Below are 68,825 nucleotides of genomic sequence, written 5' to 3'. Positions count from 1 at the left end.
GTGTGTACTTGGACAGAAAGTCTCGCTTGCAGGAATTTGTCAGCACCCAGACCTGAAAGAGGTCCCAGTAGGGTTGGACATTGGTTGGGAAGCAGAGAAATCCAGCATTACCACGCTTAATAATGACAGGTATTGGCAGGATGCCAAACCTTTGGTTTCCAGGTTCAAGTGGATCTCTTACTCTTGGACAAGTCAGAGAGAATCTGTTGCAGGCAGTGCTGTTGCTCCACACCTACCTAAGTGAGCTTTATGCTGCTTTTTCTGAGGCATTGGGGTCTAGGCACTCTCCAAGTATAAGACTTTTGAAGGACTCTGGTCTGGCCCAAGCTGGCAGTTCCTGTTCCTATCCAGCTACTGGTGTACTCTGCAGCTCCTGCAGGTATTTGGGAAAGGGGAGATGGCCTGACCTCACTCCATCTATACTACCATCGCATGTATAGACCAGATCCCTCCAAGAAAGACAACCCTCATCATAGCAACAAACTTATACAGGTACCCTGGGAGAGGAAGATATCCAGTCTTTCATCCCATTTTGCCCAAGGCCTAGAGGTTCTGATTGATGGAGGTCCAAGGCAGACACCCATCTGGACTAGTAGGGTCCTTTCCTGCTGCTAATGTTTGGAGCACTGAGAGATCTCCATTGCACAGTGGAGCAGCAGGCTCATCAACTCCTGCTGCTGTTATGGCACCAGGACTCCCCTCTAAAAGGGAGAGAGAGCCTCCCCCATCAGCACAACAGGCTGTGTATCTCTCATGGGGGCACCTGGGGACCAGCCTCTACCTTTCCCAAGCCAAACACCGACCAGCAGGTTGCTGAGCATCTCCAGTTAAGTTGATCAGTGTTGCCTATTAAGCAGAGCCCTGGTTTGGGGCACAGGAGACCAGGGTCCTTTTCCTGGTTCTGCCACTAGGCATCTGGGTGATCTTGTGTGTCCAACAATTATATGCCCTCACTGCTTCTAGGAAGCGCTCTGAAACCTAATTAGCAAAAGCTGTATGCCAGAGCTGCCTCCAAGGCCTGAACGTAGCCGTGTCCCAGCCAGAGAGGCCTTCATTGACTTGGTTTCCACCCCCCAGAGAGCAAGAAGCCCCAGTAGGCTTCACATCTGAAATAAGTCTTTTCTTGGAAGAGGGTGTCTCTCTGTGAGGAGAAAGCAGTAAATGCTCAGAACAGTGGAAGTGACGAGTACAGAGCTTTCTAGCCCTGTTTGACTTCCCCAAGCTCCTGAGTACTACTTGTGTTTGGCTCTCCTCTCTCCCATGGAGTCTTCTTCCTTGACTGGTCAGTTGGACACTGAGTAAGAGTCCTACATCTGCCTGCTCTAATGGGGCTTGCTGGACAACAGATGGTTTAGCTACTGTGAAGCCTGTGATTTATTTTTTTCCTCCCCTCCGAGTCACTGGGAGATGAGGGTTCATCCCCACACAGAGCAGCAGTCTCCCATCAGCCATGCTATACTGTCCCTGAAGCTTAACGGCTGAGCAGAGCTATGAGCACTGGGCAAAGCAGCAGGGAAGTGACTCCCTTGTCCTGCTGGCTAGGACCCTAACAGGCAGTTGACCAGCTCTGCCTCTGGGCTTCCAGCCTTGCTCACTCAGCACAGCTCTGGCATTCAGCATTCATCACCTGTGGTCCCTTGATTGGGTTGAGGTAGGGGTGACCCAGGCTGCTGGATAGCTTCCTGCCAGCCCCTCACTAAACTAGCACATCTTTTACACCCCTTGTCTGGATGCTGAGCTGTTACATCCCTTGAGACCTAGAGGAAATGCTGTCAGCTGTGAGCCCCTTCAAGTCTGTTGAGCCCCACTGTCCTTGTTGGGGATTCATCCCCAAGTTGAGCTAGTGAGACTCTTCCCACAGAGAGTGGTCTGCACCATCCTTCTTCCTCACTCAGACCAGAGGTTTGAATTAAGGAGGCTTACAGTCAGCAATAATGTGTGCCAGAGAGGTGCAGAGGGCTACCTCTACATCACCCTTTGCCTAGTGAGTATGCCTCCCAGCCCCCTTACCAGTACTGCCCAAGGGACTTCCTGTGGCTTTGGCAAGGCCTTACCTCTCTGCCTTGTGGTCGTGGGGTGGGGAGGCTCTGGGACTGTGAACCAGTGATGCTTCACTTATCCTACCCCCTTGTCAGTGTAGAGGGAGGATGTTCCCTTAGGTTGTGTCTGGCTCTGGACAGTAGTAGCTGCTGTTTGGCAGGGGCAAGCAAGGAGAAGATCCAGTAGGTACCTGAAATAATTCTGGTGCTACCCATCCAGAAGTGTTGCAGGCTGCCCTGCAGTGACCTGTTTATCTGGCATAGCAGAGCTCTGGGCTATGACCCAGGGCAGTCCCTTTAGCTCCTGTGGCTAGCCATGCTGCCCCCTTCTGCACTAGAATTGGCCAACACACCTTAGGGCCTGGAGGGAAAGTGTCATAATGAGGTAAGAACTTGTACAGTATCCCCTACTCCCGACTGGGGCATTGAGCCACTACCAGCTCAGAGGGCACCCTCTGCCAAAATGCTCTTGCTGCTGCTTGGTAGCTGTGCCTAGAGTGTCTCCTGTCCCCAGTTGACCTAGCTCAGCTTCCTGTCTGTCTGGAGTGCACCTTGGGAGGATATTTCACTGACTGCAGCCTGGACAGAAAGGCAGAGCAAGTAGATAGCACCAGAAGCCAGAACTGCAGTTTGGGAGTGGATGATGCCTCTTGTTCTCTTAGAGGTCAGCAACCTCTATGAGGCTTTCCAGCTGTTTGAGGAGTCACTCCTTTGTATCTGCCTTTGCTTGGGGCACATCTGGTTAAGCTGAGGTTTCCCCTGAAGGCTTCTGAGAAGGAGCTTTATAACCTTTGTGTACCCACTTTCCCATCTCCCCAAGACCCCTGACTGTTTGGCTTCCCAAATGGTATAGCCCCCAAGTGCTCTGTGAGGTAGTACCCCTGCTTTATGCTTCTCTGTAGCTATAAGCTTCCAGGGCGTATAATAGCTGCTTGCATCTCCCCACAGCAGCAATGGCTGTGAAGTGAGAGGATGGTCTGGGGGTTAGCGCAGAAGCTGCAAAGAGCTGGTGTCTGTTCCCTGTTCTGCTACAGACTGCTTGCGTGATCTTAGCCAAGTCACTTGGCCTCCATCCTCAGTGTGCAGGATGTACAGCAGCATGATCCCAGCTCATGGAAGTGTTAAGATTGTGAGGAAGTTGGATGACCTGGTGATGGTTCTGCAGTGAGTAGAGTCTCACCCCTCACCAGAGGGCTTGAAGTGACTTCCTTGAAGCTGCTCAGAGTCTGGTTAACATCCTCAAGCTGATGCTGAGGAAAGCTGTGGGTCTGGACTCTGCAGCCCTGCATTAGGTCACCCTGGGAGGATTTCCTTTCCAAACCAAAGTGCTTGGAACCGCATTTAAACAGGAGAGAGCATAAATTATGCAGAGAGTGGTTCTTCCTCTGCTGCCCTTTGGATGGAGGGTAGGGGGTATTCCCCTTGTGCTAGAGATGTAGTATCTCAGAAGCATCCCAAGCAAACTGGTTGGTGTCTGGCTTTGCTCAGGCTTTCCCGGTTATCAAGTGGCCACACAGAGGAACTTGCTGAAAGGAACCTGGTTTCAGTCCTGACTGAGGGGCGGGGGTGACTGCTGCTTAGCTGTTTTCCTGTAGCTCAGCCTGTATTATTCATGGAGTAACCAGAGCCTGCTGGGTAAGAATAGCTGGCAACACAGGCTCCACAACATGGGCTCATGTTTCACAGCAGGGGCAGCAAGCTGCTGGGCAGGGAGAATCCACCATTTCCTTCCCCCTTCCAGGCTCCTTGCCTGATGTTTCTAACCAGAGACTCCCCAAGTTTTGGGAGTGGCTTCCCCTAAAATAAAGCAGTAATCTCCCTGCTGTCCTTGACCGTCCCCCTTCCCTCCCCCAATCCTTGAAAGGTTGACTTATGAAAACCTTTGCCAGCCCCAAGCCACTGAGGGGTAAAGGGAGAGGCTAGGGTGTGCGCCAGCCCTTGGCCTTACAGGGCAAGGGAGATGGCTCTGTGCCCTACCATGTGGATACCAAGGGAACTTCGCCCTCATGCAGTGCTGAGCTGAAGGGGGGGGGGCGTAAGCTCAGTACCTCGAGCAGGTCTGATTGGCCGCTGGGGTGATCATGTGAGCACTGGGACATGGAGGATATGTGTGGGCTTGCCAGAAGGGATGGCCACACAGCAGGCTTATTTCATCTGGAAGGGGGGGAGAGACGGCACGCCCTTAGCGGGGGTGGGGAGGCGGAGGAACGTGTGCTGTACCAGACGTACTGCGTCCTGCTGTGGCTGCCCTGGGGCCCTCTCTTCCTGCCGCTGGTGCCCAGTCAGCTTGCCCACGGGGCATAGGGAAGGCCTGCTCGCAGGACCTAGCTCTGATTCTTCCTGTTGGGTGGAGGTGGCTGCTCTGCACACACCCGCTCTGTGCACTCCTGGGCTTGTTGGCAGCGGCAGTGACGTGGCTGGCTCGGCGGCAAGAGGGAGGCTGGGGGTAGTTTGCCAGCAGGCCCTTCAGTGCATGTTTGTGCTGAAGGTGGAGGGTTGTCGCTCTGCAACCACACCCGCCCTGCAAGCTTATCAGGCTGGCCCAGTCTGGACCTGGAACACACAATCCTTAGCTGTCTGGCCCGACTGGAGTGTGGCTGACCAGCCAGTTTGGGCAGTTCCTAGGCATTTAGATGTTACTCTATTAATAGCAGCACCCACCAGTAAAGATCGCAGGAGCCTAGGAAAAGGCTGGACCCTTCATGGAAGAGTGGATTAACCTGTTTCTGAAACAAACTAGGGGCAGTGAGGGGGGAAGGGAGGTTGTGAGACGTGTCTTCTGCAGACTTCCAGGGGCGGGTCAGAGCTAGTGGGCAGCAGGCCTAGTAAATGTTTGCAGCTGAAATCAGACTAAAACCCTGCCCTTTCTTCTGGTGAGCGCTCAGGTATTTCACAGCCGCCTGTCTGGCAGATTCAGGGGTGACATTGGCTGCATTTGGAGCCCACCACAGAGACAGGGGTTTTTCTCTTTCTGTTGAGCAGAGATGATGTGGCTGTTGTGGGGAGGGACCACTTGGCCTCACAGTAGAGCTCTTCTTGGGGACACTATTGTATTCCCCTCTCACCGCTGCCTGGGTTACTCATTGTGCTTCTCACTACCACTGTAGATCAAAAGCAGAGATGCGTCACACCTGTCGCGGGACCATCAACCTGGCCACTGCCAACATCACTGTGGAGGACTCCTGCAACTTTATCATTTCCAATGGTGGAGCACAGACCTACCACCTGAAGGCCAGCTCAGAGGTGGAGAGGCAGCGCTGGGTCACAGCCCTGGAGCTGGCCAAAGCCAAGGCTGTGAAGATGTTGGCAGAATCAGGTATGGGCCAACATGTATGACCCCTGGCTATGATGTTGTGCTGCATGGTGCAGGGACAGCAGTGCTAGAGGAGAGTAGGCAGAAGTCAAACTCCCTTCTTGTGAGGAGGGGGCGGGCTCCTCCCAGACAAGACTTGGGTGCTCCTTGCTAGAGTTTTGTTCATCATGCAGACCCAGTGCATCTAGGTTTAATAGTGTTCTCCCCACCACAGCTGCTAGGAGCCCCCGGGGCTTCCCACTCAGCTCTCTAGCCCAACAGCTGGTCAGAGCCTCTCCACCATCAGCACAGAGTGCTTCAACCCCACACTCACGAGTTATCTGTTAAATTTGGGGCTTCATACAATTAACTCCTCTCCCAATGAGGCCTCCTGGCACATTCTGTGCTCTTCAGATTTTCAGCTCCTTAGGGCAAGGACTGTGCATCTCCAGCCCTGCCTGATACCAAGCAAAACACATGCCGCTGTGACTTCTTGGTGCCCTTTGGCTCATGTGCCTCATGTACCATAGCAACACACGGCCTGGGGCCTTCAGAACCAAGGGGCTTGACAGATGGACTCTTCTACACTGTTCCAACTCCAGCTCTTCAGGTCCCAGACCCCCTTCTGCTTGCTTTCTTGCGTCACAGATATGTCAGTCTCCTCATCCTGCAGCTAATCTGTCATGTGTAGCTACAACAGACGCTAGTCTTGCTTCTGCACAGACTTTTAGCTCTTTTGGATTTTACTCCTGTTACAGGTGGTGACAGGAACATGCTCAGATGCAAAAGCCCCTCCTGCAGCCCTTTAGTGTCCCTCTAGAGACTTAGGTGGTCATTGAGGCTAAGAATCAGGCCCTCTGTGACAGGAAGGGTCTGGGTTCCTTGGAGGCTCAAGTTGCTCTGTAATAGTCTCAGAGTTTTTGGCCCTGTGGAGCCTGCCAGCAGGACCAGAACATACTGCCAAGGTAGTTGGGTGTTTTTTAAGCTGGTTGGTTTACCATCTGCCTTGAATCCACTCTCTTAAAGGAGCAGTGCTTCAGGCACACCCCATCTATCCCCAGGCTGTCTGAAGTAATCTTGTACATTCTTGAAGCCAAAACCTTGGGGTGTCCTCAGACTGCAGCCACTGCAGCTGCTGTCACTTTAGTACCTTGGCGTATAGAAGAAATGATGGACAACTAAGGTCTTCCCTCTCTTTATCTTTCCAGTAAGTCCCTTTAGAGCTGAGGTGTCAAATATCTGTCCTGTGGTCTGAATCTGACCCATAGAGATGGGTCATCTGGCTTGCTGCACTTTCTCCTGGATTGGATGACCCCACATGCCTTGTCACCATGTCTGTCAGAGCCACTATATCAGTGCAGTTACGAAACCTTAATAGCTACCAGCAACCTCCTCCCCCACCAGACCCTGCAATTCTGCTGTGAGTGTCAGGGGAAAGGAGTGGGGGTGTGGGGCGGCTACATTAACCCCCTGGATTCCAGAGTCATGCTGATACAGCATCTCCGGCAGCCTCAAGGATTAATACCACAGTTTGTCCAGCCTCAAAAGCCCTATAGTTCAGATCTGGTCTGCAGAACCAAATGAGTTTGCTGTCCCTGCTTTAGAGGGAGTCAGTAACTTCCTTCTGCTGGTAAGTACCTTGTTGGCATACAGCATCTAGCACAATTATGCCATTTCTTATGTGGGAATTTTAGTTGGTCAGTTTGGGAGTGTTTTACCAAAGGAGTTTGGGAAAACTGCAGCATTAGAGAGGTGAAGTGACTTGCCCAAGCTTAGCCCAGCAGGCCAGTAACAGAGCTGGGGATAGACACTCCAAGTGTTCTGCTTCCTAGTCTTGTGCTCTAGCCCAATGATTCTCAGCTGGGGTGCTGTGGCACCCTGAGCTGTTGTGAGATCCTTTCCAGGTTGCCATGTTGGCCCTGCCATGCCTCTCTGTTTCCCAAAGACACTATGCAGGGTCAGAGCAGAAAGTGGCTGCAAGCATAAACCAGTGTGATTCTGGAGACAGGCTATTACTCTCTTTAAGACCCAATGATAGTGCTCACTTCTCTTCCCTTTCCAGTACCATGGTTACATGGCTGTTAAGGTAAAAGTCCTGCAGCAGAAGGTTGGGAGGTAAGGTAAGAGTTGCATGCCCCAGCTGTATCAACCAGATACTTTGCTGTCAGGCCATCCTGTAGGGAAAGCCTCTTTGTGCCGCCCCCCCCCCCCCCCCCACACACACACTTTTTTTAGTAGGGTTGCCCTTTTTTTTTTCTTCACACCATTTCTCCCCCTACTGCACCTTCCCCGCCCTCTTTAGGCAATATATCCAAAATGAGCAGTTTCTACCTGATGTCCCACTTAGGCATGTTCAGCATGCAGTGGAATCTGACTCTTAGGCTTTGTGCCTCACAATACGGTATTGCCTCAAGGTATTGCACCGGGGATCGGTACATTAAAGATTTAGGCTGTTCAGACCCCAGGGTAACAGGGTCCATAACAGTATCCTTCTAGAACAGTGATTCTAACTGGGGCACTTCTAGACTCGAGTATCTTATTAATTATAATATTATGGTTATTCATGCAGGTTTTAGTCCAGTTTGAAAAATGTTTCAAGCGTATTCCATTTTTATGCACTGTAATAATTATAAATAAATTAGGTTTTTAAAATTTTTAAATGTGGTACCATTAAATTCAAAATAGGTATGGAGGGGTGTCTTGAGTCTAAAACGGCTGAGAAGCACTGTTCTAGCCACTAAGCTGTACTGATTATGGCCTCTCTCTCTTGTCATAACACCCAGATATTTGATACTGGTCTGCAGTTGTCCCCTGACGATTTCCAGACATCTGCATGTTCCCCTCCCCCTCCTTTGGCCTATCACAGACTAATCAAAGCTCAGCAGTCTGCTATTCCTTGACTGCCAGTGTGAAATCCTGACTGTTATCTCAGCGTATTGATGACAGGAGAAGACCAGGATTCACAGCTCTGATATTTCTGAAACTTTTCGGCTCCCAGATCTCTAGTATGTGCCTGAGTTGGCTGCCTTTATGTTCAACATGCTTCTCACATGCCAGGAAACCCAGCCATATGCTCTGATCAAATCTCTCCCCTAAGACTTCTAGGCTTGATCTGTTTCTGTGGAGTCTTGGTAGGCACTTCTTGTTGCAGCCTCTTAACAGTGTTGCCTGTACTAGCTTTTCTCACCTTGGCTTTGGGATGGAAAAATACTTGATTTAAAAGAAGAAAAGCCTGCCCCCACCCCTCCATGTGTCTTTCTATTTTTTTTGTGGGAGGAAAATAAACACCATCTTCCCTGAGCTCATTTTTGGCACGCAAACCATCCCCTCCCAGCTCCATACTGAGCCCTCCAGGTTAAGCAGGCTGCCACTGTCTTAGGCCAAAGCCGGTTCCAATTTGAGAAGCCTCACCTACTAATGCTCTGCCCCTCATAGAATCGTAGAAAAATAGGGTTTGAAGGGACAGCAAGAGGCCATCTGAGCCAGCCCCCTGCCAAGGCAAGATCATCCCTACCTGAACCATCCTAGACAAGTGTTTGTTTAATCTGTTCTTACAAGCTTCCAAAGCACTGAGATTCCGCAGCCTCTTCAAGTGATCTGTAACGCTGCTTATAGGATGAGCTTCATATTAATTAGTTTTGGGTTTCAAGACTTAGTGGTCATCTTTTCTCTAGATGAAGTAGCTCCAGTTCTTTCAACCTTTCATGTTTCAGCCAGGGCTTGAGTACTTCAGTAGTCTTGATTATTACATGGATGAACAAGGCAACACCTAAACCACTTAGGACTTCCAGTTAAAACCAGGGCTCATGTGCACCCCCTGAGAGTGCTGGTACACCCCCTGGCAGCTAGCGCTTCCTGGTTAGGTGACAGGCAGGGGGGGCAGGCAGATGTGCAACCCTGTGAGTGCCGGCCAGGGAGTGGGGTCGCCAGGAGAAGTGCCACTGGCACATCTGGGAGCACCACTTGCGCTTCTGGATCAGCCTGATCAGCTGCAGGGCTGCCGCACCGCACGACCCCCCCCCCCCCCAATCCAGTCAGCGTGAATCCCCGGTTGCTGACTGGCCACTGGGAGGGGGAGCATGTTTCCCCCCTGACCCATGAGGCACCAGTCACCCATGGCAGAGTTTAATATTGCTTGCTAGGCAGCTGGGCTGCTGCATTCACAGCTAAATAAAGATATTCAGTGTGACCTTGTATAGACTGTACTAGAGGGACTCTGATCTGCAGGTGACCTGCGTGGGTCACTTGGGTGGTGTAACTAACCCTCACCCGCTCTGGATGTTTCTCAGAGTGACTGGGATGCAGAGGCTGAGCCTGTTCCAACCTTTGCTAGCGGACCTGAATATGTGAGCTTTTTTGCTTTGAGAAACACAGACCCCAAGTTCCACCTAACTTCTGACAACATGCCTAGAGATGCAGGGTTGCACTGCCAACTCTAAAGACTCAGGCCTTGTAGCTAAGTGTGGATAACATGGGCCACTGATCAGCCAGGAGGTGACAACTACTCGTCATCTCCAACTTCCAGGATTGGTTCGCAACAAGAGACCGTTTCTGTAGAAATAGCTGGTTGGCTACTTTTGATTTTCCAGGGTTTGGGGGAGCTGGGGAACTAGAGGTCCTGACCATCCCCAAGGAGCAAGGGAGGGTATGAGGGCTGGCTCTGCCCTGTGTCCCTTCCCGTCTGAATGTGACCTGGCTGCTTCTCCTTGCCCCTGCTTCCAGATGACTCTGGTGATGAGGAGTCTGTGTCTCAGACAGACAAGACAGAGCTGCAGACCACATTACGCACTCTCTCCAGCAAGGTGGAGGACCTGAGCACCTGCAACGACCTGATTGCCAAGCATGGCACGGCCCTGCAGCGCTCCCTCAGTGAGTTGGAGTCCCTCAAGCTGCCTGCTGAGAGCAATGAGAAGATCAAGCAAGTCAATGAGCGTGCCACGCTGTTCCGCATCACCTCCAATGCTATGATCAACGTGAGTGTCCCCATTCACAGGGATCTGCCAAGCTCACAGCCTCCAGTAGGTAGTGCTCCAGACTGGAGTGCACTGGGGAGAGGCCTCTGCACTTGGCATGGAGCAGGGTATGGCATGACTCTGGATAGTGATGAACTGCCATGTCTGTCTGTGATGCACTTGAGGACCTGACCCCCATCAGGGCCTGTGAGCACTATTGCAGGAGAGTGGTCTCTGAGTTGCAGCCATGCCTTGGGCAGGTGGTAGAGGAACTGTCTTCTCCTGTGCAAACTACTACAGGAAACCAATAGATTCCTGCACCAGTCCCTCTTCTGCCAACACAAGCACTCCATAATGTACACAGCCTTGCCATGCTACAGTGAATCTGCTGTGAGGTCTGTCTGGGCTTTCCCTGCTCACAGGGCACGGTGAGCCAGGCTGTGTGGTGGGCAGAGAACAGGTGTGTGGGGGAGCAAGCCTGCAGAAGCATGGGGCAGGACTTTGTTCCAGGAATGGCTGCAGCTTGTTACCTGTCCTGGAGTCATTGTACCCTGACCCAAAGAGAGGTGGGGAGCCAGGCTGTAGGCCACATCCCCGAGGGGGAGGTGCCCAGCACAGGCCATTTCTCAGGAGGCGATCCAGGTTTGCTGTAGTTATGCCTATGTGGCGGAGCTGCTCCCAGTTCTGTAGCTAAGACGACAGAGTCCCCTAGCGGAGAAGCAGCATGTGCCAGCAAATATTGGTTTATTTTCTGCCACCACAACTGCCATACCTTCCTGAATGATGCAGGCTTAGCAGACAGAAGCCTGTTGGCATTGCTGTGTCTACCTTGGGTTCTGCTGGCATTGCCAAATCCTGGGGATGCTGCTGGCACTGCCACATCCCTGGGGGTGCTGGCTACTTACACCTGTGGCTGACATCATTAATCCAGCCAAAGATGATAGTGTAAAGCAGGGGTGCTTGGGGGTAGACTCAAAGGAGGTGCAGTGGTGCAGCTGCCCCCTGCTTTTTGGATTGCACTGCAACATGGGGGCCTCCAGGGGTTTCTTCTAAATTCCTAAAGCACAGTCAGTTGGAGACATGGACAGCAGCAGCATGGATAGGCAGGGGGGTGCCCCTTCCCTGCATCTGCTCCCAAGGGGACTGGGGAGGGAGTGGGGAAGCTACTCTCCTACCATGCTGTTACTGCTGTTCCTGTCCCCAGCTGAGCTCAGTCCCTGCCCCCACCCCACCCCACCCCATCCCCACCCAACAGCCTGCCTGGCTCTGGAGCTTCACTGCTCCAGCCAGTGGCCAGACTACATTTCCCAGCAGCTCCTGCTCACATCACTGGGGCTGGTTTCCTTGGAGAATCTAGTAGTGTTGATGCTGTGACAACACAGGGCCAGGATTTCCATGGAGACCAGCCCCAGCTGCTCTGGCAAGGCAACAAATTGCAGATGTGCCTCAGCTCAGGACCACACTGTCATCACTGCAAGATCCCAGCCCTGGCCCCTGAGCAGCCCCCTGCCCAGCCATGCACCCTGCCAGTGCTGCTGGGGCTGGTCTCCATGGAACCCCTGGCCTTGCGCTGTCATTGCTGGGGCCAGTATCCATAAAGACCTCAGTCTCCATGGAAACTGGCTCCAGCAATGCAAACATGGTCTGCTGGGAAATGGAGTCTACTGTGGGCCTGATCTGGCCCGTGGGCCAGACTTGACCTGCCCTTGTGCTAGAGACCAAGAAATCCCAAAGACATGTATTCATCTGCATCCTGGAGCACCACAAAGGGGCTGGGGAGTTGAGGCATCTATAGACAACAGCCATGTGCTGAATAGCAGCCACTGACCCTGAGCCCAGACGGGGAGCAGTAACAGGTGCTTCTCCCTGCAGGCCTGCAGAGACTTCCTTGTGCTGGCCCAGACGCACAGCAAGAAGTGGCAGAAGTCTCTTCAGTATGAGCGAGACCAGCGCATTCGTCTGGAGGAGACCCTGGAGCAGCTGGCCAAGCAGCACAACCATCTGGAGAGAGCCTTCCGGGGGGCCACTGTACTGCCTGCCAATGCCCCGGGCAGTGGGGGCTCTTCAAAAGGTAAGAGGGTGGAGTTATTGGCCTTCCTCCTTGCTGTTGCTGCTATCACTGGGCCTGGGGTAATTGGGATCCCTTACTTGCACACTGTCACTTCACATTGGGCTCTAGCTGCAGACTTCCAACAGATGAAGAAAGGAAGACCCTTTGGGCATGGATCTTGATGCTATTTCCCCTTGCAGATCAATGCTGCCCAGCAAAAGGGGATCTGAGTGATGAGGATGATGATAATGAGTTCTTCGATGCCCCAGAAATCATAACCATGCCAGAGACCATGGGCCACAAGTGAGTGATCTCCAGACTCGGTCAAGAGCACCCTCTCCTCATGACTCCCTCCCCAGCACCCTCTGGAGCGCTGGGTTCTTGGGTCCTGCAGCAGGAAGGTGTCGCTGTCTGCCTGGCACGGGCCTCTGCATCTTCCTGCCGGAGGTTGTGTCTTTTCTCTGCTCTCTAAGCTGCCTCCTCAGCTCAGAAAGCCTTCATCTCTGGTGGCCATGAGGCAGTGAGGGGCAGGATACTAATTTTCACCTTCTTTACTCCCTACAGACGCACTGGCAGTAACATCAGCGGCACCAGCAGTGACATCAGCCTTGATGAGCAGGTGGGTCCCAGAGGTGGGGGCTGGAGGTGATTGGCTTTGCTGCTACCGATGGAAGGAGGATTCCAGAAGGGAGGAATGAGCCTTGTAGGGGAGGAGGTTGTGACTGCACCCATGACCCAGTCGGTCATGAGGCTAGTGGCACGACATGCACCATCACTGTACTTTGTGCTCTTGGTAGATGGGAAGCCAAGATCTGGAGACTGTGGTCTCAGTGGGCAGTGATGGAGACTTAAGCAACCATGAAAACCTGCTGGGGGAGACTCATTCTGGGGATCATGTGCAGAGAGGAAAGGGAGTAGGCTTGGTGGGTCAAGCCCAGAAAAGGTATTTTGGGCCTGGAAAGTTGCAGAAAAGAAGGGCTGGAGATGGAATGAAGGCCACAGAGGAGCATCAGTCAGTCAGCTGGAAGACCTGGGTGGTGGAGTGAGCTGTGAAAGGAGGAGGTCATGTTTGGCCTTAAAAGTCTGGAGCTTAGCCTTCTGGGGTGGGGGTTGCATCCTGGCTTGATGGGTCTTATGTCTTGTCTTCAGTACAAACACCTGCCAGAAGACACCAAGAAAGAAAAGAGGACTCGCATCCCTTACAAGCCAAATTACAGCCTCAACTTGTGGAGCATCATGAAGAACTGCATTGGGAAAGAGCTCTCCAAGATCCCCATGCCAGTGAGTCTCCAGTCTGCAGGGGGAGCTCTGGAGCAAGTTATGCTTTTTGTCTTGAGAGAGCTGATCTCCAGCCATGATGGCCCATCAGGGCCCAGAGGCTACGCAGAGATCATCCTTGTTTTGTTCAGCTTCTGAGCCCCAAGGTATTTAGAGAACCCTGCCCTGTGCTTGGCTCCAGTATCTGACTTTTCTCTCCTGTCCCCAGGTGAACTTCAATGAGCCCCTGTCCATGCTTCAGCGCCTCACTGAGGACCTGGAGTACCACGCGCTGCTGGACCGAGCAGCCAAGTGCGAGAACTCCCTGGAGCAGCTGTGCTATGTGGCTGCCTTCACTGTGTCGTCCTACTCCACCACTGTCTACCGCACCAGCAAGCCATTCAACCCACTCCTTGGCGAGACCTTTGAGCTGGACCGGCTGGAGGAGAACGGCTACCGCTCCCTCTGCGAGCAGGTCTGCAGGACCAACAGCCTCATTCTCTGCCTTTCAGGCCCTAGCCACCCAAGCCAGATGTGGGCAGCATTCACGCTGGGTCTCCTCAGCATTGTGCCTTCTAGAATTGAGTGGGTGCCTGGGTCTCCTCTCTTGGGGGGTACCAGCGCTGTGTCTGCATATGCCCCATGCCTTACCTGACTGTGCTTGTCTCATCCTGATGTGCTCTGTTCCTCCCCATCTCTTCCAGGTAAGCCACCACCCTCCTGCTGCTGCCCACCACGCGGAGTCCAAGCATGGCTGGACACTTCGCCAGGAGATCAAAATCACCAGCAAGTTCCGTGGCAAATACCTCTCCATCATGCCCCTCGGTTAGTCCCCATGCTCAGGTTGCCAGTGCCCCTGGCTCATTGGTAGCATTGGGAATGCTTGCTGGGCCAAGGAGAGTGTCCCAGGCTCCTTGAATACTGGGTGTGATTCACATGTCTACTCCCCCAGCAGAGCCCTTCACTTCATCCTGAGAGCCTCGCAGCCAGGCATGCCTGCTTTACAAAACCTTTACCTCTAAGTAGAATCCAAGGCCAAGTGCCCCCTTAGCCTGCCCCTACCTGCAGCCTGTTCAGCACTGGCCCAAGTGCTCCAGGGTGTGGCAAGGCAAATCTGCTCTTGGCCTTCTTAGGCCCTTTAGTGCCTGTGTGTGCTGCTTACCATTGCAGGCAGAAAGACAAGTATGGGGTGTGATCCCTACAAGGGCTCTGAGTTTTCAGTCTTTCTAGGAATCAGTCTGCTCCCTATTTCTTGCCTGTGCCTTCCACGTGCTGCTGTAACAGGCTGTATGGGCAGGGAGGGGCAACTTGTATGGTTAGGGCTAGTTGAGCATGAGCCTTCTACTTTCCCCAAATGGGAGTGTCTACATTTCCAAATAATCTAGCCTGTATGTCCAGCCATTCCTGGAAAATGAGCACGCTACAGGAAGGTAGCTCCTGCTGCTAACTCCCCCTCACTTCTTCCTAGCTCAGTGCTGCACCTACCACATCACTTCAATACAGGGCCACAGTTGTGCTCTGTGGTAGTGGGAGCCTGCAGTTTGAGAACCTTGAGCTGGAAACCAGGTCTCCGTGCTCAACCCTGCCACTGAGGGATGCCCTGTGCCTCCTTCCAGCCATGCCCAGGGGTATTGTTCTGCACAGCACCTTGCCTGTTCATTCCTGAGGTGGCAGCACAGCTGCTGCTAAGTGCCACAAACATTGCTGGAAGCACATCAGAACAGCCTGACAGTGGCTCTGAGGGTGTGCTTAGGGCCGCTGTAGAATGGGATTTGGCCCAGTGGGCGAGCATGCTTCTTGGCAGTGCCCTCGGACACAACACAGAGACAGTGTAGGCAAATGCTTGCTGTGTGACCTTAGTCAAACTAGATATCAGGTCATAGAGAAGTAGGGCTGGAAGGGACCTCCAGAAGTCTAGTCGAATCCCCTGCCTGAGGCAGGAGTATCCCTGTCCAAATTATCCCATACAACCGTAATCTGAAGTCTGCATAAGACTGCCATCAACCTTGACAACACCGACCTAAAACCCTAACCTGCCACAGGTAAATTAGGGGAACCACAGCAGCAGCCTTAAAAGCAGTGCAGGTTGGGGTTGAAGCTGGGCAAAGGCAGCCTGGCTGGCCTAAGTACCATTCTTAAAGTTGTATTCATTAGCAAGCTTTGCTCTTCTCCAGAGTGGTTCTCCTTTGCTTCTCTGAGCACTTACAAAGTTCATCCTCTTTTAGGATCTCCATCTTTTGGAGATGGACATGATAGCTTTTTGGAACTGGGTCACATAGTGTCATTAGCAGCCTTATGTCTGGTGGCAGGGTCTTGGGTGCGTGACATTTGTCTTGCTGTGGAACAGCTCACTTGGTGATCTGCTGTCAGGCAGGAGATTGCTGTTCTGACCACTGTCCCTCCCACATCCCCCTCCTAGGTACCATCCATTGCATCTTCCCCTCAAGCGGCAATCACTATACCTGGAAGAAGGTCACCACCACCGTACACAACATCATCGTTGGGAAACTGTGGATAGACCAGGTGAGTCAGAGCAGCAGCAGTAGGGACAAAGGTGGGAACTGTGCCAGAGCCTGCTGTATGAGAGCTGATGGAAGCTATCCTCTCCAGCTCTTTCACCAACTGACTGAGCTTGAGTAGGCTGCTGCACTGCTGAGCCTCAGTTTCCCCCATTTGTAAACCAGGGTCGGTTTGGGGTGTGCATCGATGCCACCAAGACTGGCTGACCTGACCCTTTCTCTTCCCTTGCAGTCAGGTGAGATCGAGATCATTAATCACAAGACGGGCGACAAGTGCAATCTAAAGTTTGTTCCTTACAGCTACTTCTCCCGGGACGTGGCCAGGAAGGTAAAGGGGCCGAGCTCCAGGCCCATCCAGTGGCAGGGAGCTGATGTCAGGGGATGGCGGGGTATTGTAGCCCAGGGCCTTGAGAAATAGAGAGAAGGAAATGAAAGGGCCAGGCACACTGGGGCGGCGCTGGGTGAGAGGATAGGGTTAGAACTATACGCTTCTATACCAGAATGGGGGAAGTGCTCCAAGGAGGCAGGCCTGTGTCCCCAGTCTCCATGCTATATATCAGTTCTGATCAAAACTGGCTGCTGATCTGGAGAGCAGTGCGTTAAGAGGGTGGGGGATGCCCCTGGGAAATGGGGCTGAAGAGCTTGAAAGTTGGTGCTTGGTCCTGTCCATTTGTGATGGGCAAATGCTTGGTCCTGCTTTGCTCAGATGCCCATATCCTCCCATCCTTTCCCTCCTGGCAGGTCACGGGGGAGGTGATGGACCCATTGGGAAAGGTCCACTTCATTTTGCTGGGCACCTGGGATGAGAAGATGGACTGTTACAAGGTGCTGCCAGGCAGTGGGGAGAATGGCGCTGAGGGGCGACAGAAGGCACATGAGGCTGAGGACACCAGGCTCCTGCTGTGGAAAAGGAACCCACTCCCGTGAGTAGCAGGCACTGACTTGGTGTGGCTAGGCAGCCTAGGGCCCCTTCACTGCCTGTTGGGCTACAGTAAAGGGAACTGGCTCACACCACACAGCATCTGCAGTGGGTGCTTTTCTTGCACTAGCTGCCATCTGTCTTCTCCTGGGAGCATGAAAACTAGTGGCAGAACTTGGCGGGATGCCTCTCCCCTCCCAGTAAAGGCTGAATTTCTTGCTGGCTGGTAGCACGTGACCCAAGCTGGTCAGTACAGTACTGGGATGTTTGTGGTGTGGTACCTCACTCCTTGCCTGTCTGCCTCTGCCCCTCCACTGGTACAGGAAGAACGCCGAGAACATGTACTTCTTCTCAGAGCTGGCTCTGACCCTTAATGCTCTCGAAAGTGGCACTGCCCCTACCGACAGCAGGCTGCGACCTGACCAGCGCCTCATGGAGAATGGGCGCTGGGATGAAGCCAATGCCGAGAAGCAGCGCCTGGAGGAGAAGCAACGTATCTCCCGCAAGAAGCGTGAAGCTGAGGCCGTGAAGGCCACAGAGGACGGTAAGGGGACAGTAATGGGCCCACCCAGCTTCTACCACTGCCTCTTCCACTTCATAGCAGAGCATGCTGAAATATGTCTAACCCTCTCTCCTTTCCCCACAGGAACTCTTTATGACCCCTACAAGCCACTGTGGTTTGAGCGCAAGAAAGACCCCGATACCAAGGAGATAGCGCATGTGTACAAAGGAGGCTATTGGGAAAGCAAGGAGAAGCAGGACTGGAGCGTGTGCCCGGATATTTTCTGACCTAGTCACAGAAGAAGGAAGGAAGAGGAGGAAGGTTGGAGGGAAGCAGCCAATCATGTGACTTTTTTTTTTCCTTGCCTGGCGCTTCCCTCACGTCTGTCTGTCTTAACCAATCACTTGTTGCAAATCAGTCGCCCACGGCACAAGCCGGTGGCAGTGATTGGCTGGGTTGCCTTAGCTGATCGAAGCTGACATTGATGAAGTCCAGATCCTAGGTGGCTGGGGGCCCCATGCACTCTGCCCTTGACTACCATATCCCTGGCTCCCTTACGTGACTGTCTTCGGTCTTGCTTGGCTGAAGTCCCTGCCAATTTGCAGAGGAGGGAGGGAGGAAAGGCTGAGTTGCTGCAGAAAAAAGCACTTGACTCCTAACATCCATGGCCAACAAGAAAGGTCTGGTCCCCACAGGGGTTGGAGGGTAGAGGGGATGAGGAAAAAAGCACCCCCCTCCCCCTCCAAATACATGTGTACACTTAAATCTCCATGAGGGGTGTCTGGGATCACTGTGGCTCCTGTGCTGGCAAGATGGGAGTCTATCCCTTCCTGCCCTTGGTGGGGAGCTGAGGATGCATGCAGGGTGGGCATAGTTGGGGAGAGGGCAGTGTGGGTGCCCTTGGTGCAGGGCTGAGGGTACATCCCCACCTCCATCCCACCATGGGGGATATGGCACAGCAGCCCTCTCCCTGGAGAGCCTGAGGCTGGCCTCGGTCTCCTGGAATCCTCCCCTCAAGCAGCTGGTCTCTTCCAGTCTGATCTCGGAGCATGGCGGGATTTGACAAGAAGCCGTCAGCCTCTCACTACCCTGCCCTGCCTTCCCCCCTGCCCTTTTCCCCAGGCAGGTGGGCAGGGAGCTGGGATGTGGATGGATGGCTCCTCTGTGGCAGCAAGAGCAGCCTCTAGCCTAGAGAGCATCTGTTAGATACCTGTATATTATATATATGTAGAGAGACCTAACTTTTTTTTTTTTGGTTGTTTTTCCTGTTCCTTTCCTGCCCCAACAGACTCTGGGTTTTGTAACACTCACTGCCCCCATCTCATCTCTCCCCCAGGGTGACCCCTCCCTGGGGACCAAGCAAGGCTGTCCCTCTCCCCCTTCCCTTCTCCCACCCAGTGGAAGCCATGCACCCCTCCCTTTGCAGGGGGGAGGCTGAAGTCCGGAGTCCTCACTGCTGGGCTTAGATAGCTGCCAAAGCCCATTCCTGATGTTCAGTAGGTGCTGCTGTGGAGGAGGTGTGGCCTGAGCCAGCCCAGCCCCACAGCTGGAGGGCATCCTCTGCAGCCCCTACCCCTGGCCGAGGGTCACACATTGAGGTGCCTTCCTTGTATGTTTCTCTTCGGGGGTTTTGTGTTTCTTTTCCTTGACTAGAGCCTCGGCCACCAGGGTGAAGGACGGCACTCATTCAGTTTGGGGCTTGTGCCTGCTGCCCACCCAGGGTTTCCTCTTGCCAGCTGTCAGGGATATGGCTGAGCCCAGCAGTCCACCCTGCATGGCAGAGGGAACAGGGTGCCCCAGATTCCCTTGGAGGGACACCTGGTCAGCTAAAGTGAGAGAGAGAATCCCTCTATTTCTGTTTTGGTTTTTTTGCCTTATTTTTTTCCAAGAAAATGAATAAATTAAAAAACCTGAAAGCCCCAGCACTGCGTGAGGTGCTAATTTCTGACTTGGTGTCAAGGGAAAGGGGTGCCCTTGTTTTGTGGTCTGTGACTTCAGTGCTGCTTTGGGTGGGCTGTCCAATTTCACTGCCCTCTGGGCTTTAGGGGAGGAGAATAGCTGTGGAGCCAGTTCAGCCTGTGCCCGGCCTTACTGCTCTCCTCTTGCCTGCAAGAAGTGCCCTGGCCTAGGAGTCTCATCACCCTCTGCTTCTGGTAGGTCATTGATGGAGGGCCAGCTCCAGGCCTGTGGGCTTCTTGCTTTCCCCTTTGATTTCTGGGGCAAATCATTTCTGGAGGAAAGGGGAACACCAAGGGTTGCAACCAAGCAGTGGTATAGGGGGTGGGGGTAGCTGAACCTGCCAGAGGTCTGAGCTCCCTGCACCTACCACAGGCCCTGGGTATGATTCGCCCTGAATGATCAGTGTGTGATAGCAACATGGGTGGAGCTGTGGTGGCCCTCTGAGCCTATTGCAGCATGTGCAGAGGATATTTGGGCTAGAGCAGAGGTGGGCAATTATTTTGGGCAGAGGGCTGCTTACTGAGTTTTGGCAAGCTATTTAGAGCTACATGGGTAGCCCTGGCCCTTGACAAGTGCCCTGCCCCCGCTCACCATCTCGGAACTGGAAGTCCTGCCCCCTAACCCTCGACCTTTGCCACCAGCAGTCCCTCACCCTATGAACACAGACTCTCTTTCTCTCATTGCATATACATACACTGCCTCCCTCACTGTGTGTACACACATGTACACCCTTCTGCTTCTGGCCCCCAGGTACTGATGCGGCCTTGTACTCCAACTGTCTGCTGGTGCAGGCAGGAGCCACCTGGTGCTGGAGCTGCTGCTGGGCAGGCAGGGAAGCAGTGGAAGTTGCAGCAGGCAAAGGCTTCTGTGGGGGGTGAGGCTAGGCTGACCTTGCTCTTGGGTCCTGCTGGCTTCCCCTGGGTCCTACTGCCCATGGTTCCTGTCATCTTTGACAGGTAGCCAGGAACAAATACTATTTTTCTAAGTTTTTTAGGGGTTCCACGGGCCGGATAAAATGGCCTGGCAGACTGGATCTGGCCCACGGGCCATATTTTCCCTGCCCCTGGTCTAGAGGAATGCAACAGTCTGCAACCCTGCAGCACCCTTTTTTCACTTTGTCTAGTAGCATACAAGTCCACCAGGAAATGGAGTAGAGAGTGCTTCCATCCTATCCTTGCTCTCATGCCTGGTCAATGCATGATGTTGTCTATCTGGGCCCCATTCAGCAAGTGTTGGCAGGAGACCTGGTCTCTGTGTAGACGGAATGATTCAAAATGAGGCCGGACCCTGGAGTTAGCAGTGCACAGGCCATGTCTCAACTGGAGGATCCTAGACCCCACCCTTCAGCACTCTCCTTCCCTTGTCGCATACTGGCCCTCCTGACCCCCAGCCCTTCATCAGAGCAGTGGTCGGGTATCAGCCCCCTTGTTCCCTGGTCAGTGGTGGATCTTTATGTTGCTGGGTGAGGAGACAAGAAAGGGTGTTGGTAAAGTGCATTCCCTTTTCCAACATTCCCTCCAACTGTTTCCCTCCCACCCACCCCTGGCTCAGCCTGCAGTAGGCAAGGAGAGGCAAACACATCTCCCAAGGGGCAGGGACCACAGATCTCTCTCTGGGCAGAATCCCTCTATCCCAATGAGCTTGGCCCATTCATTGCACTGTGGCTGCATATGGTGCTCAGCAGGGTTGGAGGCTGCTTCTCCCTTTGTGCTCCAGAGGAGCTGGGAGCAAAGGACAGCCCTGGGGCAGCAGCAGCTACGCTGGGGACTCTCACAGCTGTGCAAACCAAGTAGCTGAGGTCTCTGGTCACGTGGGGTTTCATTGCTGCCCTTTTCCCCACGTGCTCTTTTCTTCTATCCAGCTGGAGCTAAGATGGACCAGGGCAGCCTCCGGGTCTGAGACTACATACAAGCGTACCAAGCTCACGGGACCTGTCCTTTAAGTCCGAACCCGACCCACTGTGAGGGGCCTTGGGCATGCCACACAGCATTGCCTGCCACCCCGTCACTCATTCAGTCGGGTGGTAGTGACTACTATAGGCCACTAGGGCTCACTGTGGGACTGTCCTACCTCCCCTCTTGTAGCCCTCCCTGCTGCATAGCAGAGGGCAGCAGTGGGGGGGGGCAGTCCTAGCCCCAGTCTCCTCCCACCAACAGCCCCACCTCTGGCCTGGTTTATAACCTGCCCCCTATCCTTTGGAGCCCTTACCACTGCCCCTGCAATACCCTTACCCAGCCCCCAGCTAGCAACCACCTGCTGTGGCATCCCCCAGCTCCCATCCATCTGCACCCCACTGTAAGCCAATCCCCCCACCTTCCCATCCAGCCCTAGGCCCACCCTGCTCCAAGAATGCCCCTGCATTCCTGTTCACAGAGGTGGCCGTTTGGGGCCCAGGAGTGGTCCCAGAGAAGTCCTGCCGTTTGCTCTGCCACTGGCCTATGAGATGGCCTTGGGCGAGTCCCTCCCCTTTGTGTTTCATTTTCCCCATCTGTAAAATAGGAAAAATTCTATGCTCCCCCCCCCCCCCCGTGCATGGTCACACATATACATGCACTCATTGTGTGAAGCTCTTTACAATCAACTGAAGCACAAGCCATGGGGATTCATTGGCATCTAGTATGCAAATTTTTTGCAAATTCTTTCCCGATAAAATTGGGGCAGTAGCTCCTGGTGCATGAGACCCAGGAAGGGCTGAGTGGGGCTGACTGCAGCAAGCCAGCTGGACGTATGAGCAATACTGCTTCTCTGAGCTTCCTATGGCCAGGCCCAAACCCCACAGCGGCGGTTCCATAGTGTAGTGGTCATCACGTCTGCTTTACACGCAGAAGGTCCTGGGTTCGAGCCCCAGTGGAGCCAGCCCCTTCCCCCCTTGCATTTTGGTGATCGTTCCTGAATGCAAGTGGAGTCTCTTGCACCCACGGGGGGTGGCCATCCTGCAGCCCCAGCCTCCCCATGTCTGATGGGGATGATGATGCATCAGGGAGACGGAGCATTGCCACCCCCGGCTGCAGCCCTGAGAGGCCTCAGGAAGGAGGGGGCGCCCCGTGTCCCATCCCCCAGCGCTAGGCTGGGGACCTCTCCAACCTCCTTCAGCTCGCCCCCGGGCTGCACAGGAAAACCCATGCCAAGCGGCCGTGCCGGCTCTCGCTCCCAGCACAGCCCAGGGCTGAGCGGATGCACCAGCCCCTGCCCTGACGCCCGCGGATCGTCTCCACCACCCGGGAGAGGAAAAGAGTTTGCCAGAAAGAAAAGGAGCCGCTATCGCCCGAACAGGGACTTGAACCCTGGGCCCTCAGATTAAAAGTCTGATGCTCTACCGACTGAGCTATCCGGGCAGCCGCTAGGTGCTTTGGCCGCCGCACTTGCAGAGCCAGTGCTGGCTGCTAGGGCTCTGCTGGTATGTGGGGCCAGCTGCAAAACCCAGGCTTTGCTTTTGCCTGTGCCCAGCTCCCCACCGCTCCCTCCCCGGCATCTTGCTTATGCCCAGGGGTGCGGAGCAGGGGCAGCCCAGTAACCCATTTCAGGCTGGGGGGAAACATCTGGTTTCAGATGTCCTCCGAAAATCACTGCTTGTCAAGCTGGAAATAACCACGTGGGGAATCCAACGTAGTACCTGGAGGTCGAGTGTTTGTGACCGTTTGGAAACTAAACTAGGAGAAGATGATTATTATTGTTGTTGTTGTTAATCATCCTTATCAAAAGTATCCACCGGCTTCGTTTGGACTTTGGATCGTGGCTTTTGCTTCCTCTTTGTCTTTCTTCACCTTTTGTATTGAGGTGCATGGGGGCAGGTTCCCCCCCCCCCGCAAAAAAACCCAAAAAAACCTTGCTTTAGCAAAGCAGACCCTAATGGGATGGGAGGTTTTAGTGTCCCTGGATATGTCCGGTCAGCTGAAATCAATAACTAGTCATAACACTGGTAATAAAGGTAAGCTGATGATGTTGCTAACAACCATCATGAAAAGGATGATGAGAACAGCTGCTGTAATGATAGTAGAGCAATAGTAATAATGATGAGGACAGCAATCATATCAACAGTAATAATGAGGGGGAAGAAGCAGTGGTTGTAGCTGAAAGCTTTTCCCATTAATTCAAATGAATGGCCAGAGAAAAGAGATACTCACAGCAAATTGCAGGTGCCTAGGTGCAGAGAGAAAACATTTTGCTAGGCATGGGTAAGGGGAAGAAGGACATACCACCAGGGATAGAAAATGAGCACTTGGGAAGTACTCAGTTGACATTCTTGGACACTGTGCCAGGCTGAGGAAGGCAGGAGCTGTGGCTTCTAGCTATATGCAAAGAGGGGTAGCTAGCAGTCTTAATCTGAAGGCAGTGGGAAGAGAGGTGGGGTGGGGGGTCTCTCCACCTGCCAGGGCTGGAGCACGGCAGGACCTTGACACCCACGTGGGTGACAGAGGGCTGCCCTCCCAGCCTGGCTTGCAGCACCCTGCTTGGTGCATGTATCACAACACCCTGACACCACATCCCCAGAAGAAGAAAGAGTGCTTAGCAGACCCCTGGGACACCTCCCACGATCACTGCTTGGGCAAAGCTTGAATCTGTTGACTGCTGGAAGCAGGCAGAGAGGTCTGAGCCCAAGTTCACTGTGCTGGGGTAATAAAATGCCTTGACAGCCCAGGGAAACAAGAAATGACTTCATTTAAACAATGCTCAGAGTGCAGACAACCTCCTGACTTGCCCAAGTGCACCTCATCCCCAGGGACTTCTGCTTTGACCAGTCCTGCCAGGGGGCAAAAAAGCAAAGAAGTACCAGAAGTAAGGTTTGAACACATGCATCTTTCAGATTTTAAATTCACTGCCTTCACCACTCAGCCACCCTGCTAAACCAAGACTAAGCTTCCCTCTTCATCTGCCCAAATTTCCCATTTTGAGGTTTCAAAACTGTTCCCAATCCCACTATAAACTATCTATGGCCTGCACTATCCTATGGAAACACTACTTGCTCCAGCCAATCTCCCCTTTCTGGACCCGCAGGCTCCTTTCCCACCCCATCACCTGAAACATCATTTCCAACAGAAAGAAAATGATGGGCAATGTGGCTGGCTGAGATCTGCAGATGCAGGACAAGGAATTTGGAGAGGTTCCCCCTGGCCTGCCACTCTGGGATGCTACTGACCTCCCTCTGCTCAGCATGGCATCGTGCTGGGGTGATGGGACATGGGGCACCGAGCTCCATCCTGAGGTTTCTCCATGCCAGAGAACAGAGCTCCCAACGGGAAGGGAATATTTCCTAACACAGAACCTTTAACAACATTTTCCACAGGGCACCTTAGTGAGAGGACAGGAGTGACATTAGGCATTTGTGGAAAAAGCAAGCACAGGGAGCTTCCTTGTAAGGGGAAGACTTCTGAGCAGATCTCATAGCCAGCCTGGCCTACAGTCAGTGGACTTAAAGCACACCTCCTTTACCACTCAGCCATTTAGGAAAGCACCAGTCAATCTCCCTTCCCTTGTGAGCTTTGTTCTCTCCTCAAGCAGGGACACAAGGGAAGCCATCAGACCCAGCTTGCCCTGTTCTCTTTCTCTTGGCCTTTGCCTCCCTTTATCCCTCTCAGCACTGCCTCTTCTGCCTCTTCTCAATTTTGTTCACTCCCCTGTAACTATCTGCTTCTGGCCCTCCCCAGGAACCAGGGGAAGTCACTCACCCTAACCGTGCCCTGCACCCCACTACCCTGGCTGGTCGCTGACCCCATTGCCCTGTGAGCCCAGGCTTGGACTCCGACCCCGCCATGACCAGTGCTCACAGGGGAGTGGAATGGGGCTGTTGTGCTGGGGAGGAAAGAACTGTTTACACCATTAGAAAATGGCCTTTGGGTTGTTCTGTTTTGGGGCATCTCATTCAAATAGGGCAAAGCAAACCAGGAATGTGCTGCACCCAACGGAAAAAAAGTCGATTTCCCATGAAACTCCTGCCTTGAAAACCAAGCAAAACAGGACAGAAAACCTCTCAGTTGTGTAAATCAAAATGAGAAAAGGGCCTTACTTTTCCAATCCTTTTTTCATTCTAAACTGCCTAGTTTGCACAGCAGCAGCTGAGAGAGGTATCAGGTCAGGGCAAATATTATCAATCCTCTGAATCTGGGGAGACCCTTGGCAAAGGTTAGGGGAAGTCATCCAACAAGCATTTTTTGGTGTGAGCCTGGGTAGCTCAGTCGGTAGAGCATCAGACTTTTAATCTGAGGGTCCAGGGTTCAAGTCCCTGTTCAGGCGCTGATGTCTGCTTTTGCAAGGAAAACCCTGCTCTGCTCCCAACAGCAGTCCCCTTCTGCCCAGCAAACGGAGCTCCTTTCTGTTTCGTAGGCTTTCACCAGGCAGAGCAGATGTCCGGCTGCTCCCTAGGAAACCCTCCGCCCAGATTCCCTGCGTCCCATTCTCCAAAGGTCCTCATCCCTCCTAGGGATAGGACAGGAGCCCTGAACTGAGTTTCTTGGACATTTTATGTTTTTACTTAAAATTTCATCTCAATCTGAATTCATTCCAGCTTTTCTCATGCTCTTTTTGCTTTGTCAAAGAAGTGACTTGGGGCAGCAAAGGTGGAGAAACTCGGGTTTCTCCCTCCTTTTATTTTTATTTTTTTCTGATTTTTATGGAATGAGGAGAAACAAAGGGGGGGAAAGCTCTCTTCCAAACAAAGGGACCATGAAATCAAAACAAAAAAGTGTCCTTACAAAAGTCCTCTCCAGCACTAAACATGACTGCACCCAGCTCCTTGTAAAAAGCAACACTTCTGCTTCAGTAGGGACTTGGCTCAGGGCAAGGGCAACTCAGCTACCCAAGCCTATACAGCAAGGTCTTTTTTATTTAATTATTTATTTTGCTGTTGCTGCTGCTGACACAACCCAGCCATTCAGAGTAGGATTCCTGGCCCACAGGGATGTCACCTGCTGTACTTCAGCTGCTGCTTTGTAAACAGTTGAGTTGTCTGGAAAAAAAAAGGAAATCAGTTCCTTTTGCAATTGTATTCCATGTCAGAGAGTTTTTATACTGAAGGCACCTTTTAATGAAAAAATCATTGCTCTACTTTGATGGAGACACATTAGATGGGCAGCCAGAAAACAAAATTACCCCAAGACCATTTCTCAGGGTGTGAACAGTTCTGAACAAAGAGGTTTCTCCATCTCAACCTCCCTCCGCCTGCCTCCCATGTGAGCTCTCAGCAAGACAGGGACTGACTTTTGTGGCCAGTGGGGAAGGGGGGTCCCCACTTCCACAGTTCCCAAAAAGAACAAGCTGCAGAGAGCAATGGAAAGCAGGATGTGAGGGAACTGGAGAGAGGGAGAAGAAGACAGGGCTGAGAGTGAAAGAATAGGCTAACATGGCCTTACAGCTTCCACTGAGCTACTGGGGGTAGGGGTGACACTTGGCACACAGTAAAAAATCACAGAATTAAAGAATCATAGAAATCAAGGGCTGGAAGGGACCTTGAAAGATCATCGAGTCCAACCTCCCTGCTCTGGGCAGGAATACTGCTGAGATCAAATGATCCCAGCGAGGTGTCTGTCCAGTCTCCTCTTGAAGACGTCCAAGTTTGGGGACTGCACTACCTCCTTGGGAAGTCTATTCCAGATTCTGGTCACCCTTACTGTAAAGATGTTTTTCCTTACATCCAACCTGAAACCATCCTGTAACAGTTTATGGCCATTGCTCCTTCTCCTTCCCTGAGTTGCCCTAGCGAGCATTTTTTCTCCTAGGTCCCGATACTAGTTCCCCCTCAAGTCTTCTCTTCTCCAGGCTGAACAGTCCCATAAAGGGAAAGCCAAAGTGTTCTAGCAAGAGCAGGGAGCAGGTCCTCCCCTGAAAGGGTGCAATAATGAAGGTGCTGGGCTTAAATTTCCAAGACCACATACCTGCCTGGGATTCTCTTGTTAGCAAATTCCATGACGTCCAGTGGAAGCAAATGATTTTTTAAACACATGGGACAAAGGTCAGACTTAAGCACCTGCAGTCCACTACCTCAGCACCTTAACAACCACACAGCAACACCCACAGTTAAGGAACAACACATGTGAACAGAAGGTAGAGCAACAGCAATGGATCAGAAGAAACCTGGGCTCCCACCATCCAGGGTGGAGGAGCTGTGACAGGGAAATGTGCTTGAGCAGAAGCTGTGGATGATAAGATTTGTGTCCACCCCTGTCAGAAAGTACAACAGTAGAGCTGAAGCTCAGATGCCTGACCTTGCAGGTGTTCTCCAGGGCCTGATACCCAGTGGGTATGTCTACACAAGATATTTACCACACAGTAGATTAATTAGCCGCACAGTAAAAATGGTGGTGTCTACACATGCCCCCCTATTAGGCTGGAGCAAGCTAATTTAGTCAACAGCAGGGAGTACTTGTAAATACAAGTATTATCCTGCTGTGGAGTAAAAAACTGCAGCAGCACGTGTGGATGCTGGAGGGGCTGGCTGGGGCATGAGGGGGCTTCAGTGTGGGGCCTGCCTGCCTGCCAGCTAGCCCCACACTAAAACCCCCTTGTGGCCCAGCCAGCCCCTCTGCAGCACACTGAGCTGGGGGAGCAGCCCCAGGCTGGCAGCCTGACCCCCAGGGCCCCCTGCCAGTCAGAGCTGCTCAACCCCCGCTCAATGTGCTACAATCCTGGGTGCATGTGCAGATGCGCATCCATCAGCAATAAGCTCCAGATCTTATTATTGCGCATTAATAGGCACATGTAGATGCGCCCAGTGAGTGACATTGCAGGGCTTGCAGTCTCACTCAGGTGATGGGGTGGAAGGACACAGAGGGAGATGGGGAACAGCAATGGTTGAACAGACAGCCTAGGCAAGGACATGTAATGTTCTCTGGAGCTGAATTAATCTGGATCCAGGAGGAAGTATCTCTGAGACTGTCGCCTCTGATGGAGGGGGCTCCCCCTGCACTGAGCATCTGTTTTTTTGTGCAGGGGGGGTGGTGGGCACACACTGGGAATGTCTACACATGTATTAATGCACTGTAGTTACTGCACATTAAGTTTAGTACCTGTAATAACAAGTACTAACTCAATATGCAGTAACTAGCACTACAGCGCAGTAGCACCGATGTATGCCTTTTTAGTGACACTAATGCTCAGCAGACTAATTCTAATGCACGTTAGCATGACTTTTGCCATGACTCACTAATGTGCAGTAGAATTAGTGCACTGAGCATTTAGTGTCTCGTGTAGATGAGCCCACTAATCACTGGGCACATCTACATGTTCATTGAAGTGCAGTGATTACTGTGCATTTAATTTAGTACTTGTATAAGTACTTGCGTGGGCCGAGAGCAATCTGGGCCCTTTTTCGCGCCGCGCGGGCTGTGGCCAGCAGCCCGGGCACGCTGGGTCGGAGAAAGCAGGCGACACGCTAGAATTAGGCATGGACTCATAATGGTTGACTCAAGATTGTTTACTTACACCGAAGATGGTTGCGGTGTAGGCTGGACAGTTTCCCAGGCAAAGCTCCACTTAAATCCTCAGTTTGAGGAGTCAGACAATATTCGGATCACTCCCACGGAGTTGTCGAGGCTCCGTGGATCCTTTTTGCACGCAGGGAAGAGGGATACGTCGAGGATTGCGCTCGGTGATGGGGAGAGGCTAGAGGCTGATCAGACCCCTGTTGCCTTCTTTAAATACGCTGGGTCCAATAGTCTCCGCAGCGCTTAGAGATCTTCACGAGACGTGAAGTTCTCTTCCTCCTGATAGTCGTGGAGTCCTCCAACTTGGGCGGAAACCACTCAAGCCTCTTATACCCGAATGCCGCGGGGTGCAAATACACTTCCCTCTCTCTCGGGGCTCCGTCTTTGGAAGCTCCCTCTTCTTCCCTCAGCGAAAGGCGTCTACTGATAAACCTCTCACCTGTTCTGCCCGCCTGGTGGTAAGCGATATGCACTTCCAGTTCCATAAAACTTCACTTGGCGTTTTTCACCGCGCCAAGGGCAGTTCTTAACTAATTCTAGCTCTAGCGTGCTTTCTCCTGATCCCATCCTCGTCGCCATGTGCGGGCCGGGAGCGATCTGGGCCCTTTTTCGCGCCGCGCGGGCTGTGGCCAGCAGCCTGGGCACGCTGGGTCGGAGAAAGCAGGTGACACGCTAGAATTAGGCACGGACTTGTAATGGTTGATTCAAGATTGTTTACTTACACCGAAGATGGTCGCGGTGTAGGCTGGACAGTTTCCCAGGCAAAGCTCCGCTTAAATCCTCAGTTTGAGGACTCAGACAGTATTAGGATCACTCCCACGGAGTTGTCGAGGCTCTGTGGATCCTTTTTGCGCGCAGGAAAGAGGGATACGTCGAGGATTGAGCTCAGTGATGGAGAGAGGCTAGAGGCTGATCAGACCCCTGTTGCCTTCTTTAAATACGCTGGGTCCAATAGGCTCCGCAGCGCTTAGCGATCTTCACAAGACGTGAAGTTCTCTTCCTCCTGATAGTCGTGGAGTGAGTCCTCCAACTTGGGCGGAAACCACTCAAGCCTCTTATACGGCTAGCAAGCCAATCGCTAGCCGCCACATGTGAATAATTTAACGCAAGCCAATAATGGGGCTCGAATTAGAATACAAATGGCGGGAACTCCTTGCAACGTGCATTTCTTAGCTGCAAAGAAGAAATGCACCCTGCAAAGAAAGCTTCAAACGGCGGGAAAATAATTCAGTGGTACCAAAGCACACACAAACAAAAATCACACCCTTGGGTTGTGACAGTACTAACGAAATGTAAAGTACTAAATAAACAAGTGACCTCCCTCCTGGCAGGTCATGGGGGAGCCAGCTGCTCCCCAAGGAACTTTCTGCCTAAAAGAACTGAAGTCGCTGTTGTACTAGGTCAACCAGTTCCCATTGTTGGAGGCTCTGTGCTCCCTCTCAACTAGCTACTTTGGGTTCCAAATCCTGCCTCCAAGTTGTAGGCTAGGGACAGAAGTTACACATAAACCAGTTTAAGTGATCAGAAACTAGTTTTAACCTGTAACAGAACAGAAGTTCAGTGCACATACACCACTTTCAAAATGGTCAAAACTGGTTTAAGATAAACCTGGCTGAAAGTAGTATCAAACATATTGATTTGGGTCAAAGCGGTTTATGAAAATTCCGACTCAGACCCCTTCCATGTTCAAGTTAAATCAGAGTCCTCCAGCACCCCAGTGTGCTTTATAGCCTTGCTGTCCGCACAAAAGAGCAGGGCTAGCCCTGCTCCTCTGCTCTCTAGCTGGAGCAGTGAGGGCTGGCCCACTGCCCCACGCCCTCAGGCAAACCTTGGTAGGATCTGGGGCCAGGGAGGGGGGTTAAACTCACCTTCCCCTGAGCAGAACTTCCCTGTTCTGCTGGCTTTCTTAATGCTTGCTGCAACTGTGGACTACAAATCCCAGAGGCACCTGGAAACTGGAAGAGGTAGTGATGAGCAACCCTGCAGAGTCCTGCTACTGTAATTGTGGACTGCAAATCCCAGAGACCCTAGGGGCAGCAGGAAAAGGAAGCAGACACACAGCCCCATGCTGGTTTCATGCCAGAGAGCTGTGCTCTAGCACCCCTGGCTTCTGGTTTGAGCCATTGCAGGCATGTGACTGCATTTCCTGAATGTAAAGTGAATGTCTGTCCATTTGCTTATTGGTTCAATCTTTGCAGCTTAGACTAACCTGCAAAGACTGAATCAGTTCAGCTTCAGGCTTTTTGACTGTCTGTGCTTAGCCTTAATGTCACGGGAAAGGTCCCGGGCAAAACACAGGGAGTTGGGGTTGGCCATCCCTGGCTTCTGAGAATCTCTGATAAGGAGCAATTATTTCCATGTTAGGAAATGGAAAAAGGAGAGGTCCTGAATGGTGGACTTGGAGCCCTGGGAACATAGTTCCCCATTGGTGGGGAAAAGCAACATCCTCACTTCCCCAAGTGCTTGCACATATTCACTATGGAGAATGTGTGGCTATCTGAGACATGAGAAAACCATCATAAAGTGCAGCTTCAAGTCCTACCAGAGTCACAAATTCATTGATGAGCCAGGTGCCCCTGGTCTGCCCCAAGCTGACCAGTCCCGCATTGCCTCTACAGCTCAGTGATGCTGCCAGGAGGAAAAGCAGAAGTCTACTTGAGGTGGGTGCCAAACTCATGCATAGGCATGGGTGTTAGATTTTAAGACCAACACTTTCACCACACAGCCATTCTGGTGAGTTTCACAAGTGTTTTTGCTTTTGTTCTGGTAAGCTTTGCATTCTGGCAGTGTTTTAATTTTGAGGTTTCACAGCTCTGCTCCCAGCCCCACGTTAAACCATCAGCACAGGGATGTCCTGTGCTCTCCCATGGGAACACCACCAGCACCAGCCATTCTTTCCCTCTGGGACTTGCAGGCTCCCCACCTCCCTGACCCCAGGGCCTGGAATCTCCTTTCCAAGAGAAGAAAAAATTATGTGGAAATAGGAGATTTCTGATGGAAGGGAATATTTCCTAACACAGAACCTTTAACAACAGTTTCTACTGGACACCTGAGTACAAGCTCCTAAGTGACATAAGAAGAAGGATGCCTGAAGAAGGGTGATTGCACCTGAAATCTTTCTAAGAACTTTTTTCCATCTACTCAGTCTAATAAAAGATATCACATCTACTCCAAGAGCCTTGCCTGCCTATGTGACATAAGGCATTTATGGGAAAAGCTAGCATAAGTAGCTTCCTTGTAAGAGGAAGTCTTCTGAGTGGAACTCATACCCAGCTAGGCCTATAACCAATGGGCTTAAAGCACAACACTTTCACTATTCAGCCATTTAGGAGAGGACCTGTAGGCCCTTCTTGCCATTGTGAACTTTGCTCTCTCCTCATCCAACAGCACATGGGAGGCTGCCAGACCCAGTTTGTCCTGTTCCCTCCATTTCTCTCAGTGCTACCTTTCCTCCTTTTCTCAACTTTGGTCTCTCCCTCATAACCGTCTGCTGGGCAAAGCAAACCAGGGCAAAGCAAACCAGGAATGTGCCACACCAAACTGTAAGTCTTTATTTTCCAGTGAAAACCCCTGAAAACCAAAGCAAAGTAAAACCAAGCAAAACAGGACAGAGAGCAAGAAGAAGAGAACCTCTCAGTTGCATAAATCAAAACGAGAAAGGGGCCTTATTTCATGCTAAACTGCTGGGTTTGCATAGCAGCAATTAAGAGGCATCAGGGCAAAGTAGACATTAGTTTGAAACTAGAAAGACCCTTGACCAAAGATGTGGACAGTGATTCCAACAGGGAGCAATTTTGTATGAGCCTGGATAGCTCAGTTGGTAGAGCATCAGACTTTTAATCTGAGGGTCTGGGGTTCAAGTCCCTGTTCAGGTGACAAACTGTTGCTTTTGCAGGGACAGCCCTACTCTGTCACCAATAGCAGTCCATTCTACACATGGAACAACTTGTTCCTCAGAGGTTTTCACCAGGCAGAGCTGATGGCAGGCACCTCCCTGCCACTTTTCCAAGTGGCCTGGTCTGTCCTGGTGATGGGATAGGAGTGTTGAGGAGCTGAACTATTTGGACAAAATGTTTTAGTTTTTACTTAAAATTTCATGTCAATCTGAGTTCACTCCAGCTTCTCTCATTCAGGGTTTCAAACTCACCTTGAGCCTCAGGCTAGATCCAGATCATGGGTCCTCTTGCAAACTGGGTCCAGCCCAAGGTAACTGCAGTGGTTGTTCCGACCTGGGCCATACAGCACAGTCCAGGAACCTCCTGATGTACAGGCACATGAGCCTCAGGTGGTAGACTGTGTTAACATGGCTTTGAATGAACTCCAGTCCTAGTACCAGAAATCAGTCTCAGAGGATGGTGAGGTTGCAGCCAAATCAACCTGGCAGAGGGACATTCGGTATAGGATCTTTCAAGACTCTCCCCTCCACCCAGTAGGGAAACTGACGGACAGCGAAGAGGACATAGAGACAACCGGATCAGAAGACAGCGATGAGGACAGCAGCAATGACAGGAGCAGCAAGCCCATCAGCAAAAGTGGATGAGCTGAGTTTTAAACCCCCTAGTCAGAGACAGGGTCAAGAGACAAGGGGTTTTAAGGGAGATGATGCCTTGAGAATGGGTGCGTGGGAGCACTTTTCCACAGGTGCGAGTATCATAACGTGTGCACGGGTTCCTATGGTGGGTTAAGAAGGCAATGATCAGTGACTAGAAGGTGTATATATATAACCTTTATATATATAAAGACATATATTTTTACCAAAAAAATACAGAACGGCTCCAGCTACTGACATGTAGTGCATGACCTGGCCAGACCTGAAGCTGCCGTCACTGCTACATGCCACTACATTCCCCATTCCACAGCACAAGCATGGGGCACAGGGCATGTGGTGGCAATGGCAGCTTCAAAATGGGGTGGTGAAGAGGTTGGCAGTGGAAGAGCTGGGACTGCAGCAATGGCAACAGGTGAAGCAGCTGAAGCGGGGCTGGGGCTGGGGCTGGGGCTGTGTCAGCCCTCACTTGACCTCCTGCTCCCAATTGCCATGTCTACCAGGGCCTAAGGTCATGCCTTGGCCACAACCCCAACTTCCAGTGTTCCACCCATTGAGCCAGACAGACTCACTCCATGGCCATACATGTGATCCCCCTGCTCTATTTGTTTAATCAAAGGAAAGTGAGAAAAGGAGGAAGGACTGGGCTTTCTCTCATGTTTTATTTTTTTAGTCATTCTCCAGGGAGAATTTTTTTAAAAATAAACAGAAGAAAACAGTCTCTTTCCCCCAAAAACTGAATAATACAATTGAAACAAAATATTTTATGATGTCCTTATAAGCAGTCTCTCCGACACTGAACTTTATTGCACTCAGCTTTTTGGGGAAAGGAGAAAGTTTCTCTCCTTGCAAAGAGCAGCCTTCACCTGATTTAAAACCTGGACCATCAGAGCAAAAGCGTGATGATCCACTGACTGACATGACCAGGATCTCACTTGACATTACTTTTTTGTGTGCTGCTGTTGCTCCTAACCCATCCCAGCTTCTGAGAGCGGGATCCTTGCTCCCACAGGGATGTCACCTGCTCTATGTCTGCTGCTGCTTTGCAAACAGTTGAGGTTTTGTCTGAAAAATGCAAATAGAAAATCAGTTCCACTTGCAATTTTATTCCATCCTGGAGGGTTTTAATTTGAAGATGCCTTTTATTGAAAAACAGATGTTTCACTCTAGCTGAAAGCTTGCAAGGAACATTTTTTCCAACTATTTAGTTGGTCTAAAAAAAGTTATCACATCTACCCAAAGAACCTTGCCTCATTTTAACTGATACATACAAGACAGGCAGCCAGAAAAGGAAAGTACCCAAAGACCATGGTCTACTCTAGTTTTAACAAAGAGGTTTTCCCTACTTCAGCCTCCCCCTCCTCTCCCCTGTGTGAGCTCTTAACAAGCAGGGTCAAAGTTTTGTGGCCAGTGGGAAGGGGTTTGAGGTGCTTTGATAGTTCCCAGGGAGGACCAACTGCAGTGGGGTGGGGAGCAGGATGTGAAGGCACTTGAAAGTGCAGGGAAGAGGCAGCACTGAGGGAGGAGGAAAAGACAAGCCTAGCCTGGGCTACTGAACTACTGCAAGGAAAACTCTTGCTACACAGTTAAGGGAGAGCAAAGCTAAGAATGGCAAGAGCAGGGTCAAGCTCATGCCAGAATAAGTGAGTGCTGAAGGCATTGGGCTTGAATTTCCAAGGGCCACATGTATGTTCTTCTGGCGCTACAGATAGGAAAAGGTCGCCAGGAAGACCTTGTACAAAGATAAGAGGGCCGGGGCAGGGGCGTGCTGGGCATCCTCCTGTTCGTATGGGCCAAGTACACGAGCCAGATCTGCAAGCTGGTGATGGGCACAGAATTCAAAACTGCCTGCCTGGTGAGATATTTTGCAGGGCATATCCTGAGACACTGGGGGCAGGGAAGGTCACCCTGACCGACCACAGACTATGAATCATGGGCTCACCATGGTTCTACAAGATCCTAAACCAGCTCCATAGTTTGTACGGCCTGCAGAGTGCAGGCCCTGTGATCATGAGCAATAACAAAGGGATCCAGGAGATGGTGAGGCTGAGGGACATCATGTTGCCCATGGACCTGCTCCTGGGCAATGCTTGCCAGGCTGTGTGGGAGCACATTGACTACAAGGACCTGCGCAAAGATCACAAGGACCTGAACTGACTGATAGCACACCAAGCCTTGCCAGTGAGGGCCTAGAGGCATAGAGAGAGACAGCCAGAGAGACCCAGGTGCCTATGGCCCAACTGCCACAGAGCCACTGAGATGACTGACTGCCTCCTCTGGCTCTGCAGCTGCACCAAAAGCCAGAGTTTTTCAAATAATTTTCATGGCTGCCTCCTCTGTGCCTTGCTCAGGCAGTTATGAACTTGAACACCCATACAAAGCACTAAGTGTTATTGGGTGGCTGGGCCAAGACTTCGCAGTGGTCCTTGGCTCTGTGGTGCAATGGATAGCGCACTGGCCTTCTACTAAGCAGAAGGCATTCAAAGGTTGTGGGTTTGAGTCCCACCAGAGTCAGTACATTTTACAAACCCATTGCTCACCAAGGGCTTTACTTGAGAGGGCAGGGCACTGGACAAGTGGATGGTTGTAAGAGAGTGGATAAGAAACTCCCAACCAGAACCTGGACCCAAGCCCATTACACCTGAAGTTCAAAGCCTTTTCCATTGGCCATCCTGGTGGGTGCCTGCCTGGGGCATTTGCCATTATGAGCTTTGCTCTCCACTTCTCCTGTGACCAGCATCTCACAGCCCAGGGAGCTGCGGGGGGAGGGGGGTCAGCCAATCTAGCCTGGTCCTAGTCTCTCCATTCTGGACTGCGCCTCCCCCAGACCCGCTCAGTGATGTCTCTTCCTTCTCTCAGCTTTGCTGACACCTTCCCTTGCCACTGCAGCTGGCCATTACTGGGAATCAAATAAGTGGAGGGTCACCCACCCCAACCCGGCCCAGCTCCCCTCTCCCTGGCTGTCCACCAGCTGCACCCAAAAAGCATGGGCTGATAACAGGCAGCAGTTCTCAAGGCTGCTTTTGTTTTGCTCTGGGACACACATAGTAGGGGAGCAGCTCTGAGTATCAGATTATTCTGGGTTGGGTAGGATGCGGCCAAACACTGGGTCTTGCCAAATCCCAGAAACGTTGGTAGTTTGGTTGCCCCCTCCTTTGCATGGGGTTTCCTAAAATGCAAGCACTCTGATCCCACTGGGGCTTGAACCCAGGACCTTCTGCATGTAAAATAGATGTGATGATCACTACACTATGGAACCACAGCTGCTGCAAAGTTTTTCCTGAGAGATACTGGGGTGTCTTCCTTTGCACAAGGAGAAAGTACATGAGAGTTTTTTTATCAAGCTGCGATTTCTGAGAGGAAGGAAGTTAGGTAGGAAGGGAATGATGTCATGGCAGCTGAACAGAGAATGGAAATGCACTTTTCTTCTGTTTTTTCTTTTAAACAATTTGTTATTGGGGAAAGATTGAGAAGGTATAGAAAAACCTTCCCTTTTCCCCGTAGATGCTCTGGCTTGCATCCATAGATGCTTCTCAAGCAAATCGCAGGATATCATCCTTCCACTGTACTTGGCCTTGGTGAGGCTGCAGCCAGAGTACTGCATCCAATTCTGGGCTCCACAATTTTAAAAGGATGTGGAGAAGTTTGAGAGTGTCTAGAGGAGAGCCACGCGCATGATCAGAGGGCAGGAGAATAGGCCTTATGATGACAGGGACTCTCCAGCCTGGAAAAGCGCAGGCTCAGGGGGGACCTGGTGGCTGCCTATAAGCATGTAAGGGGTGTGCCTCAGGATCTGGAGGAACACCTGTTTGCAAGAGTGCCCCAAGGGATGACAAGATCAAATGGTCACAAACTCCTCCAAGACCATTTTAGGCTGGACATAAGGAAAAACTTCTTTACTGTCCAAGCCCCCAAGGCCTGGAATAGACTCCTTCCAGAGGTGGTGCAAGAACCTACTCTGGTCTCCTTTAAGAAACATTTGGACGTCTATCTAGCTGGGATCCTTTGACTCCAGCTGACTTCCTGCCCTTGAGGCTGGAATCGATGATCTTCCGAAGTCCCTTCCAACCCTAATTTCTATGAAAACTATGAAATCCCCAATTCCACTTTTAGTTACTTGTTTTACTGCCTGAATGGAACCAATGCTATCTGAGGGAGGATATGAGGTTTACACTGAAAAGAAATGTTAAGTATAAAAAAATGAAATTTGTTCTAAAGTGTTCAGCTCCTCAGTGGAGGGCTTCTGACCCAGCTCAAGGAGGGTGCAGTCCTGTGGGAAACAGGGAGACAGCTCAAGGACCTGACAGCTGTTCCCCAGGAGAAATTCAGAAATCAACTGGCCATCTTTCCATTATAGGGGGAGGGGTATAAAGGGAAGTATTTGGGACAATCTTACTCTGTTTAAAGGAAACAGGAGGGCCTTGTCTGCAACAGCAGCCAGCACAGGAAGCAGGACTTAAACTCTAGACTTTCAGATTAAAAGGCTGTGGAGCTGCCAACTGAACTAGCCAAGCTCTCAAAACAGAAAGCTGCCAGAGTACTTGTTTTCTTTTTCCTTTTGCTTAGCTATCCCTGTCTACCAGATCCCAGAAAGATGTCACCTGCTCGGGGTTGATGTCTGCTGGAGGTGCTGATTTGCAAACAAGCAATTTATTGTGGAAAAATGAATAAGAGAAATAGATCCCTTCTTAAATTTGTTATCAAGAATTGAGGGGTATTGTTGCTGATGGCAGCTCTCACTTGAAACTAGAGACACTTCCAGTTCAGTAAGGGAAATTCTCAGTTTATCTTTCCTGTTTGCTTGGCAAGCTAGAAAACTCAGACACAAAGCTGTTGAAACAAAATAAAGTAAGAGAAAATGGCAGTTTTTAAAAACTGAAGTGTGCTATTAAGCCCTTCAAAAATCTTTTTTGAAAAACCTGTGTTGGTTCCCCAAACTCACGTCTCCCAGCTATCTGCCCACTCCAGCTCCCAGTTAGCAGTCCCTGTGCCTCCATGGACATCAAGTCTGAGCTGGTTGGCCCAATCCTACATTTCTAGGCCCCATCTTGCTCTTCCACCTTCCTCCTGGCTGAAGAGGACTTGCCGTTTCTCTTTCAGAACACAAATCCCCCTTCCTGTCTGGGCTTTTGCTGTCCAGGCCCTGGACAGAGGTCCTCTGCAGCCAGCACAAGGAGCACATGCCAGGGGGTGAGGGAAGGAGCCCCACTGCAGAAGGCAAGGCAGGTCTTGGGTTCCTCAAGGCAGAGTGTCTTTGAGGAAAGCAGGGCAAGAGAGGGAAGGCTAACACCCTGCCTCTGAAGAGAGGCAGGGAAACTGGGAGACCTGAAGGCCGCTGCTCTGTCCCGCTTTCTGGGAAGCAGCTGGCAAGGCTGTGACATCAGCTCTGTCTATTGGGAACAACCTTCCCCTGTTTGGACACGGGCAGAAGAACAGAAAAGACAGGAAAATACAGGACCTTTTTAACTGGGAATGGCATCTGCAGCGAAACACCAAACATTTCTGCAAACATGCCCAGGAACATGATTGATCCAAAATACGCTTCCCAGGATCCCGCCAGCTCAAGACTGAAAGGAGACGTTTAAGGGAACAGGAAGCAGAGGAGTTTCCTTGTAACAAGAAGCCCTTTGAGGGAGGCTCAGATTCAGCCAGACCAAATTCAGCAGATTTGATGTCCGTTCTCTCTGCTGCTTGGCCATTTAGGAAAGTCGCTTCTTGTCATTGTGAGCTTTGTGCTCTTCTCACCCAGGGGCCTGAGAGAAGCCAATAAACACAGTTTGCCCTGCTCTCTCTCTCCTGCCCTTAGCTTTCCTCCATCCCTCTTAGCGCTGCCTGCTCCACCTCCTCTCAGCTTGCTCATTCTACAACTACATGCACTTGGTCCTTCCCAGGAACCAAGGGAGCAGAAAGTCACCCACCCTGGCCATGCCCAGCGCCCTCCACCTGACTGGTCATTGCCTCCATTGCCAGGAGAGCCCAGGGATGAATTCAGACCAGGCCCTGCCAAAAACTCACAGCAGGCGCGGAGTGGGGAGAGTGTACTGGGAAGAGTCTTGCTTGGAAAGCACTGTTTACACCTTGAGAAAATGGCCTTCGGATGGCTCCATTTTTGGACATCTCATTCAAACAGGAGAAAGCAAACCAGGCATGTGCCACATTGAGCTGGAAGCCTCTATTTCCAGTGAAAGGCCCCTTGAAAACCAAACCAAACCTGCCCACCAACAAAATAAAAGGGAAGTGAAAACACCATCAAAGAGAAAAGAACCTCTCACTTGCATGAATGCAAATACATGCAAATGAGAAAAGGAAGCTTTTCTTTGTATTTCTTTTGTTAGCGAAAAGTACCTGAAACAGGTGTCAGAGTAGAGAAGATAGCATGCGTTGGAGATGTAGGGACCCTTAACAAAAGCTGGGATGAAATCAGCTACTAAAGACACAGGTGCATGCATGTACACACATACACGCGCGCGCGCATACACACACACACAAACACATACAGAGAGCTATATTTTGTGGGCCTGGAGAGCTCAGTTGGTAGAGCATCAGACTTTTAATCTGAGGGTCCAGGGTTCAAGTCCCTGTTCAGGCAGTACTGCTGTTTTTGCCAAAACAATCTTGCTCTACCTCCAGTCCAGCCTCTTGGGACCCCAAAACTTGCTTTCTGTTCCTATCAGGTTTGGGGCAAACAAAGTTTATGTCAGGCTATCCCCACCAGCAAGAGGACCCTACTCGTGGTGCTCTGGTGTGGTGCTAGAGGACTGGAAAAGAGCCAATGTGGTTCCCATTTTCAAAAAATGGAGGGAGGAGGACCCAGGAAACTATAGGCCAGTCAGTCTTACCTCGATCCTGGGTAAGCTTTTTGAGAGAATTATCCTGGCGCATGTCTGCAAGGGGCCAGCAGGGGAGACTATGCTTAGGGGCAACCAACACAAGTTCATTAGAGGCAGGTTCTGTCAGACCAACCTGGTGGCCTTCTATGACCAGGTCACAAAATCCTTAGACGCAGGGGTAGCAGTGGGCATAGTCTTTCTGGACTTTAGGAAGGCCTTCGACACTGTCTCTCACCCCATTCTCATTAAAAAATTAGGCAACTGTGGTGTCAATGCCTACACAGTCAGATGGGTCACTAACTGGCTGGAGGGCTGCACCCAGAGAGTGGTGGTGGACAGGTCATTTTTGACCTGGAGGGATGTGGGCAGTGGGGTTCCCCAGAGCTCGGTCCTCTGACCTGCGCTGTTCAACGTCTTCATCAGTGACTTGGGCGAGGGGGTAAAAAGCACCCTCTTCAAATTTGCTGATGACACTAAGATGTGAGGGGGAGTGGGCATGCTAGAAGGGAGGAATAGGCTGAAATTGGACCTAGACAGGTTACAGGGATGGGAAGGTGAGAACAGGATGGGTTTCAACACTGCCAAGTGCAAGGTGCTTCACCTGAGGAGGAAGAACCAGCAGCATACCTACAGGCTGGGGAACTCCCTTCTTGTCAGTGCAGAGGCAGAAAAGGTTCTTGGAGTCATTACTGATGCCAAAATGAACATGGGCCAACAGTGCAGGTATGCAGTCAGGAAGGCCAACCACACCTTGTCATGCATCCACAGATGCATCTCAAGCAGGTCCAAGGAGGTGATCCTCCCCCACTGTGTGACACTGGTCAGGCCGCAGTTGGAGTACTGTGTCCAGTTCTGGGCACTGCACTTCAGGAGGGATGTGGACAGCATTGAGAGGGTCCAGAGGAGGGCCACTCATGTGATCAGGGGGCAGCAGGGCAGGCCCTATGAGGAGAGGCTAAGGGACCTGAACCTATTCAGCCTCCACAAGAGAAGGCTGAGGGGGATCTAGTGGCCTGTTACAAACTAGTCAGAGGGGACCAGCAGGCATTGGGGGAGTCCCTGTTCCCCCGAGCACTACCAGGAGTGACTAGAAATAATGGTCACAAGCTGGCAGGGGGTAGATTCAGGCTAGATATCAGGAGGCGCTACTTCACTGTCAGGGTGGCTAGGATCTGGAACCAACTTCCAAGAGAAGTGGTGCTGGCTCCTACCCTGGGGGTCTTTAAGAGGAGGTTAGACGAACACCTTGCTGGGGTCGTTTGACCCCAGTACTTTTTCCTGCCATGGCAGGGGGTTGGACTTGATGATCTGCTCAGGTCCCTACCGACCCTATCAAATATGAAACTATGAAACAACAGAGAAACGGATCTGTCCCCTGGGTAAAAGAAGTCATATGAACTGGGTCACAAATCCAGTACCTTCTGCTTGTAAAGTAGACATGATCACTGCTACTCTATGGACCCAAGGTTGGCAAAAGCTTTGCTTGCTCACCCTGGGGGACCAGCAAGAAGCATGTTTAGGGTTACAGCAGAGACTCCCTGAGGGTGACTGCGCCCAAAAGCTTGCTAAGAACTTTTTCCAACTACTCAGTTGGTCTAATAAAAGATATCACATCTACCCAAAGAACCTTGTCTGTTTAGGGTTAAGCTTTCAGGCTGAGTGAGGGCAGGGACTGCAGACAGGGAGGCTCAGGAATGGTTGGAATGGAAATGCTTCTTCTTAAAGGAGAAGTTTTTGGATTTTATTTTTTTTTTAATTGCAGCAGCTTCGGCCCCAAACACTCCCCTCTCCCTCTCTCTCACCCATGTGCCTGGAAGGGTGCTTACAATTCAGTTTTCATGTTCCCTCTCAGCCAGCTCCATGGGCTGGTTCCACATCCTGTTTCCAGCAGCTGCAGCGCCTGGTGGTTCAGTGTCGGGGGAAAGGTCCCAGGGAGAGCCCAGAGGGATTCAGCCAAATCTGATATAAGAGATTTACTACCGTGGAAGGATCAATGCCACATCTTGGAGGAAGGGTGGGAGCAAGGCTGAGTAGAGGAGGAAGAGGCAGCACTGAGAAGGGGTGAGGGAGGCTCTGGCCACAAGGAGAAAAACAACAGAAGGAGCCAGGTATGACACCTTCCCCCAAGGTACTCCAAGAGTGTGGTGTTGTCTACAGGAGGAGGGGGAACAAAGACCAGAAGGGCAAGAAAGACATCTGGGTGTGTACAGAAGTTGCCATTTAAAGCACTTTATTGCCAGAACTTGCCAGAAGTGCGCTGCTTTATAGCACTTTAAAAATGGGCACCGCACCTTCAATTAAGCCATGTTAAATGAGGTATTACATTTGAAACACTGCATTTTACAGCACTTTAGCAACCTATATCACTTTAAATAACTTCTGTACGCTGGTCAAATTTCTGGTGATTCCTTCAGTATCCCATGGGCTTTGTGGGTGACCCACATGTTTTTAGTGGGCTAGGCCCACGGGTCTTTTTAATCAAATAGGCCATGGGCTTTGTGAGCCTGGTTAGTGCTCCCCAGCACCACCAGGGGTAGGCAGGGAGCACTAGCCAAACCTGCAAAAGCCATTGCTCCCACCTGCTGACTGACACAGCAATGATCAGGCCAGATGGCACTGGGGGGTGGCAGGGGAGAGAAGGGAGAACGCATCCCGGTTCTTCAACCAGAGGGGCTGGCTCTGGGCTGGGGGCCCCCAGGCCCTTGTGGAGCTCCTGTCACCCCAGAAGGCCAGTGGGGGCCCAGAGGGGCTTGCAGCCAGGGAAGGCTCTGTGCTGGGCAGCACTGTGGGAAAGGGGTTGGTTCAGTTCTGTGCAGCCTAGGTGGGAGGGGGGCATTGGCACCAGCTCCATGCCATCCTGCCCAGCTGGGGACCCTCTCCCTCATGGCACAGCAGAGTTGGAAAGGGCCTCTGTGGTCCTGGATGAGTCAGGGAAGTGTGGTGGCTTGGCATATGTGGGGCAGGAGGAACTCATCAAACACCTAAAGACCACAAAGCCCCTGAGCAGCCACAGCTGGGAGCCTGGCATGGTGCCCGGTGCCTAGGCACTGCCTTGGGATTGCAGGGCTGGAATGGCACCTCTTTCTCCACAACCCCTGTACCCCACTTCTGCCAGCCCCTTTTCCCTCTCCGTGCCCCTGCTGGTGGCTTTCACTGCACCCACGCTCAGCAGAGGGAATTCCAGTGGGTGCGATCCCCTGGGTTCCAGGAGCAGGGAAAGGGCTGCAATGGGTTAAAGCTGCCAGGGTTCCCCAGAGCCTGCTCAGAGATCCTTCTCTCATGGGAAGCCCCATGCCATCACTGCCAGAGCTGTCGTGCCACGCAACCACTGGAGGTGGCAAGAGAGCTTCACAACCACCCCTCCCTGCCCTGCCCTCTTGCCCTTGGTGACTGCATTGCACATTGCCCAGCTCCCAGTTCCCTTTTTGCCCTGCCTGCTTGTGGGATGTGGGCAGGGAGAGGGAGAGGTCTCCAGCAAGGCCTGGCCAGTCCAGCTGTGCCCTGCTGTCACCCCCAGGCACCAGGACCTGCAGGCCAAGGTGTCAGTGCTGCACTTTAGCAGGGCTGTAGTATAGCAGAAAGCCCCCTTTTCCTCTTGCCTGCATTTGCTCTCCCCTCTTTGAATATGTTTTTCCTCTTTTACCTTTTCTTCCTTCCTCTTTCTTTCACTTTAAGATAAGGAATTGTGTTTTAAAATTTGTGTGTGTGCATTTTGTATCTCCCCTTGTATTTTGGTATTTTTATCTATTTGTGTGCCACGGCATTACTTTTGTAGCTTATATTTTATACTCCTCATCTTTCAACTTTCAACTAAATGTGTTTAGTAACAATGTTAACAAGGGCAGGAGTCAAACTGCCGCTCCCCTGTATCAGGCCGGAGACCCTGTAAGAGTGAGTGAATCAGTGATTGAATGTGTAACACAGTAGCAGGCAGCAATTAACACCTAGGGAAACCGCAGATCAACCAAGGGAAGAAATCAATAGGAGACAATGTAACAACCGGGAAATCTCTAAACATCACTGTTCAAGGGCTAGAAGCCCTGGTTTGAGTTAATCAACGCTGGGGACCAACTTTTGGGATGAATATCTCCAGGTCGACTGCTCCCAGAGCCCTATTCAAAATTCATCAACGGACTCCCAAACCTGCACGTACATGCGGACGACCCCTGGGGCTGACAGATGCCATCCAGTAGCCACTGAGGGGAAAGTCCCATGAGGGTCAACGACCCCTGGATTGGGCAAACCTGAAAAGTGGGGAGTCACCAAAGTCTGCCAAGGACAGATAAAAAGCAGTGAAAGTGACCCTCAGCAGTGCCCTCTTGATCTCCAACTTGACCAGCACCCGACCTGTCCAGCCAGAAGGACCAGCCGGCGACCTCCTTCTGGAGGATAACACCATGCTGAAAGAAGCCTCGACTGGCCATCAACAGCAAACTCCAGTGCCTGTGGGATAGGTATACCTGACTCTTGTAGCTTGCTACTGTGTGTGTGTGCATGTGTGTGTGTGGGGGGGGGACCAGCCCCAAGGTTTATGATTTAACTTCATTACAGTGCTTCAATCCACCTAATAAACCAGAATTTTAAGGATCCCGAGTTGGACATTTGTAGCCAACAGTAGCAGCATGGCAGCAGCATGGCAGGGCCCCATCCCAGGGCCTGGGCATCCTGACTCTTACTGGGAGTCCTACTGCTGGAGAGGGCTGCACCCTGGCCTGGCATGTACCCTGGCCAGGAGGCAGCCTATTCCAGGGTGCTATGCAAGGGGTATATACCAGTAAAACCATACAAATAGTCTTGAGTGTTGTGGTGAGCTTAAGGACTCATAATGAGGCAGTGGCTTCTGGTCATTCTCATCTCCATCATTCTGAGGGATGGATCTGACTTTTCCACAGGCGGGGTTTTGGAAGGGTATAGGATACTGAAGTGGAAAAGTGGGGAGAGGAAGTTAGAGAGAGAGAAAAAAGAAATGCCTAGCGTAATTCCCAGTGTCCAGCCCTTTAAATCAGTCTTCATGGCCGGACATGCATAATTACAATACTGAGACCTATATAGGATTTATGCATAGAGGAAGAAACACATGTACAAGAGCGGGGTAAGAGGGTGGCGCAGGGCTTGGGAGGTGGGAAATTGAGTGGCAGCAGGAGGAGTGAGTGTGGGGGGAGCCCTCGAGGGCCTGTGGTCTTGTTAGGATCAGAAGGGGAGATAAGCCAGGTGTCTGGGCTCCCCAGGGAGGAGAAAACACTGGGCAGATATCCCCTTTTTTGGGGCAAGCAGGCAGATCCCCCATTAGCATTCTTAAAGATAGGTCAGGGTGTGGCTGGCTGCCTGCCTCTCTCATGTTGCAAGTAGCTGACAATTGATGAAATTCGCTCCCCTGGTTTGGCCTGAGACATATAACCCTGCAAGCCAGGGCAAGCAGGTAGATGCCCGTTCTGAGTCCCTGAGGTGAGCCAGCTGTACACTTGAAGCTTGCCTGGAGCCAGACCCACACACTGTCAGGGACAAGACTTCATGAGCACTGGAACATGGTGGGGTGCTGCTCGGGTTGGTTGGGCATGTCTTCCCGTATACCTCCTGGCCTGAGCCCAAGACCAAGGAGTCCTCTGAGGTTACTGACATCAAAACCCAGGAACAGAGTACCGGGCACCTCTGCTGCAGCTCACAGGAGCTCCCTCCACCACGGACATCGACCCTGTGTCCTGAGGACTCATGCCCAGAGCAAGCAAGCCCAACACCCTGGAAGGGTACATGTCTTCCCAGGTCTGCATGCCAATGATTAGGAATAAGGGCCACATTTGAAATGCAGCGCTTCAGGAGAGAAGGGCAAGGGGGAGTGAAAGAGGGAGCTGGGGGGCACCCACTGCCAATACAAGCAAGCCCCCTCAGACTCAGCTTGCCCACCCCCACAATCTCATTCTGCCCTACCACCTCACTCTCTGACTAGCAAGTCATGCTGATCTGCCATTCCCCCTCCCCACAACACACACTTCTGGGTGGTTATAAGGCTTATAAGCCCAACTCAAAAATGATTATATACACAGGGCCCTTACTCCTAATTGCAGCCACGTGGATCTGTGTTCTTCCCTTTTCTTTTTTTTTTTGGAAAAATATATTTCTATATACAGGTTTCCCTTGCTTTATGCAAGTTCTATATGTGCGAAATTGCTCTTATGCGATGACCCTTTTTATACCAAAAATTCTTTATATGCGAGGTAAATTCACTCTTATGTGATCAGTGTGATGGAAGCCCACAGACAGCTGCTTTGTGTGGTGCACTGTGGGAGTGACACGCACCAAAATATAGTCTCCTGTGTGGATCTTTTTTTTTTTGTAAAAATATCTATCTATCTATCTATCTATCTATCTATCTATCTATCTATCTATAAGGTTATATATATCTACACTCCAAGTATCATTCCACAAAGAAAACCTTAACCCCTAACAAAAACTGCACCCGCACAGCCCACACAAGGGCCCACTGGCCACCTGACCCGTTACAATATCCACCTCGTGCACTACACACATAGACAACCTCTGGTCTCTCAGACCAGGCAACCCTTTCCTTTAACCCCCCCCAGCAGGGTCACGTACTCAGTTCACCTGTTGTCCATGTCACTGTCACCCCCAGTCCGGCTGGAGGACCTGCTGCTGCTGTTGCTGTCCTCAGCTCTACTTGTCTCTTCCTCTTCCTCACTGTCACTGCCCACTTCTCCACTAGGGGAAGTTGGAAGGTCCTGTGCCACGTGTCTTCGTGCCAGGTGGCTTTGGCCACATCCTCTCCATCCTCTGCTACCGACTTCTAATAGTAGGTCTGGAGTCCACTCAGTGCCATTTTCACACACCCTACTACCTCTACATCCGTGTGCCTGTACAACAGGAGGTTCCTGGCCTTCCACAGGGCGCTCCTGATGCAGGACACAAACTGGTCGAAACGGGGCAACAGGTTCTGTTGTCTGCAACGTGTTTCTGTAGCTGCCATCCCCATTATGATGGTGCCCTGTGCTTGTGTGTACTGTCTGCTGTTGTTGAGTACCAAAATTGCCTTGGAAAAGTGATAGAAATGGGTCTGGGGGTCCGTACAGTCAAGGTCTTGGAACGTATCCCTATTTGTTACATTGTAAAGTGGGTTCCTTTTATGTGAATTTGAGTTATGCATTGTTTTCTAGGAACATATGTATAGCACAAAACGAGGGAAACCTGTCTATATTAGAGGTGCAGTGATACACCAGTCCCATATCAGTTCAGCATCGATATAAGAAAAATTGACAGTATTGGCAATGGGCTTTTTTTGGCTGATGTGGCCAAAAAATGCCCCATGCATGCGCACAGCTGCAGCGCAGCATGCAGGCAACCAGGAGTGCAGCCCAGCAGTGTGGATAGCAGTCGGGTCAGGCTGATAAGTCTGTTGTGAGGAAAGGGGTATGGGGTGGGGTGGGGTGGGGAGGGGGAGAGGCACATCAAGGCCCTAGGGTGAGGGAGGGAGTGGGACTGGGGGTGTGGCTGGGGCTGGGCAGGGTCAGGCGCTGCACAGCTGGGATGGGGTGCAAGACTGAGCTGCCAATGGCTTGTTCAGGGAGTGCGCAGCAGGGGGGGTGGCTCCCGCCACTGCCCACACCCCAGGACAGCATGTGGGGGCGTATGTGCCCCCGGATCTGTGTGCAGGGGGAGGGTGGGCTACTGCTGTGGCCTGGGACTGGGGGGCTTGCCAGGCTCTTCCCAGCAGGGGTGTTGGACCAGGGCTGCACTCAGGGCAGACGGCAGCAGCGCTGAGAGGGGAGCTTGGTGGGGCTACAGAGAATTTTGGGGTGGCTGCAGCACCCTCCCTCCCCCCCGTAGTTCCCTCCCAGCACCGCAGCTGCCTGCCCCAAGCGCAGCCTGACCCAGCCCCCTGCCAGGAAGAGCCCGACACCGCCCTGGTCCCAACCTGCAGCAGCAGCCTGCCTCACCCCACATGCAGATCCAGGGGCGTACACCCCCTGTGCCCTCCTGGGGTGTGTGCAGGGCAAGAGCCACCCCTTCCCACACCCCCCAGATGAGCCACGGCTCCGGCCTGCACTCTGCCCCGGGTTGTGCAGTGCCTGCCCCAGCCCCACTCCCTCCCTCATTGCACAGGCCTCGATCTGTTCCCCCAAACCTGTTCCCTCCCCCCTCGCCACTCCCCCCACAGCAGACTTACCAGCTGGACACTGCTGTCCAAGCTGCCCAGCTGCATATCGGAATCAGATTGGTATCAGCCAATATGGCTCGTTAAAAATCGGCCATCATTATCAGCCCAAAAATTCTCTTATAGGTGCACCCCTACTATATATAGTTATATATATACAACATCTAACATGGAGCTGTGTTCATTGGAGTGAAAGGGGGAGCGTGAGCAGAGTGGAGAGAGCTGGTGTGTACTTGTACTTGCACATGCGCAGAACAGCCTGGCTGATAGATTAACAACAAAATTAGGGTAGAGGGAAGCATCCTCTGCCCCCGCCCTCATCAGCGCTTCCTGCTCCACCCATGTACCCTGGGATCTCTCCCCATCTGCCCCTAACAAGAGCACAGGGCTTCGAGCGCCCCCCACAACACTCCCCCCACTGTAATCTCCCTTGTCCCAACCCCTCCACCCTCTCTTCCACCCCCGTACAAACATGTCTTTCCCATGCATATATTACATTATATAACATTACATTACTTGTCTCAGTATTGAAAATTACGTATACCAGGCCATGAAGACTGATTTAAACTGATGGCCGCTGGAAAATAATACTAGCATTTCTTTCTGTCAGTGCCTTCTGACTCCATTTCACCACTGAACCACATTCTCAACACATCACAGCCCTGCTCAGTGTTCCCCACCCTGGCTGGTAACAGCTTTCCTGCCCTGAGAGCCTGGGCTGGACTTTGACCCCAGCCGAGCTGAGAGCCTAGAGGGAGCCGAGTGAGGAGGCTCACCTGGGAACAAGCTTTTTGTCATGAACATTTCTCCTTGCACAAATGACTTTGGGCCAAGACATTTTCTGGCTCCACAAGCAAACAGGACAAGCAAACCAAGAATCCTCCTCCCGCCCCGGTCTTCCCTCCTCCTCCAAACTGGAAGAATCTTCAGTTTCCAGTGAGAGCTGCTTTCAGAAACGATCCCCCAGAATCCTCAGGCACACATTTTAAAAGGAAAGTCTTTCTCTTATTATTTTTTCCTAAATAAATTACTTGTTTGCAAATCAGCACCTCTGGCAGGTGTCAGGCCAGATCAGGTGACATTCTCCTGAGCCCTGGTAAAGTCACCTGCTAGAGCCTAGGATAGATAAGTTTAAAATAAATAATTTGTCAGACCTTTCCTTCGTGAGTCTGGCTAGTTCAGTTGGTAAAAAAAAACCAACAGGGTGTTAATGTGAAGTTCCATGTTCAAGCTTCTGCTGAGGTAGAGGCTGTGTTTTTAGACCCATTTGACTAAAGCTTGCTAAGTCCCAAACACTTGACTTCCCAGCTCTCCCACTGGTATGGAAGGAAGGATAATTGCCTCTTCCATTTCCAGCTGGCAGAGAATCTCTTGGGGAGCAGCTGAAAAGTTTGTGACCTGTCTCCCAGTCTCTGCAGACCCGGTCCCTCCCTTGGCTGAAACAGGAGCTCTGTACTGAGAAGCCAAATTCTTCTGAACATACTTGTTTAGTTTTACATTTCTTTCCAGGGTAAACTTCATAACTTGCCTTAGATATCATTGGTTCAGTTCAAGCAATAAAAGTGCAAGTGGGGGCATATGGGGTTGGGATGAGGATTTTCACCTCCCTTTTATATTTACTCAATTTTTCACCAGTGACAGTTTTTTTTTTAAACAAAAGAAAAGTGATGTTTCCAATTTCCATTCAGTTGTTGTGGCCTCTATTCACTCCTGATCTAATCTCCTTCCCTGCAGAGATCCTGGCTCTGAGAAGTGTTCATGCCATCCTTCTCCACTATAAAAGAAGACACTCCAACTTCTAGTGGTAAAGCACACTAGTAGATTTGGTTCTGTAGTGCAGTGGTTTTCACTTCTGCTTTATGTGTAGAATATTCTGGGTTCAAGCCCTAGAGCAACAGGACAGCCTACATCTGGAAGTCCATTATTCCTTGTTACTCCCAGTAGTGCTTGGGGGAACAGGGACTCTCCCAATGCCTGCTGGTCCCCCTTAGCCAATTTATAGATGGCCAGATCCCTTCTCAGCTTTCTCTTGTGGAGGCTGAACAGGTTCAGGTCCCTTAGCCTCTCCTCGTACGGCCTGCCCTGCTGCCCCCTGATCATGCAAGTGGCCCTCCTTTGGGCCCCCTCAATGCTGGCCACATCCCTCCTGAAGTGCATCCTCCAGAACTGGACGCAGTACTCCAACTGCAGCCTGACCAGTGTTGCATAGAGGGGGAGGATCACCTCCTTGGCCCTGCTTGTGATGCATCTGTGGATGCATGACAAGGTGTGGTTGACCTTCCTGACCACATCCTCATATTGGCGGCCCATGTTCATCTTGGAATCGATAATGACTCCAAGATCCTTTTCTGCCTCTGTGCTGGCAAGAGGGGAGTTCCCCAGCCTGTAGGTATGCTGCTGGTTCTTCCTCCCCAGGTACAGTACGTTGCACTTGGCAGTGTTGAAACCCATCCTGTTCCCATCCACCCACCCCTGTAACCTGTCTCAGTCTGATTGCAGCCTATTCCTTCCTTCTAGCATGCCCACTTCTCCTCACATCTTAGTGTCATCCGCGAATTTGAACAAGGTGCTTTTCACCCCCTCATCCAAGTCGCTGATGAAGATGTTGAACAGTGCAGGCCTGAGGACCAAGCCCTGGGGAACCCCACTGCCCACATCCCTCCAGGTCGAAAATGACCCATCCACCACCACTCTCTGGGTGCAGCCCTCCAGCCAGTTAGTGACCCATCTGACTGTAGGCATTGACATCACAGCTGCCTAATTTTTTAATGAGAATGGGGTGAGAGACAGTGTTCGAAAGCCTTCCTAAAGTCCAGAAAAACTATGTCTACTGCATCCAAGGATTTTGTGACCTGGTCGTAGAAGGCAACCAGGTTGGTCTGACAGGACCTGCCTCTAATGAATCCATGTTGATTGCCCCTAAGCATAATCTCCCCTGTTGGTCCCTCTCAGATGTGCTCCTGGATAATTTTCTCAAAGAGCTTTCCCAGGACCAAGATGAGACTAACGGGCCTATAGTTCCCTGGGTCCTCCTTCCTCCCCTTTTTTGAAAATGGGGACCACATTGGCCCTTTTCTAGTCCTCCGGCACCTCGCCAGAACACCACAAGTGCTCGTAAACCTGTGCCAGGGGTCCTGCAATGACCTCTGTCAATTCCCTCAGCACTCTGGGGTGGAGATCGTCAGGACCTGCTGATTTGAACATGTCCAGTCCCACCAGAAGTTTCCTGACTAGGTCCTCACTGAGCCTGGGCCTGGCTGCGCCTCCCCTGGGTCTATCCAGGATCCCGGTGGGGGCAGTGACCCGGTCTCTGCTCAGAAAAATGGAGGCAAAGAATTTGTTAAAGAGGTTAGCTTTGTCGTTTGGTGCAACAACCAGATTTCCAAGAGTGTCCTGCTGAGGCCCCACATTACCTGGTACCTTCTTTTTACCCCCTATGTATTTCATAGATTTCATAGACATTAGGGCTGGAAGGGACCTCGGAAGATCATCGAGTCCAGCCCCTTGCCCAAGGGGGTAATAGGATCCCAGTAAGATAAGCATCCAATTTACTCTTGAAGGCGTTCAATGTAGGTGCTTGAACCACCTCCGATGGCAGGCTATTCCAGACCTTTTGGGCTTGGACAGTAAAGAAATTCTTTCTTATGTCCAGCCTGAAATGGTCTTGCAGTAGTTTATAACCGTTCGAACTTGTCATCCCTTGGGAGGGTCTGGTAAACAATTGTTCCCCCAGACCACCCTGATAAACTTATAGGTGGCCATCAGATTGCCCCAAGCCTGCGCTTTTCCAGGCTAAAGAACCCCATGGCTCTCAGCCTGTCGTCATAAGGTCTGTTTTCCTGACCTCTGATCATGTGCGTGGCTCTTCTCTGGACTCTCTCCAGCTTCTCCACATCCTTTTTGAATTGTGGAGCCTAAAACTGGATGCAGTACTCCAGCTGCGGCCTCAACAAGGCTGAGTACAAGGGGAGAATGACGTCCTGGGATTTGCTTGAGAAGCATCTATGGATGCAAGCCAGCATTTTGCTTGCTTTACTAGCTGCAGCATCATACTGAAGGCTTATATTCATCTTGTGGTCAATCACGACCCCCAAGTCCCTTTCATCCATAGTGCTAGCCAGCGTACCACTGCCGAGCTTATAAGCATGCTACAGGTTTTTCTTCCCAAGGTGGAGAACCTTGCATTTTTCAGTGTTAAATACCATCAGGTTCTCATGCGCCCATTTCCTGAGCCTGTCAAGGTCAGCCTGGATTGCCCTCCTGTCCTCAGGTGTGGATGCTTTACCCCAGAGTTTGGTGTCATCGGCAAACTTGGCCAGCCCGCATCTGACTCCAATGTCCACATCATTAACAAAGATGTTCAACAATACAGGTCCAAGGACAGAGCCCTGGGGGACCCCACTGGTCACAGGGCACCATGACGATTGACTTCCATCAACCACCACCCTCTGAGTCCAACCACGGAGCCAAATCCCCAGCCAGTGGATCGTGGTGGACCCGAGGCCACAGTTGGCCAGTCCTGCCAAGACATGATCATGGGATACCAGATCAAAGACTTTTTTTAAGTCAAGATATATGACATTAATCTCCTCTCCCTTGTCCAGGTGATAGGTAGGTCACCTGGTCGTAAAAGGAAATAAGATTGGTCAAGCAAGACCTACCCACAGTAGACCCATGCTGGCTATCCCTCAAGATGTTGCTGTCAGCCAGTCCGTTAAGAATGGCCTCTTTAATAATCTTTTCTAAGACCTTGCCCAAGATAGAGGTCAGGCTTAAAAAAGGACTTCTTGTTATCCTTGATCCAGGTCTCTAGTCCCAGTTCCGTCTCCACCTTATCCTTCCTAACAGCCTCCCTACAGGATTGAGCAGTGGAGGTATAGTCCTCCTTGGTGATGGCCCCTCCCTTCCATTGGGTGTATGCCTCCTGGTGAAAGCTTTGAACTCCAGGTCTAATAGGCTTGGTTTTATGTGGCTTTGAACAACACTCTGGTTGGAAGCTCAAGTTCCACCTATGTCCTGTCCCACGTAGCAGCCAATAGTCCAACGTCCTGTCTCCAGCACTGTCTGCTCCAGGTGCCTCACAGTCAGGTATAAGCTGCTGGTGAGGAGTTAAAAATATTAACTCTTTTAAATTTTTACAAATTCCAATACCTTCTGCTCACTAAAAGGTCAATACACTATCCATTACAGCACAGAGTAGCCTGGCCCCTTGGGCAATCAGCCAACTGTACTTAAAGTGCTTTGCACTGGCGCTCAGTCCCATAACTGTTTGAGTGAGAGATACAGAGGATCAAGCCACCAAAGTGCCTAAGAATCTTTTTTTTTGTAAAAATATGTGTGTATGTGTATAGATATATACTCTCTCTCTCTCTCTCTCTCTCTCTCTCTCTCTCTCTCACACACACACACACACACACACACACACACAGAAGTTATATATATATATAGAAGTTATATATATATACACCTTCTAGCAACCTTTTCTTCATATACCTTAACTCACAAAACAAAAGCCATAAACCCATTACAATACATGCAGCCATGGATCTGCACTCCCATACACCCACCAGCAGGCCACACAAACCTGATTATACGGTCCCTTAGTCCACACTCTGGTTACAGGGTTTAAAATCTCAGTTCATTCTCTGTCACTGTCACTCTTGCTAGAGAATCTGCTGCTGCTGTCCTCATTGCTGTCTCCTGGTCTGGTTTCCGCATCACCCTCTTCTACTTTTGAGTGGAAAGGATGGAGAACAAACAGTTTGTTCCAGCAGTGGGCTTCAGACCTACATGGGCATCTAGCCATTCACATGAAGGCAACACCTTCAACATGCAACCAGTTTTATGTGTTTCATGCTTTCTCCATGTCAAGGTTTGTCCCTCTTCAACCTGTAGTGAGTGTCACACTCCTGGAGTACCTTGTGGGGAGCCATCAGACTAGGCTGGTCCTGTTCTCCTCCTGGCCAGAGCCTCCCACAGCTCTTCTCAGTGATGCTTCTTCCTCCTTCTCCTCCTCTCAGCTTTGCTCACTGCCTTCACCTCTGTCTGCAAGGGGTCAATCAAGTGTCACTTGCTCTATCTACCCAACACTTCCCCAGAGGTCTGCCTGCTTACAACCCTCCACTGCCTTGAGGGCCTAGGGCTGGACTCACACCCTACCAGTGGCCATGCCCTGAAGGTGAGGAGCCAGGACCAACTCTTTGTGTCAGTGCCTGTACTAGAAATCCCAGCAAACATCAGCCCATGGTTTTTCATTGGGGGTGGGGGGCACTGAGGTAGATGGTGTGTGCCCTTTGATTCCTCTGCTGAGGGCTGCAAAAGGGGCGGGTGTCACACAGATACTGCCTGTCCCAGCCACTAGGAAAGCTCCCAGGCTCAGACTGTTTGACACAGTAGCATAACTAGGGTTGGACAAGCAGGCATCAGGCAAAGTTATGACGTACAAGAGCTCTTGTGTCTTTAAACCAGTTAGTCCAGGGGTACTCACCCCACCCTGCAGGGCCAGATCTGGCTGCCAAAGTCATGTCATCCAGCCTGCGGGGCTCCCTATGAGTCCAAAGAGTTGGCAGTGGGGGAGCAGTTGCCTCTCTCTTGCTGCCAAATGTCTGGGCCCATGGGGAGCCCTGTATAAGGATAGCATGGTCCTGAGCACTAGATTGGGGCCTGGGGGTGGCCTGGGGCTGGATGGGGATGGTGCAGTGTTCCTAGGCCCAATCCTGTATTAATATACACATGTAGATGCACTCACTATGGACTTAGAAAAAGCCTGAGCTATGAATAATAGGTGCTTAATGCTGGTATATTTAAATGCTGCTGCTTAATAAACTTGCATTTAAATCACAAGCAGTGGCCTGGAAAGTAGAGTAAAAGTCTATTTATCAAGCCACTAATATTAAAGCCAAGAACATGTAACAGCTTTTTGGAAAAAGCATGAAACAGCCACTAAAAGTAACAACCAATGTTTTGCCATTTTATAACAACTGATTTGTACATAGTCAGCTAGAATCCTTCTGATATAATAATGTGACTTTGTTCACCTGTTGTCAGCCTTGGCCACCTTCAAGAGACTTTATGCTAAGTTACTGAAATGTGGCTGGAGCAGGCCACAATGCCTGTTTCAGAGTAGACCTTTGCGAGACATTACAACTGCGCCTCGTCAGCCAAAGTAAAAGAAACAGGAAACATGGGCAAACAGATTTCCCAGGTGGTGAGAGAGAGTGAGAGAGAGGAAGTCCTCTTTCGCAAAAAAATTATAATCGCTAAAACTTGTAATTGTTCCTTAATACGTGTGTAGCTTGCAAAAGAGTCCTGACCACAGACAAGGCTGTAGACTTGTCCCTCTAAAGACTAAATGGTATTGGACTTTGGTGACAGACTCATCTCTTGCTTGGGGTGGGAAGGGTCCCAGCAAATCCAGGAGGGGGAGGGATGGATGGAACTCAAAGTTTGGGGCAAAAAACAGCACATCCCTGCTCCAGTGGCTCCCCCCTGGAACGGGGGAAAAGTAATACAGCCCTGGGGTGAGCTGCTCTGCCAGGAAGCCAGACCAACAAGAGTGAGAGCTCCTCTACCAGGGCAGCTGAGTGTTGGAAGCATGGGCGACTGGTGCCTCCTGAGTCTGGGGGGGCACCAGTGGGGCACGACAGGGGGCGGGGGTGGTGGGGGGGAAGCAGCCAGTTGCTAAGCGCAAAAGTGCCATCACTTCTACATGTGGCATGGCGACAGTGACTTCCGCCACTGACGTCCCACCGTTGGACCCAATTTCAGGGTGGGCACTGGCACTTTCAGTGTCCCCCTACCAGCCAGAGCGCTCTCTGTCAGGGGGGGGCACCAGTGCTTTCTGGGGGGGGCATGTGCCACCCCTGGTGCATCGCCTATGGTTGGAAGCATTGGACTTAAGCTCCTTGGATGCACATCTGCATGGATACAAGCTGCACCTCTAGTAAGCTCTGCTAAAATCTCTGAATCTCCTGCCTTGAGCAACATACTTTCTCTACTCAAGACCAGTGTCTGAGAGAGTCAGGAGGGGCCTGAAGATTGCCCCCCCCCCCCCCCCCCCCCCCCCACCCCCCCCCCCCAATCACACAGGTCACTGCCAGCCCTGGGGAAACACTCACTCATATCCCAAGGGTCAAGAGTTAAAAATTAAACACAGTCTCACTTTGTGCTTCTGATCTTCAGGCACTTCTCACAGCTGGGGCCTGGTAGGGTGGGTGTTATGATTAGAGCCAGAGAACTTAATCAGTAGCCTCTGTCAGCCAGCCATCCAGCCAACCTAGCACTTTATCTGCATGCCTGAGGGGTAGGCAGGGCTGGGTCCTTCTCTGCCTGCCTCAGCCATACCTCCTTTTTCCCCCTAACAAGGTGAAGGGGGTGCCCTGAAAACACCAGCTTGCTGAGGGGAAGAAGCAGCTTTGCAGCGCACAACCGATCCAGGGATGTCCTGCCCCCAAGTACTACTAAGGCTGGGTAGGAAGAGTCTGGCCCTCTGTCACAGGGGCAGGAGATCTCCCCAGGAGGAGGAGGAACAGTGATGGGAAGCATCAAGACCATGTCCCAGTTCCCTGCTCAGCTCATACAGATGGGCCCACTAGGGGCAAGCTCGTCTTGTGCCCTGAGCCATCTCATCACGCCAGGTCTCTCCTTCCTTCTCAGGATTCCAGCATGACTGGAGCAGGCTGAGCTATGGGGCCGATAGAGTTGGGCTGTTCTGCTGAACTTTCCCCCAGGACTCAGGGGCCAGGGGCAGCAGGGAGGGAAGGAGAGTTGTGTGCAACCACGTGACAGTGCAGTCACCAGACCTGTCTGTACAAGGTTCGTTCTCAACTCCTCCCTCTCAACTTCCCATGCACCGTCAGTACACTCCACTTCATACGCCCTTGGCCTCTGCTCCTGCCTGGACCTCTGCAAGCCTCTTCCTATTCCCTTAGCAGGAAGGTAAGAGGGGTTCCCCAGCAAAGGCCTGAAATGATGCTGACCTTCCTCCCAGATGCCCCTAGGAGGATGAGGAAGGTTGCAACCCCTCACTCCTCCATCCCCTGGGACGTGGCCTGCTCTCCTGCACCATCCAACTTCTCACTGCTCCTGCTAAACAGGTGGGGAGGGAGGCTGGGATCACTATGCTGCTTTATCCGCATGGGGGAGAAGATCTCTGCGTCTATTTGCTCAAGAGTGCACTAGGTAGGGTGGAGAGAGGATGGCTGGAGGGGAACAACCCAGTCTCAGATGGCCCAGGTAATAGGAAGCTAAACTGTACCAGCTTCATCCTCAGCGAAAGAGGGTGAGTTATCAGGCATCTGCTCCCATTGAATCCAGTGTAAGAGTGTACAAATAGGCAGTAGCCACAGGGCAGCTGATATGTGTGGTGAATCCTCACCCCGTTTCAATGAGTCCCGAAGCCGCACCAACCGTTGGGGCATCTTTGATGTAGCAATAACTTTCCTCCATTCTTCCCTGTCTTTTGCAATCCCTGTATAGCCCATTTAACCCATGGTAAATTGTTAGTGTCCCTACGTGCCTAGGGTATGTTGCAGGACTGATACACCTCCTGAGTCTGAAAAGTGTTCAGAGGACAAAGCAGCCTCCCAAGCCTTTCACCAACAACACCTTCCCTACAGAGATGAGCAAGGGGATGTGCTACCCCTCCAGCCCGTGATCTCAGGGGCAAGTGAAGGAAGAGTGAGATCAGGAAAGCAAGCTCGTCCTACCCTCCTGCCCCTCTGTGAAGGTGCTGGGCTGTGAATCCTATGTTGAGGAAGTCCCTGGCCATCTGACTTGTCTATCTATAGTATCTTCTTTTGGGGTGTGGTGGCAGAGGCATGCTAGGGTCTTACTATGGGTCCTAAGGCAGGCATTCAAGGCCTACTCTGTACTCATGCCAGAGGCTGCCCCCAGTCAACCCAGCTGTGCATGGGCACCTGCTCATTCAGGGTGGGTGGGCAAAGGCAGGCGAGTCTGCTACTGGCCAAAGCCCTCCCTTGTGTCCCTCTAGATACAGGATTGGAGGTATCTCCACTGCACCAGCCCCGTGAGCTGCAGGGTGTGTGGGGCCCTCTGACATCAGAGCAGTCTCCCAGCCATTTCAGAAATGAATGGGCAAAGGAGTGAATGTGGCAGGGTGAACTGGATGGTGAACTCACTGGGCACTTCTACATAAGACAGTTACTGTAGAGTAGACTAATTAGCTCCACAGTGAATGTCTCAGCATCTACATGTGCTGGGGTTTTAGGCTGGAGTAAAATATTAAACTCCACAGCACAGTAGTACTTACATTTACTAGTACTACCCTGCTGTGGAGTTTAATATTTTACTCCAGCCTAATAATGTGCACCAATGCACATTTTCTACTCTGCAGCAACACAGATGTAGACCCTGACTCAGCTGGCTGGGGCACAAGGGTGCTTCAATGCAGGGAATGCCTGCTGGCTAGTCCCACACTGAAGCACCTTGTGCCCCAGCCAGCCCCTCTGCAGCATGTTGAGCTGAGTCAGAGCAGCCTCAGGCTGGCAGGCTAACCTCCCAGGCCCCCTACCAGTCAGAGCTGCTCCAACTGGGCTCAGTGTGCTGCAGTCCCAAGTGGCACCCAGAAGCAATAAACTCCAGAGCTATAAGCACCAGAGTTTATTGTGTTGCACTAATATGCACATGTGGACCCACCCACTGATGTCCACCTGCCCCTGCTTCTCTTCCCCGCAGCCGCATGCATGGCTGCCCTGCAGCGCCTTCAGCCCGTGAGCCATGTGGCTGTGAGCGGAGGCACCCACGGCAATGAGATGTCAGGCATTTACCTGGTCAAGCACTGGCTACGGGAGCCCTCAGCGCTGCAGCGGGACAGCTTCTCAGCCACACCCTTCCTGGCCAACCCACTTGCCATCGAGCGGTGCGTGCGCTACGTGGGGAGGGACCTGAACCGCACCTTCACCAAGCAGTTCCTCAAGTAAGTGAGCCCAGGGCAAAGCTCTGCATGGGGATGGGGGAGCTATCCCAGCATGCATCACTGCAGTGTTACCTGGGGCCTGGGGATGGAGGGAGATATCCCAGCATGCTACCAGGAATATGAGAATGAGCAAGCTATCCCAGCATGCACCACCCTGCAGTGCTGCTGGGGGAGCATGAGAATAAGTGAGCTATCCCAGCATGCACTGCTCTGCAGGACTACCTGGGACATAATATAAACTATTCCAGAATGTATCAAACTGAGGCAGTCCTAAGGGGTTTGGGAAGCTCTCCACAAACCTGTAGTGCTCCCCAAAATGGATGGAAACCCCCAAATCCCCTCCATGAAATGGGGCCTCTGAGCCCCTGATGGGTGCACTGTCATGCTACTCTCCCAGGGGACCCTGCCCCCAGGAGATTCCTCACTGACATCCCACCAGGCAAGGGGGTCCCCAGGCCCATGTGTGGCTTTGACCCTCCCTGTCCCCATGTCCCAGCTCCAAGGCGGCATGGGATGAACCCTATGAAGTGCAGCGCGCCCGCGAGATCAACCAGCTCTACGGCCCCAAGGGCTCAGCCCAGGCCTTTGACTTCCTGTTCGAGCTGCACAACACCACAGCCAATGTGGGGGCCTGCCTGATTGCCAGCGTCCAGGACAACCTGCTGCCCATGCACTTGTGCCACTTCATCCAGGTGGGCCCAGCCTTCCCAGGGCCCCCGTACCCGCTCCTGCCAGGGCAGGCCAAGACTCCCTCTCCTAACAGCTGCTGTCTCTGATTTCTCTCTCTCCTGTCCCCAGACCCACTGCACGCTGGGGCATTACCCCATCCTCCTGTACAATCTGCCAGACCAGGAGGCCTACTCCATCAGTTCAGTGGCCAAGCATGGGCTAGGTAGGGCGCAGCTCCACCTGGGGATGGGCAGGACCTGTCTAGCCCTGTAAGGTGGGCATTTGGGGGGGCTGGGCAGCAGGGCCTGGGAGCCAGACCCCTCCCAAATACACACCATCTCCTCAGCCTCCTATGCCCAGCATCTCCCAAGAAACTCCCCAAGCACCCGACCACTGAAACCTTAGGCCACCAATTATCCAACTCCCAACCCCTGCCCAGCCCACCATGTGCCAGAACCCAAGCCCTACCCCCTCTCCTTTCCCCAGCCCCCAAATTCCACCTCTTCTCACCTCACATGCCCCCCATGCCCAGCTCCCTTGCTTTTACCCATGATTCCAAGATCTCATCTCTGCTGCACCCATTCACCCACCCTCCTCCTTGTCATCTATGCACCCAGCCCACCCATTCCCCCTCCCCACTGCAGCCCCTCCCCCAAAGTGACAGGGGCATGCGCTGCCCAGGAGATATCTTCATGGGGCACAGTGCCATGGTATGTACATGTGGGAAAGGGGGCTAGCATTGTCCCCTAGCAGCTGTGCCATAGCAGCTCACAGAGCTGATCTGTGGGCTTGGCACATGTCTCTGGAGGCTGTGGCCTGGGCTTGGGCTTCAGGCCCCACCTGGTCTTCACATGTATTACCTCTCTGCTGCTGGGGTGCACCAGGGAGGGGATATCAGGGTCCCCTGGGTGTCGCTGATTTCAAGCACACCTGAGGGCTGTCAGCTCTGCTCTGCCTTGGGAAGGAAGCTGGCAAATGATGCTGCAGCCATGCCACAATCAGGTCCCTGCATCCTCCCTACAGCATTTGAGCTGGGGCCACAGCCCCAGGGAGTGCTGAGAGCTGACCTGCTCACTCAGATGGGAGCCCTCGTGGCCTGTGCCCTGGATTTCATTGACCTCTTTAACAAAGGTGAGCAGTTGCATCATGTCCCTTTTCATAGCAGGTCCAAGTGAGCAGATGCTATCCTGCTCCACAGCCAGCCAGCAGGAGACAGGGTGAGGTATCCAGCTATGCCTCCCTTGGCCGTGGTTCCCATGTGTGCCATGAGCTGTCCCATTATGCATCACGCTGGGTAAGGGAGGTGACCAAGCCCATCATGCCTTCTTTGCAGCAGCTCCCATGGTTGCTGTGAGATATCCCACCATGCACTGCTTTGCAGTGGTTCCCATGGGTGCCATCAATGATCCCACCATCCCTTGCTTTGGAATGGTTCCCCTGCATGAAGCAAGGCCTTCCCCTATGTCCGTCCTGTGGGAGAGCACTCTCCAGACCAGCTAGCAGGGCCTGGCAGGAGCAGTTGGTGGTTAAGGAAGCCTCCATGAGATCTGAGCCCTCTGTCCTTTGCCCCAGGTACGACCTTCCCTGCCTTTGAGACGGAAGCCTACAGGTTCATCGGGAGTGTGGATTATCCCCGCCACCCTGATGGGGAGCTCTGTGCCTCAGTGCACTCCAAGCTGCAGGTGGGAACAGCATGAGGAAGGTGGGGTATCTCTGCCCTTCACGGCCCTTCTCTGGTGGAGGGAGGGTCCTGGCTGCCAGGCCAGCAAGAGACAGATAGCAGAGCCAGAGCTTGACTGTGTGGGCCTGGTTCTGCCTGGGCATAGCAGGAGGAGGCTGCTTGAAGCCACTTCAGTGCTCCCAGGTAATGGCTCCAGCTCCTTGAGTTGTGCTTGCCTTGGTCTCTAGGAGGCAAGCAACAGCCAGCTGCTAGGCACAGCCCTGACAGCTCCACCTGCATCAGCATCTGTGCTGGGTGCTGGGAGCAGGGTCTCACACCTGGGATGTAACAGGCAGGGGGCCCACAGCCCAGGGAGGACCCTGGTTATGCATTCAAGCAGCAGAAAGAGGCCATAGAGTGAGTGGGAACCAATCCAGCTCTGCCCTCAGAGGTGCCAGCATAATGCCAGAGTTAGCTAGCATCGTGGGAGAGCAAGAGTCAGCAGCCTTCATGCAGACATGGGGACACATCTCCCACGAGGGCAGGGCCCTGGTGCTTCTGGGTCTGCAGTTTTGGTTCCACAGCTGGATAGCCACGGCAACTGCAGGATGCTGCCATGGCAGCCACAGTCATTTTTAGGGGGGTCCCTCTTCTCAGGCCCATCTGTCAAGTGTCTGCTCTCAAGGAGTTCACAGGGGGTGCCGGCTGCCCCCCGCTGGGGTGCTGTGGGGTGTGAAGAGCTGGGTGTCAGGGGCAGCTCCGGTTATGCCAGTCCCAGCCTCTCCCTCCCTGTCCCTCCTCCAGGACAAGGATTTCCTCCCCCTGAGGCCCGGGGATCCCATCTTCCAGACCTTCAGTGGGGAGGAGATCCTGTACCAGGGCCATGCCACCATCTACCCCGTCTTCATCAACGAGGCAGCCTACTACGAGAAAAAGATTGCCTTCAACAAGACGGAGAAGTGCAGCCTTTCCATCCCTGCCCTGCAGAGGGAGTGAGGAGAGGGGCAGAGGAGATGGCAGAGCAGAGGGGAATAAACAGAGATGGGCTGGACTGGACCCATTGTGCCTGCCAGGGGCATGACCAAGAGGGCCTGGGCCAGGTTGGGGTTGCAGGGAAGGGGCAGGCAGCTCTGGGACCCAGCGTGCCAGAGTCTGACCCAGCACAAGGACTGAATCCTCTTCCCATCCATGCACCCAGCACAGCCCGGCTCCTGCCGTAAGACCTCCCGTCTTGTCCCAAGATGTCTAATCCAGCTCTGCCTTTGGCATGGCCTGGTTTTCTGGGCTAAGTGGCAGAGCTCAGTGTATCTGGGACCAGACATGGAGCAACTGGGTTGGGACAAGGGAATGGCTGGCACTGAGCTGTCCCAGTCCAAGCCCTGAGTTTACTGCCCCTGTAGCCATCAGAGAAGGTGGCACAGGCTGGGATGCCCAAGGGATGCCCTTGCAGAGGCCACTATCCTGCCACTGCAGGATGTCCTGCTGTTCCCCTGGGGGTACAGGGAAAGCCCCAGTCCCAGAGGTGGATGGGTAAACCTGTAATGAGAAACAGCCACTAGGGGGTGGCAGAGACCCATGCAGCATTGACTTGGGGGCCCTGGGGCAGCTCATGCTCACTGTGCTGCAGCCCCTGGACTGCATTGGTGCCAGTCACCCCTAGAGGGCAAGGCCCATGCTGCCATCCCCTCCCCTGTCCCCAGGCCAGGCAGTGACCTGCTCTGGGACCACATCAGAGCAGGAAGGAGGAGGATAGGTTCTCCGAAGCTGGATCAAAGTGAGAGTGCTGGCAGCTGGCATGAGCACCCTCTGCTTCAGAGGAAGGCCTGAGAGCCCCAGGGCAGGAGACAAGGATGCTCCTCCCCACACCACAGCTGAGCTGGTCCCCAACATTAAGAGGGGTGGAGGCCTGAAGATGGAAGGTTTCTGTCCCTTCCTGGGGACAGGTTTCTGTCCCTTCCTGGCCTGGGCTCACTGGGGCTGTGCTCTCAGATGTGCCTCCAAGGAGCCAGGTTGGCTGCGGGGCAGGGGCACTGTCGGGGGCTACCTGACCCCAGGACAGTCCTGTGGTGCCAGGTGATGTAGGGCTAAGTCTCTCCCTATCCCTGCACTGAGGATAGGAAGGGGGCAGCAGCAGCTGGCACAGCACCGTGGTCACAGGACAGCACACCCCCCAAGTCCATGGGTAGTGTCTGGAGCTCCTGCAAGTGGCTCTGCATGGAGCTGCTGTGGCACTGTGTGCGCGCCCCCTGCTCACTCGCTGTGTACGACCTCCTGACCGAGAAGCAGCAGAGCTGCATCCTCACTGCATCATAGCCCGCTCACCACAGCATGCCCAGGAACACACCCTGCACTGCTCCTGCTCCTGCTCCCAGCTACATCAGTGCCGGCCTGGGAGGCAGCATGGTGGGGTTTCCGGAGAAGGTGTTTCCCTTATTACAGAGGCAGGAAGGCAGTGGCTGAAAGTCCTATTCCCGCTTTCTCTTTCCTTGGAGACTCCCTTTTAGAAATTAAACATATTTCTTTCACCAATGTCCCTCCCTCCCATGCCAAGAGGCCTGGGGCTCCCCCTGCCCTCCTAGTGGCAGCATCACACAGGCCCACGAGCAGATGCAAATGGTGTGGTGCAACATTGCATATAACACAATATTCATTTTTCTCCTGGTAAAAAGAAACTAGAAGCTTCACTAATATGCTAGGGGCCTAGGGCTGTATTATGCAGCTTAAGATCAAAACAAAAATTAATATAACTTTATTGAAATGTGTGCTAGTTTGCTAGGTTATCTATTAAGTTTAGAAAACCGAACAAACTAGAAAAGAGATATTGTCATATTAGTCCTGTAGTCATTATAGTTAAATGTATGTCTCATATTCAGATTCCTAAAACAAAATGTAGCCTTCTTGAGGATCTTGATAGTGCATCCCACACTTCACTGTCAATCATTTCCATGCTTGAGTTAATGTTCACCTGAGTTAAGGTTATTATCACACCAGAGTTAAAAATTTTAACTAGAACTGAAAACAGCCTGCAGGGTTGTGAAACAGAAGAGATATTACTAGGAATGGCTAATAGACAGCAAAACTACAGAAGAAAGGCTACCTTGATTAATGGAATATCTAGACCATTAAAATGAGAAACGGGTCATTAGCACCTGCACTTAGCAAGAATCAGGTACATAATAATGTGCCATGAGATCAATCGTCTCCCTTAGCACTGTTTGAACAGAAATGCTAATGCCGTCCCAGGCACTTGGCCTGAAACAGGAATCAAAGTGGGGGCAGGAGGAGGGGGGGGGCACACCACTATACATGGTACCCCACCTGGATCCGCCCTTGCCTGGGTCTGGATACATTCATGTGTAAGCCATGTCATTGACACTCTGACACTGATCCCGGAGTAAGCTGGTCAGATTGTAAGCTGGACAGTCCCTTTGTCCAGGGACCTCTCAGCCACCATGCCCATACCTCAGCCCCAGCTTGGGCCCTAGAAGGGCCCCTAGCCAGCACTGTACCTAGACTCCAGGCGACCCAGGGCAAACTTTTAGCAAAACTTGCTGCTGGGCACCCTGAAAAAAACTAACCTAGGAGGCAGCAAGCAACAGCACCACCTAGTGGGTCAGTATGGTGCTGTAGGGATCCCATTTCATCGCAGAGCTCAACTACAATTTTCCAGACTTCTGCAGAAAGAACAATACAGCCAAACATAAAATGTCAAGCTGGTTCCTAACTCATGTGGAGGACAACTTTCTCTTCCAGAAAGTGGAGGATACAATTAGGGGATCCTGTATCTAAGGGGTGTCCAACCTTTTTGAATGTGGGGCCGGATCATGAACTTGTTATCACCCAGTAGGCCAGCAAGCCATATTCAAAGACCTCACAGGAAGGGGTATCACATCATCCCCCGAAACGAAAATATAGTGTTTACTTCCGTTTCCCATTGCAGCACCTCAGCCTCAGAAAACAGCTTGGAGGGCCGCACGGCGGCCCACGGGCCGCATGTTGGACAAACCTGCTCTATCTTGAATCTTGACCTGACCAACAGGAGAGAACTGGTGGAGGATGTGAAGGTGATGGGTACTTATTTGGGAGGAATTCCAGACAGAATTCCAGATCCTGATAAAGGGAAAGCATGAGGTCAGCAAAATTGGGATGCTGATTTCAAAAAGGTGGATTTTGTCTGCCTCAGATTGCTAATAGGCATGGTGTCATCGGAGGATAGACTGAAGGATAAAGGTGCTCAGGAGGACTTGGGAGCTTCTAAAGGGCACAGTATTGGAAGCCCAACAAGAAACTGTCCTGACAGTGGTAGCACAAGAAGAATGGCAAGAGACCAACATGGCTGCACAAGGAGCTTCTAGGATGCCTCATATACAAAAGGAAAGCATGCCAGCAATGGAAGAAGGGCCAGGTCACCAGGGCACATACCAGAAAATAGCAAGAACCTACAGAGACAAAATTCATAGTTTCATAGTTTTCATAGACATTAGGGTTGGAAGGGATCTCAGAAGATCATCAAGTCCAGCCCCCCACCCCAGGGGCAGGAAGTCAGCAAGGGTCAAAGGATCCCAGCAAGATAGGCATCCAAACATTTCTTGAAAGAGTCCAGAGTAGGTGCTTGCACCACCTCTGGAGGGAGTCTATTCCAGGCCTTGGGGGCTCAAACAGTAAAGAAGTTTTTCCTTATGTCCAGCCTAAAATGGTCTTGCAGGAGTTTGTGACCATTTGAACTTGTCATCCTTTGGGTCGTTCTGGTGAACAGGCGTTCCCCCAGATCCTGATGCACACCCCTGATGTACTTATAGGCAGCCACCAGGTCCCCTCTGAGCCTGCGCTTTTCCAGGGTGAAGAGTCCCATGGCTCTCAGCCTCTCATCATAAGGCCTATTTTCTTGCCCTCTGATCATGCACATGGCTCTCCTCTGGACTCTGTCAAGCTTTTCCACATCCTTTTTAAACTGTGGAGCCCAGAATTGGATGCAGTACTCCAGCTGCAGCCTCTCCAAGGCTGAGCACAGCGTGAGGATGATATCCTGAGATTTGCTTGAGAAGCATCTGTGGATGCAAGCCAGAGTTTTGTTTGCTTTACCAGCTGCAACATCGCATTGGTGGCTCGTGTTCATCTTGTGGTCAATCATGACCCCCAAGTCCCTTTTGGCTGTGGTGCTAGCGAGCGCAGCACTGCCAAGCCTATAAGCATGCTATGGTTTTTTTTTTCCCCGAGGTGGAGTACCTTGCATTTTTCTGTATTGAATGTCTTCAAGTTTTTATCCACCCACTTTCTAAGCCTGTCAAGGTCAGCCTGGATCACCAGCCTATCCTCAAGTTTGAGGATATCAGGAAGGCAAAGATAAAGAATGAGCTGTACCTGGCAAAAGAGGTTAAGGGCAAACAGAAGAGGTTTCTATAAGTATGCTGGCCAGAAAAGAAGGCCCAACAAAGCTGTGGGTTCTCTGTTAACAAGCCAAGGGGAATTCCTAACTGAAGATACAAAGACGCAGAGCTACTCAACAGGTACTTTGCCTCAGACTTTGCAATAAATTTAACCTGCCAGACACCTAACAGAGATTACCTGGATAAGGAAGAGAGGAAACAGAGGGAGGAGATAACAAAAGAGATGGCGAGAGAGCTTTTGTTGGGCCTGAATGAATTCAAGTCAGCAGGGTTGCATGGTATGGTTTGAATAGGGAAGATCCTGCCTCAGGGTTGGAATAGATGATCTCTGGAGGTCTCTTCCAGCTCGACTTCTCTATGACTCTATGCACTACATTAATTCTGTGGACTAAGGTGAAGAAAATGCAAACCAGGAATTGGATGGTATTTGTGCTCCTAATTCACTTTGGCCACTTTGATGATCTATTGAGGTCCCTTCCGACCCTAACATCTATGAATCTATGAATCTAGTAGCAAAGCTAGGAAGGGAACCAACCCTCTGCTTCAATCAGTGTATTACTTACAAGGCAGCCCTTCCTCTGCAATGTTGCCAAGGTTTAATGGTTTAGAATCACCTGTCTACTTTATAGGAGAACATAATACCCCTGAGAAGCCTATAAAAAGTCAGGGACTCCTTCCCTTATGCCAGGGTGGGACACTGCATACACAGCAACATTTACAAAGGATGCGTTCCTTTCCCATAAAGAATCTAAGTTCCAGGGAATCTGGTTTCTTTTCCAAGCTCATGTGCTCCTGTTCCTGAAGGGCCTGGGGAGGACCCAGCAGAAAATGGGTTTTTCTACTGTTTGGTAATTGTTCTGGGCCTTTGGTGCAAACTGGGCTGGGGTGCTGAACACATCAGGAAAGAGCTGTTATCTAAAACCAGGAGCTAAGGTCAGCTGTTACTAACCGCCCACCTAACACCCTTGCCTTATCCAGGGCTTGAGAAGGAAGGGCTTCAGGGTGGGGGTCTCAGGTGGCAGCAGCTATGCTACAGACTCACTCAGAGACCTTGTGCAAGGCACTTCACCACTTGGAGCTTTGCCTCCTTGCTTGCAACATCCAGATAGTGGTACAGGTTTTGCTGATTTTGCCTAGGGGCAATCAGCATGGGTTCATCAAAGGCAGGTCCTGCCTGACCAACCTCATAGCCTTTTATGACCAAGTAACTAAATCCTTGGATGATGGTGTTGCCATGGACGTAGTCTTTCTAGACTTTAAGAAGGTCTTTGACACTGTCTCTCACCCCATCCTCAATAAATTAAGTGACTGTGGCATTGATGCCTACACAGTTGGATGGGTAAAAAATTGGCTGATGGGGTGCACCCAGAGAGTAGTGGTGGATGGGTTGTACTCAAACTGGTGAGATGTGAGCAGTGGGTACCCCAGGGCTCAGTCCTCGGGCCTGCACTGTTTAACATCTTCATCAGCGACTTGGACAATGGGGTGGAAAGCACACTGTACAAGTCTCCTGATGACACTAAGATGTGGGGCGAGGTGGACACACTTGAAGGGAGAGAGAGGCTGCAACTAGATCTAGACAGACTACAAAAGTGGGCAGATGAGACTAGGATGGGGTTCAACGTAGACAAATGCAGGGTGCTGCACCTCGGGAGAAGGAATCCACAGCATACATACAGGCTGGGGAGTTCCCTTCTTGAAAGCACAGAGGCAGAAAGGGATCTTGGA

At 51.8% G+C, this 68,825-nt stretch overlaps 2 protein-coding genes and 6 non-coding genes across 9 annotated transcripts in view; 6 read left to right on the top strand and 2 right to left on the bottom strand.

Moving 5' to 3' along the window:
- The window catches only part of OSBP (oxysterol binding protein), a 20,614-nt gene extending 1,162 nt beyond the window's left edge, over window positions 1-19,452 (top strand). The window contains exons 2-14 of the mRNA XM_006260079.4: window positions 5,147-5,355; window positions 10,054-10,304; window positions 12,156-12,354; window positions 12,534-12,636; window positions 12,898-12,952; window positions 13,483-13,614; window positions 13,820-14,065; window positions 14,295-14,415; window positions 16,010-16,113; window positions 16,342-16,437; window positions 16,851-17,032; window positions 17,352-17,572; window positions 17,675-19,452. Of these exons, the coding sequence (XP_006260141.3) occupies window positions 5,147-5,355; window positions 10,054-10,304; window positions 12,156-12,354; window positions 12,534-12,636; window positions 12,898-12,952; window positions 13,483-13,614; window positions 13,820-14,065; window positions 14,295-14,415; window positions 16,010-16,113; window positions 16,342-16,437; window positions 16,851-17,032; window positions 17,352-17,572; window positions 17,675-17,817 (2,062 nt within the window). The 3' untranslated portion in view covers window positions 17,818-19,452. The remainder of the gene's footprint in view (window positions 1-5,146; window positions 5,356-10,053; window positions 10,305-12,155; window positions 12,355-12,533; window positions 12,637-12,897; window positions 12,953-13,482; window positions 13,615-13,819; window positions 14,066-14,294; window positions 14,416-16,009; window positions 16,114-16,341; window positions 16,438-16,850; window positions 17,033-17,351; window positions 17,573-17,674) is intronic.
- A 2,820-nt stretch (window positions 19,453-22,272) lies between these two features.
- TRNAV-UAC (transfer RNA valine (anticodon UAC)) lies at window positions 22,273-22,345 on the top strand. Its single transcript has one exon. It is a non-coding gene; the product is annotated as a tRNA-Val (tRNA).
- A 406-nt stretch (window positions 22,346-22,751) lies between these two features.
- Window positions 22,752-22,824, bottom strand: TRNAK-UUU (transfer RNA lysine (anticodon UUU)). The gene has a single exon. It is a non-coding gene; the product is annotated as a tRNA-Lys (tRNA).
- Window positions 22,825-25,647: 2,823 nt separating this feature from the next.
- On the top strand, window positions 25,648-25,720 carry TRNAK-UUU (transfer RNA lysine (anticodon UUU)). Its single transcript has one exon. It is a non-coding gene; the product is annotated as a tRNA-Lys (tRNA).
- Window positions 25,721-32,707: 6,987 nt separating this feature from the next.
- Window positions 32,708-32,780, top strand: TRNAK-UUU (transfer RNA lysine (anticodon UUU)). Its single transcript has one exon. It is a non-coding gene; the product is annotated as a tRNA-Lys (tRNA).
- A 3,857-nt stretch (window positions 32,781-36,637) lies between these two features.
- Window positions 36,638-36,710, bottom strand: TRNAV-UAC (transfer RNA valine (anticodon UAC)). Its single transcript has one exon. It is a non-coding gene; the product is annotated as a tRNA-Val (tRNA).
- Window positions 36,711-39,967: 3,257 nt separating this feature from the next.
- TRNAK-UUU (transfer RNA lysine (anticodon UUU)) lies at window positions 39,968-40,040 on the top strand. The gene has a single exon. It is a non-coding gene; the product is annotated as a tRNA-Lys (tRNA).
- A 17,233-nt stretch (window positions 40,041-57,273) lies between these two features.
- On the top strand, window positions 57,274-62,766 carry ACY3 (aminoacylase 3). 2 transcript variants are annotated; one of them, XM_019496787.2, is made up of 7 exons: window positions 57,274-57,382; window positions 59,141-59,381; window positions 59,878-60,073; window positions 60,180-60,273; window positions 61,074-61,181; window positions 61,623-61,752; window positions 62,515-62,602. In XM_019496787.2, exons 2-6 carry the CDS (start codon window positions 59,149-59,151, stop codon window positions 61,745-61,747), a joined length of 756 nt encoding a protein of 251 aa, XP_019352332.1. In that variant the 5' UTR covers window positions 57,274-57,382; window positions 59,141-59,148; the 3' UTR covers window positions 61,748-61,752; window positions 62,515-62,602. The 2 variants fall into 2 exon arrangements, with proteins under 2 accessions (XP_019352332.1, XP_014462779.1); XM_014607293.3 differs by having other exon boundaries at window positions 57,275-57,382; window positions 61,623-61,732; window positions 62,515-62,766.
- Window positions 62,767-68,825: the final 6,059 nt, after the last annotated feature.

Source organism: Alligator mississippiensis, chromosome 2, assembly GCF_030867095.1.
Source record: "Alligator mississippiensis isolate rAllMis1 chromosome 2, rAllMis1, whole genome shotgun sequence".
Classification (NCBI taxonomy): domain Eukaryota; kingdom Metazoa; phylum Chordata; order Crocodylia; family Alligatoridae; genus Alligator; species Alligator mississippiensis.
Note: the sequence above shows the minus strand (reverse complement) of the source record. Positions and strands in the feature narration are given on the sequence as shown.

What these genes read in the sequence shown, in the direction of transcription:
- ACY3 (XM_014607293.3), top strand. Translation starts at nt 59,149, where the DNA reads ATGGCTGCCCTGCAGCGCCTTCAGCCCGTGAGCCATGTGGCTGTGAGC. An exon ending in CATTGACCTCTTTAACAAAG is followed by an intron (nt 61,182 to 61,622) that starts GTGAGCAGTTGC and finishes CCTTTGCCCCAG; the next exon opens with GTACGACCTTCCCTGCCTTT. An exon ending in CAGTGCACTCCAAGCTGCAG is followed by an intron (nt 61,733 to 62,514) that starts GTGGGAACAGCA and finishes TCCCTCCTCCAG; the next exon opens with GACAAGGATTTCCTCCCCCT.